The following is a 72,089-nucleotide window of genomic DNA, read 5'->3' on the forward strand; positions in this document are numbered from 1 at the left end:
TTTTGGTACCTTTTTAAAGGTCTGTAGTTGTTTTGTTTCTCTCTCTCTTTTTCAGTCTTCAGTTTCTGAACACAGAGATGCTCCTGGATGATTACTTGTCAGTGGGGGTCCACTCCCAGTCCTGCAGTGACTCAGAGTGTGTAAAAGAACTGAACAAATGCAGTGGAAAACACACACACACACACACACACACACACATTCACTCTCAGAACCCAGTTCCAACTCATTCACTCACATCCACATCCACTCTAAGCTCTCACGTTGTTGTGATGCACACTGAACATATGCTCCTTAATCTCTGTCTCACACACACACACACACACACACACACACACACACACACACACACACACACACACACACACCTTGCTGCTGTGATTGAAAGCCGTATTGGCTTGTGTGTAAGATAAATGAGTCCAGGCCGGGAATTAAAAAGTCTATGAGCAGGGGACGACTGCGGGGGGAGCTCCACTCTGCTGCATTCTGCTGAGTCATGCTTTCACTTCACTGAGAGACGCAGCTGCACCCACCCTCCCCAAATCCTGCAGACATCCCTTTAACGTGGCAAACAATTACACACAGTCTCTTACCTTTCTCCAACAACGTAGCCTATTTGAATGCTAGTAGCGCCCCCTTGTGGAAAACCTTCAGCCTGCTGAACACGAGAGTGTGAGTGAGTTCCATTCAGGAACCACAGATGGGAGGTGCATAGTCCTCTCATTACCCCAGAGGCAGTCAGTCAGCCATGGCTTGTTCGGGGTCTGAAGTTTAATAGTCCTAGTGAGGTGGGGATTAACTTTGAGCAGTTGTAGAAATGACTGTAGAAATGGAACTAAACTGGGCCTTATATTGAGCCCTGTGGCACTAATGGCACAAAAGCATGGAGACTGAATATTTGGCCGGCTGCATGTGGTGAGGTCAATGGTTGCCCACTTATCCTCTTGCTGATGGTCAAATGACTGGATCCCTCCCCTACCCACACACACACACACACACACACACACACACACAAACGCACATTCTCCAGGAGTCCTCTTCAACAGACACGTCAATTAGCAGCTAGTCTCAACCCGATAGACTTCACAAAGCATTTGTCACTCATTTGCAAACACAGGAGGCCAGTTTTGGGAAGAGGAAATGTCACAATATTTACACAAGCCCCACACGCCTCTCTCTGCTCTATTTCGGGCACCCCCTCGCCCTGACTCTCTCCGAGGCAAGTCGCACAGATTAACCAGGGCTACTATGCTAATACCAGAGCTCTGAAAATATCCCAGCGTAAGCCCGGTGAAGCTGGACATTGTTTTGCTCTGTTCCATCTTCTGGGGACTCGGGTATTCAGGCTGCCCCAGCCACCACCCCTGGGACACAGCGAGCCCCAAATCCTCCAGACGCCCGCCTGTAATGCCTCTCAAGCCTCCGGCACCAGCCTCAAGCCTCCGTGTAATTAGCCCTGCATCTCTGCGTCCCTGTGGAGTAGTCAGGTGCACAGAGAGGCTAGTACGGTCAGGTTTTGAGTCTGTCTGCTGAAAATAAGGGCACCACTGTTACAGTGACATATTTTACCCTGTTATTTGATATTTATGGTTATTAACTGTTATTACCAGTAAATTGACCAGAAGAGGATAGGTCCCCTTGTGTGAGCCTTGGTTCCTCTCAAGGTTTCTTCCTCAGCTCTGAGGGAGTTTCTCTGTGCCACCGTCGCCCTTGCCCTCCCTCTCCTGGGGATTTTTACATTCTTTACATTTTTACATTTCATGTCAAAACTTTGTGGGTGCGAGCAAGGTGACCCCCACTTCCCCCTTCTCCCTGCTTATAGTGTTGGCTAGTTTGGGCATCTGTCAGCTGATGTGTCAGATCTGGGCAGTTTGCGATCTCCTCCGGTGTGTTTAGTTGTACAGGGTTGTTGTGCTAGCAGCAGTTCAACAAGAATTGATGTGTAGTGGGGTATTGGGAGGTAGGGGGCATGCTCTAAGAGTTTTCAAATGCTTCTATTCTGCCACACTTTCAAAACCTAACCCTAACCCAGCCATTTCCAATCTTGGGAAGACATGCCTCCCCCTCTCACCCCACAGTTCCTATGTCTGTGAGCAATATGAACGTTGTATGATTATTGACTGTATGCCCAGATGTTAATAGTGTCGTTTACATGCAGCACTGTTGGTTCCAGCCAGTCGTATCTGAGTAAACATAGTGGAAAGGTCTTGTAGTGTGTGTTTTATTTTGTCACATTGTCTAACTCTAATTATAACCCCACATCAAACCCCCAACTTCGCCTTGAACTGACAGTAACGGGTTTATAGAAGCTTCGTGTGTGATTTCAGAGCCGTTCTGCTGCAGAGTTCCTGAAATAGAAGAAAGGCAATAAAGGGATTGGAGAGAGTCTCTGAGGCCGACACAGCTGTGCTTCTGTGGAAATATTCCACCCTTCTCAATGTCCGTGTGTGTGTGTGTGTGTGTGTTGTTACAGTGCTGCTGAGTTCGTTCTCGGCCAGGGCTCAGACGGAGATGAAGCGGGTCGTCGGGGACAATGCCACATTGCCGTGTCATCACCAGTTCTGGCAGTCCCACGGACAGTCGCTGGACATCGAGTGGATTCTGCAGAAACCCAACTTCAAACAGCGAGTGGTAATAATAAGCACCCCCCCCACCCCCAAATCCATACACACACACACACACCACACGCACACCTTTCTTTTCTTACATGTCCTTTCTTTTATTGTTTTATTTGTTTCTTTTTCAGTTTGTGCTTCAGTTTTTTTCTCTATCTGCTATCCATCATTTCTACACACCCTTTCTCTTTCTTTCTCTCTACCCCTCACTCACAATAATTACTTTTTATCTTGCTCTCTCTCCTTTATTTTTTTCTTCCTGTTTCTCAATTTTCTCTCTCTCTGTCAGTTTCACTCGCTCTCATTTCTTTTTCCATCTGTTGGCATCTCTTTTTAATTTCTTTATGCTACTGTTCCTAGTTCAATTTCTCTCTCTCTCTCTCTCTCTCTCTGTCTCCCTCCTCCTCCTCCTCCTCCTCCCCCTCCTTCGCACAGACACAGATTACACTCTGGATCTATTTGTAGCAGCATTTTCATTTGGAGGAAATAATGAATTTAAGCAGAGACTAATATAATATCTGCTGTAATTTCTCTGTAGCTGGATCCAGAAGTGGTTTTCAGTGGTGTGTCAGTATCAGCTCAGCGCCGCAGCAGTGCTCTCCTCCCGCTTAATATGTGTGTCACTTACAGCATTAGACTTTCAAATGAAAGGAAAGATCAGATAAGACACTCTATTCTCCACACTATTAGTCTGAATAAAGCCGGATGTGTGGGTGTGTGTGTGTGTGTGTTTTGCGTGTGGCAGCGCGAGTGGAAAACCTTCTATTCCCATATTCACCCGTAGGGATCTTCATTTGGAATATTTTATAAAAATAACAGTTTTTGATTCCTCCGGAGCAGCAGAGGATCACATTCAGTGCTCCACAGGGTGATGGCGCTAAAGAGTCAGCGCTGACGTGGAAGATATGGTGCAATGTAGCATAAGGTTATTTCTCAGAACTGTTACCACGAGGAGAGGGAGAGTTCTCAGCTCTCGGGCCATGTCTCGTTCCTGTGCAGAAGTAGAGACAGCCTTCTCAGTCCCATCTGGATTTGGAGCTTTGGGGCTGGGGGTTGTTGTTTCACTGCCACCTGCAAAGCATTGTGGGACACACTGAACAAGGAGTCTGCTCTTTCTGTTTAAATTGTGTGTGTGTGTGTGTGTGTGTGTGTGTGTGTGTGTGTGTGTGTGTGTGTGACTGAAACTGTGTGTGACTGTGTGTCTGTGTGAGAGAGAGAGAGAGAGAGAGAGCAGGTGGAGTGCTGATATACACTGGCACCGCCATTTAGTGCTGTCTTACCTCAGGCAGTGAAAACCCGCCACACTCCAACTGTGTATGTGTGTGTGTGTGTGTGTGTGTGGCACTAGTACTCATAGCCAGTACATAGCCCAGAAGCACACTACAGTAATGGCATATAGATTTCATAATGCATTTCACTGTGTCTCTAAATACTCCTCTCTCTCTCTCTCTCTCTCTCTCTCTCTCTCTCTCTCTCTCAGATCATCACCTTTTTTGATAACAAGGTGTACACTAACGTGGTCCCGGCGAGTCGTCTGTCGTTTGCGGGGGACTATCTGAACGGAGACGCGTCTCTCCTGATCAGCGATCTGCAGCTGAGTGACTCTGGAGAATACCACTGTAAAGTAAAGACAGGGGGGAAGTACCACTGGAGCCAAGTCAACCTCATCGTACTGGGTAAGACCTAGACTCCGCCCCTCAAGAGACCTCAAGCTCCACCCACTTAGTGACCCAGGGCTAACTTCAGCCTCGCATTGTCACCTTTTTAAGGTGGAACAGAAAACTCAAATAAGAGGCTGGTGAATATTATTAGAAACTATTAGAAAACAGAATAAGAAGGAAGCATCTACCAGTGACATTTAACCCGCTGGAGTCTGCGGCCTTTCAGCCACGTCTGAGGTGATCTGACATGCCGTGATACAGAAGTCTGGATCCGAGCCTCCGAACCAAGGAACCAAAACTCATAGGGAACCGCCCTTCTTGGGTCGACACCGGAGACACAACCAATAACATCACAGCAGTGAAAAGAACAGACAGAGATGGAGTAACAGTAAAACAGGTCAAATATTAGTGATGAAGGTGAGAGGGAGCAGGAGGTGGTCAGTGACTCTGTGGAAGGGTAAAAACCTTCATTTGGGCTAAAACAGTCCTGACAAGGACAGACCCCAGACCAGTTACTACCCCAGGGCCACGCTGACCTGAGCAACCAGCGCCATCATCTACAAGCTCCCCAATGCCCTTCTGACCATTAGAAATGTTCCAGCATCAAATGTAAAGTAAGTCTCTATAGAAACCTCTATCCACATGTTGCCGTTAGGCTAATGAGAGCGGTGGGCTCGGTCACTGTCCCCTTCCTGTCCACTGCCCATCTTCCAGGAAGCCAGCCTTCATTTGCTGCCTGCCAGACCCCTCTTAATAACGCTCCAATTGGATTCCACCTTTCATTGATTTGATTTCTCCTCTCACCACATGGTTAGAGCTGGGGAGGGTCTGTTCCTTTCTTCTTCCTTGTTCTTCATTCAATGAAAATTGAAGCAGGAGAAAAGTGGCCAGTTTCCCAAGTCCTAGGACTTTTTGGTGCACTGTGGACATTCTGTTCATTTATTCACACACACAAACACACACACCATTTACTCTCGGTCCAGACATGCTTCTCCACATCTGAGAGCTCAGTGCTTCAGGCTCCAGACAGGGGTCTCGGTCCTGCTGGGTTTACTCTGTGGGATTGGAAGAAGCAGGAGGGTCCTCTCTGATTTGACAGGGGCCTTTCCCCCTCAGAGGCATTTTTAATTCTGATTTTATTTCCTTAATCATGTTAGGAACAGGCTGGAGTCTCCTCACAGCAAGAGTCTAGAAGAGAGGGCGCAAATGACTGTGTCTGGTTTATTTGTGTGTGTGTGTGTGTGTGTGTGTGTGTGTGTGTATGTGTGTGTGTGAGAGGTAGAGAGAGAGAGAGACAGAGAGAGAGAGTACACAAGGCTGTGCTATATCATATCATTCAAAATAATATCATCATTTTTAAAATGATAAACATCTATATCGTGATAATGGTGATATTCTGGCTTGTTTACATAGTAACATCATAGTAACCCACCCCTTGTGTTTTGAAAAGTAAGAGAACACATCATCACCGTTATTGAATCTCGTATGAAATACACACACAGATGTGGACACGTGTTCAATCAAATTCTCCGTGCCACAGTGCAGTGTTCGTGTGGGGTCGTGTGTAGAAACCCCCCGTGTCCGTATGCTGCGCAGTGAGCTGTTGTCTCCCATGACATTGTCTTTAATGAGGAAGGACGTGCGCTAGCGTTGGCTCACTTCCAGTTCCATCCATTCTCCGTGGTCATTTTTGGACGGGTTGCCAGATGTTGACGCATTAGTCCTGGACTGACATCTAGTACCCAGTCCAAACCTCAGACCACAGTCAGGAATTAAGGTGGTCCAGAAATCCCATGGGGGTAAAGTCTCCACATGTTCTTCAGGGATGTGTTTTTTAGATGAGGTTTTGTTGCGACGGTGTAATTAATGATGCGATCTAAATATTAGTCAATCAACAACACCAACAAAGGTGTCATAAGGTGGCTTTACCTTCGCCAACACTTTAGAGTGTTTCTGCTGCCTCATTTAAGGTGGAATGGATAGTCTTTTTATTGCCAGATTGTAAGGTAAATACTGATATATTTAAAGCAGAAGAAGCACAGTTTTCTTAAGATTTATTTTCTCTCTCTCTCTCTCTCTCTGTCTCTCTCTCTACAGTAAAGCCGTCGAAGCCTCGCTGCTGGATGGAGGGCCGGCTGCTGGAGGGCAGCGATGTACGGCTCAGCTGTAAATCTGCAGATGGCTCTGACCCCATCCACTACAAGTGGGAGAGAGTTCTGGACAAAGGCAAAAGCGTGGGCAAACTGCCCCCACTGGCCCTCATCGGTGAGCTCTACACCTACGCTGACCACAGCAGGGCTCTGGGTACTTCAGCCCTCTACAGCAGGAGCTCACACACACACACACACACACACACACACACACACACACACACACACACACACAGAAGTCATAATACCAGTGCTGGAAATGGATTAATCTATAACAAGCTGTAAACACAGGCGTGGAGATATTTACTGTGACCGTGATCACATCTGTAAACGAGCTGGTGATTTTCTCAGGGAAACTGCACAGTTGTGTTCACAAATAACATAGTTATAGATAAATAAAGTGGGATTTGTGGATTTGAAGTGGGAGTGTGTATAGGAGTGTGTAGACGGACCTTCCCAGGAGGAGGGGGATGGAGAAGGATAAAATAAGTCTTTATGCAGCTACAGTTTTTCATCCAACACCACTGCGGTTTTAAAAGTTCTGTTTTGTGTTTTCTCTGTGTACGCTGTTGTAGTTTTGTCTGTTGTACTCGGGTCTAATGAGGGTTCAGTTACTTTACCACGTCCTGTATATTATATTATCTTTTTTAGTGTCGCCTCTAATGTGGATTCTACTGTGGAGTTTCTCTAATGGCTGCTAAATCTCCTTTGCTATTAATAGATTTAATTATCTATGAATCTTGCGATGGAGCTGCTGCACATGAGCTTAAGGTTCCCAGGATTTATAAAGTGCAGTTGGTTTCTCTGAGCGATGGGGATTTCTCTGGGATGAGTTGGAGTGATGCTCAGGATTCAGAACTAAACATCCAGCATCAGAAGTGAACTGGAGCCTGGATGCCATCAGACCCTCACAGCAATGTTCTAGAATCAGGTGTAAACCCTTGGAACAGACGTTTTGATCAGGATGTGTTCAGTTACAGTCTGTGGTTTGTAGGAACTGTGTGTCGCCTGAGAACTGACCTTCTAATGTTTCTGGAAAGATGAAGAGAGACAAGTGACAGAGGAATGTGAGGATGGAGGGGTGTGAGAGGGCAGTGTGTGAGAATGGAGGGGTGTGAGGATGAAGGGATGTGAGGGGGCCGTGTGTGAGGATGGAGGTGTGTGAGGATGAAGGGATGTGAGGGGGCCGTGTGTGAGGATGGAGGGGTGTGAGGATGGAGGGGTGTGAGGATGAAGGGATGTGAGGGGGCCGTGTGTGAGGATGGAGGGGTGTGAGGATGGAGGGGTGTGAGGATGAAGGGATGTGAGGGGGCCGTGTGTGAGGATGGAGGGGTGTGAGGATGGAGGGGTGTGAGGATGAAGGGATGTGAGGATGAAGGGATGTGAGGATGGAGGGGTGTGAGAGGGCCGTGTGTGAGGATGGAGGGGTGTGAGGATGAAGGGATGTGAGGGGGCCGTGTGTGAGGATGGAGGGGTGTGAGGATGGAGGGGTGTGAGGATAAAGGGATGTGAGGGGGCCGTGTGTGAGGATGGAGGGATGTGAGGATGAAGGGATGTGAGGATGGAGGGATGTGAGGATGAAGGGATGTGAGGGGGCCGTGTGTGAGGATGGAGGGATGTGAGGATGAAGGGATGTGAGGGGCCAGTGTGTGAGGATGAAGGGATGTGAGGATGGAGGGATGTGAGGGGACAGTGTGTGAGGATGAAGGGATGTGAGAGGGCAGTGTGTGAGGATGAAGGGATGTGAAGATGTAGGGATGTGAGGATGAAGGGATGTGAGGGGGCAGTGTGTGAGGATGGAGGGATGTGAGGATGAAGGGATGTGAGGGGCCAGTGTGTGAGGATGAAGGGATGTGAGGGGCCAGTGTGTGAGGATGAAGGGATGTGAGGATGGAGGGATGTGAGGATGAAGGGATGTGAGGGGGCAGTGTGTGAGGATGGAGGGATGTGAGGATGAAGGGATGTGAGGGGCCAGTGTGTGAGGATGAAGGGATGTGAGGATGGAGGGATGTGAGGATGAAGGGATGTGAGGGGGCAGTGTGTGAGGATGGAGGGGTGTGATGATGGAGAGGTGTGAGGATGAAGGGATGTGAGGGGACAGTGTGTGAGGATGAAGGGATGTGAGGGGGCAGTGTGTGAGGATGAAGGGATGTGAGGATGGAGGGATGTGAGGATGAAGGGATGTGAGGGGCCAGTGTGTGAGGATGGAGGGATGTGAGGGTGGAGGGATGTGTGGATGGAGGGATGTGTGGATGAAGGGATGTGAGGATGGAGGCATGTGAGGGGGCAGTGTGTGAGGATGGAGGGATGTGAGGATGAAGGGGTGTGAGGGTGGAGGGATGTGTGGATGGAGGGATGTGTGGATGGAGGCATGTGAGGGGGTAGTGTGTGAGGATGGAGGGATGTGAGGATGAAGGGATGTGAGGATAGAGGGATGTGAGGGGGCAGTGTGTGAGGATGGAGGGATGTGAGGATGGAGGGATATGAGGATGAAGGGGTGTGAGGATGGAGGGATGTGAGGTTGAAGGGATGTGAGGGTGGAGGGATATGAGGATGAAGGGGTGTGAGGATGGAGGGATGTGAGGGTGGAGGGATGTGTGGATGGAGGGATGTGTGGATGGAGGCATGTCAGGGGGCAGTGTGTGAGGATGGAGGGATGTGAGGATGGAGGGATGTCAGGGGGCAGTGTGTGAGGATGGAGGGATGTGAGGATGGAGGGATATGAGGATGAAGGAGTGTGAGGTTGAAGGGATGTGTGGATGGAGGGATGTGTGGATGGAGGGATGTGTGGGTGGAGGCATGTGAGGGTGGAGGGATGTGGAGGTAGCATTGTTTCCAAGCCCCTGTCTCACTTTGTGTGTAACAGATTGTTGGTCTCTTACAAGGCCCTGAGAAGATGCCCCTAGTACAACAATGGAGTGTGTGTGTGTGTGTGTGTGTGTGTGTGTGTGTGTGTGTGTGTGTGTGTGTGTGTGTGTGTGTGTGTGTGAATGTAATTGAATGCAGAGGAACAGCTTCACTGTAGTGACAATAAAAATAATGTTTAAAATGTATTAAATTATTCTTATTAGTCATCTAAGCTGATGTGTGTGTGTGTGTGTGTGTGTGTTTTTAGACCTGAAGAACCCTGAGATCGTGACACTGAGGAACCTGACCCAGGAGAGCTCCGGGGTGTACAGGTGTACGGCCAGCAATGATGTCGGGGAGGAGAACTGCATCATCGAAGTCACTATGCAGTGTGAGTGGGGTGGGGGTGGGGCTGAGTGATGTGGGGTGTAGTGAGGGCAGGGCTGAGTGGGGTGTGGTGGGGCGGGACTGAGTGATGTGGGGTGTGGTGAGGGTGGGGCTGAGTAATGTGGGTTGTGGTGGGGGCGGGGCTGAGTGGTGGGGCGGGGCTGTGGGGTGTGATGGGGCGGGGCTGTGGGGTGTGGTGGGGTGGGGTGGGAGGAGGACAGGTCCCAGAGTGACTTGTATCCTTGCTACTGCTGCTGTGATGGATAGAGCACACACTTCACACTGGAGAAAAAATAAATAAAACTTGTTTTCTACTCTCTCTCTCCTTCCCACCCTCCCTTCCTCTCTCTCTCTCTCTCTCTCTCTCTCTCTCTCTCTCTCTCTCTCTCTCTCTCTCTCTCTCTCTCTGTGTGTGTGTGTGTGTGTGTGTGTGTGTGTGTGTGTAGATGTACGAGGTATAGGAGTGGTGGCCGGAGCGGTAGTGGGAGTGTCCTTCGGTGTCGTCATTATCATCCTCATCATCTGGCTGGTCTTCCGCAAGAAAGAGAAGAAGAAATATGAAGAGGAGGAGACACCCAACGAAATCAGGTACATGAACGCCTATCATCTTTGTCGCCTGTCACTTTGTCACTTCTGAAACACTCCAGTGTTTAAACCTCAGTGTCTTCAGTATCCGTGTACACACATGAGGACAGTGACTATGGCATTTTCACAATCTCCACCTTGAAAACAACCTCTGTTTTCAGTCTGTGACCTACAGCGCTGTTTTGATGTGGACAGGAGGAAAAACACAGGCCAAAAACTCTTTTTAAAAATCTGTATTGGTGGGACCTAAGTTTATGTTTGTGAAAATAAAGTGCATGGCCAGTGTTTAAATCAAGAATGGTCATGGTGTGTGTGTGCGTGTAACACACAGACACAAACAGACACACACACACACACCATGACCATTCTTGATTTAAACACTGGCCATGCACTTTATTTTCTCACGAGGTGTATTTGAACTTAGGGCCTTGAATACAAGTGTAGCTTTTAATAGGACTGTTCTTCTGAAAAGTGTGTGTGTGTGTGTGCGTGTGTGTCTAGGCATTCCCATCACAGCAGCCGAAGCTAACCAGTTGTGGAGGACATCTTCCATAATGTATCAGTCTGTTGATAGACATACAGCGACTGTTGTGGCAACTTCTCCTGCCTGTGTTGCTATGAATAAAACATCTGTGTGTGTGTGTGTGTGTGTTTGGGGGGTGGGGCACTTAAACCTTTTTACACACATGTAGGGACCACCAGCTGGAACCCCCAACATAAATCAGAGCTTAGAACATTGCTCTGAGGATTTGATAGCATCAATAATGATGGGTAATGATGTTAGATGATCAGCCACTCTGACTCATCCCAAAGGTAGCAGTTGATGCTCCATTGCTCCAAAGATTGGAGTTCCACTGCTACACAGCAGTCTGAGTGGCTTTCAACAATTGCCATTGGGCATTGGGGCCCTCAGGGATCTGTGAACACTCGAATATCTGTGTCCCCACTGTTTATATCTTAAAGTGCTTGGCCATGTCCTATAATGTCATCTAATGTGTTTATTCTTTGTTTGTTTGTGCAGGGAGGATGCTGAGGCTCCCAAGGCCAAACTGGTGAAGCCCAACTCTCTGTCGTCATCTCGCTCAGGCAGCTCTCGCTCCGGAGCCTCGTCCACACAGTCCATGGTGCATAACAGCGTCCCACGTGTCCACCGCCCACGGCCCCCAGCCGTCACTGCCCTCAAGGAGAACGGTGGGCCGCCCGACTTCCTACAGTCGCCACCCGCCTATGCACAGGTGGTGCCCAAGACCCCCGAGCACCCAGCCACGCCCAAGTTCAGGCTGCCCAACCCCTCGGTGAGCGTGACCTCATCCCAAGGTGTCATAATCCCAGGCCAGAGCAAGGCCTTTCAGACTGTGTAGTGGGCTGGATCAGATCCTCAGGATGGGGAAAGTCCTACTGACCCCTCCGTAGCAGATTTGTGAGCTAATGTTAATACTGTGTACACAAAAAAGAGCGAGAAATAAATACAAGCCAAATTTATCGGATATACGTCAAACAAAATCAATAATCGTACAAACTTAAAAATGAATGCATAAGTTAAAAAGGGAAGTGCTTGCCCCCATTGAATTAAACCCAGAGGAGGAGAACGTTTCTGCTCGTTATTCTCGATTCCTGCACTCCATTTCTCTCTCTCGCTCACACTTTTGCTCTTTAGTTTTCCCTCTCTCACCCTCTTCTTCGTTCTCACCATTTTAAGTTATTCTTCCCTTCTGTTTTCATCCTGGATTGGAAGCAACAAGGTGGAAAGATTGCCCCCGGAGAAAGGTTTTTATTTATTCATCGAGAAATTGAAAGGGAGGAGCCGAGTTTACGGAGTCGCAGGGGCCAAGCGATGATTGGATGAAGGAAAGGACTGTTCTTGAATCGCGGAGAAGGGTGAGGGGCAATCAGAGGCGATCCAATCCTGCCTCCTCACATCCTGTCATCAGATCTCCTTCCTGGAATGTGACAAAGTAAAAATTGCATCATTCTATAATCGGAGGAGACATCCGAGGAAACATTTCCCATGAAATCTCTGGAGTGATGGTGAATGGGATAAGACCTGGACCTGTCACTGGCTGTTTATTCACTGACCACTGTTCACAGCTACAGCTCTGAAATCACATGCAACACCGTGTGACATCTGTTCCTCAGCGTCCACATATTTACTGTTTAAGTCTGTATACAGGATCTGGATGTGTTGCTAAAGGGGTTCTGTGGGTGTGGACACCAGTCAGTCAGTGCTGACCCATGGACCTGCTCCTGGATGATTTATGCTTGTTTTATTCTCATAGCTTTATTTACGTTATTTACAATGTTACGAAACCAAAAGAGGAAAACAATGAATGTGTGCTCAGCAGATTAAACTCCTCGATGATTTTTTGTTTTGTATTTTTGTATTTTTTTTTTTTTTTTTGTGTAGACCTCACAATATGTTCTGAACTACTTTTGTAGCTGTACTTCTGTGGCAGTTGAATCTCCCACTGATGTGGGTTAGAGCAGCAACTGGGACAGAACCGTTCACAAGTTTGGACACTTACTGATTTCACGCTTCTTCTCATGTGGTGGGCAGTTGTTTGAGTTAAAAATAAAATTGCTTTATTTATTCATCTTCTAGAGAGGGCACCTTAAAATTTTCCAGAGAGCTCATAAGTTCGCTTACTCACTTGTTTTATAACAAAACCCGAGAGCATTCAAAGGAGCAGTCAGCCCAGTTTCTCCAAAGATTAATGAGTCTCAGTTCATGGTTCCCAACAGCATCCCCTGTGTCCCCATATACATTTCTAAAGTCCCAACCTGCCTACACACAGGTGGTAAACAAGATGTTACAGCTTCATGCTGCCAAACCTCTCGGTGAGCGAAACCTTGTCCCAGAGAGTCATAATCCCAGACCAGAGCATGGCCTTCCAGACTGTATAGTGGGCTTAGCCTGACCCTCTGAAAGTTTAAGGCCCTAATGACCTCGTATGATACAGGAAATAGTGCCGCGGATAATATCACTGCTTCAGTATCAAACTGAATTTAAAAGGGGCCCCACGTTGGGCGACCCATTCTATAGAGCATAGAGTGCTTCAGTCGCAAATAATTTTTGCTAATTTAAGCATAAACCCAGAAACCAAAATAGCCCCCAGGCTCTGAGAACCACTCAGTCAGAGGAATCCAAGCTCCTGACTGCCACTGTATCAACACCAAATATTAGTGTGTGAGAGTTTGTAAACACACAAGTTATGTACACATCAGGAGAGCAGTGGCATGCCCCAAGGCTCTCCTCTAGGACCCTTAACGATGGGCTGTAACAGGATGGCTGCCTCTTAGCATCAGCAACCCTTCTATTCCTCCACCCCAAGGACTGTCATTATCCCACTCTCCAGGTCCCTAAGTGAAGGACTGACTCAGTGCATTTGCAAGATCCGAAGCAGATGAGTAGCCTATTTCGTGTGCCTTCTCAGTCCCATGTCGTCGTCTTCTTCTTCTTACCCCTTTTTCTCAGTCCTTCCATTACGATACACCAAAAGACAAGCCAGCGTCCAACATGCAGCGGCCATGGGACGAGAGAGAGAGAGAGTGTCCTACACATCCAGGCAGCCTCTGCAGCTGCACCCTGTACAGTCCTTGTTGTAGTTATAATAAGTTTTATAATGTACATACATATAGATATACGCACACAGTATCCTTTAAGGTATCGAGAGATGGCCGCAGTTAAAGGACCATCCGTACTGTAGAATATTTAAAGCATTTTCAAGTGTGAAGGTGGAGGGGGAGATCTGTCTATCATAAATGGCAGCATCACCTTCTAAATCCCTGTATAGGCTTCTTATCTAACCTAAGTCACTTGGACATTTACAGAAGTGTACAGACGGACTTCAGTCAGTTTGAGATGCAGTGTCTCTCGTGATTTTCAGGGTTTTCTTTTGGTACAGAATGCAGTCCCAATTCACTTCTCTCCACTCAAGTCTAAGACCAGTCTCGACTGTTCAGTAGAATTTTTTTTTTCTTTTTGTTTCTTTGTTCGCCACAGCATTGTACAAAATGGAATTAATTTTACAAAGACCCTCAGTGTGATGGACAGAACAGGACACAGCTGTAATAGTGAAGCATATGATAAACCTGTACCTTGTGTAAATACACCAATCAGCCATAGAATTAAAGCCACCTCCCTTACATTTATTTTATCAACTTGGCCATAAATGTGCACTTTGTAATTCTACAACCCTCATTGGTCCACCTTGTAGATGTAGAGTCAGAGACAGTAGCTCATCTGTTGCTGCACAGTGTGTGTCGCTCGTCCTCTAGTCCTTCATCAGTGACACAGGACGCTGTCGGCTGGATGTTTTTGGTCGGTGGACTGTTCTCAGTCCAGACACTGAGGGGTTTAAAAACACAACACACACTAACACACCACCACGAATCACCCCTGCTCTGTGGGTCAGGGTTAGGGTAGAAGAACAGATTGAACATGATTAATAAAGTATGACAGTCAACAGTCTGTAACTGTAGAAGTACAGAGTGGTCCTGTGTGGTCAGTGGAGCTGATACTGTAGAGAAAGGTGTGGTTTTAATATTATGGCTGATTGGTGTATAAATATTATTTTCCCCTTTCACATTTACATGATTTTCAGGTTCAGTTTATGACGACATTAATGTCGGAGGTACATTCTGGTAAATGTCTCATGGGACGCTCTTAATGTACCACTGTGTTCAGTCCATGAGGGGTTTTCTATAATAAAAGTCTTTAAACCTGTTCAAACCTGACACACCTGTGTGCTGAAGGAGAACGACATCATGGCCATGACTATACATTTTCCTTTATGTATTTCATTAATAGTTTATTTGTGTGGGTTTTTTTTTTATTCTTGAGTCATAAGTCTGTTAAGGCATAGGCCAATCCAACAATGCAACTTGAGTGTAAGTTGCTGACTCAAGTGTGTGTGTGTGTGTGTGTGTGTGTGTGTGTGTGTGTGTGTGTGTGTGTGTGTGTGTGGGTGGGTGGGTGGGTGGGTGGGTGGGTATGTGAGAGAGAGAGTGAGAGAAATAGACATGATCATTACAGTTTGGTTGAAGTTGTAATGGTGTGTAATACAGTGACTTGTAGTTCTAAAAATGATTTAACCACTTCCCATAACCTTTCTGTGTAATTGCCACACACACACACACACACACACAGTCCAATCTGAGTGAGTAGTCGCAGCAGTTGTTGGTGCAGTATCTGTGATGGATGTGCTGTCAGAAGGTGGAATGAGGTGTAGGGGGAGGTAGTGGGGGGCACAGGGGAAGCACTGTGTGGGTTAAACCACCACCCAAGCTCTCTGGTAACTCCGGTCCTCATTGGACAGTACTCTAGGCTGTGTACACAAAGGCCAGGTTAACACCGAACCGTCAACATGATCGGATCACGGTGGACAGGACACGGAACAGACACTGACCACACCTCCTTTTCCATGACAGTATTCAGAGAAATCTGAATGCTCCACGGTTAAATGGCTCCAAATTTCACAGCCACGAGAGGGTGGAGGCAATAGGAAGATGAAGGTGGAGTTACATCCTGTCAGGCCGTGATCGGATGATGTTGAGTTCACGTTGTATGCAAGGCCCTATTGCGTTCATTTTGAGATCTATGGAATTCATTCATGCATTATTAATAACCACTTCATACCAAACAAAGTTGCAGTGTGTTAAGAGACATTGTGAGTGACTGGGTGAGTGTGTGAAACTGCACAGGTGTGAGTAACTGGGTGGGTGTGTGAGTGACTGGGCGAGTGTGTCAGTGAGTGTGTGAGTGACTGGGTGAGTGTGTCAGTGACTGGGTGAGTGTGTAAGTGACTGGGTGAGTGTGTAAGTGACTGGGCGAGTGTGTAAGTGACTGGGCGAGTGTGTCAGTGAGTGTGTGAGTGACTGGGTGAGTGTGTCAGTGAGTGTGTGAGTGACTGGGTGAGTGTGTCAGTGAGTGTGTGAGTGACTGGGTGAGTGTGTGAAACTGTGTACAGGGGTGAGTGAGTGACTGAGTGAGAATGTCCACCATGTGTCCAGTGATTCTGAGCCGTCTCTGGACCCTCAGTGACACTGGTCATATCTTAATCACAAAATTTAGTTATGTTTTAAAATCTAAAATCCCTGGTTATAAATAACGGGTAAAGGACATGTGTCCAGTGTGTGTCGTAGGTTTTGGACACTCCTAATTGGTGAAGTCAGCTTGTTTAAAGGAACATTTTGTAATATATTTTAATATAAAATTCTCTGTCAATGCTACTCTGGGTTCAGCATTGCAGAAACTTCACTATGTAACTTTTGAAGGAGGGTAGGATACCACCGCAACCTCTCTTCGACTCCCCACTGATTTCAATACAGTGCAGTAAAATTGAATTACACTAGGGGGAGCCCCAAGAGGTAAAAACCCAAACCTTACCTAGTGTTCCTTTAACCACCATGGTGACAGCTTCACGCTCTTGTGGCTGTATTCCACGAATCCTCACAGCAATGTTCCAACTTCCAGAACAGAAGCTGTCTCTGCTGTGGTCAGATCCCTTAATCACACCTGTGACTTCAGACGTGTCATTTCATATGATTCTGATCTGTGTTCTGTGAGTGTAAATATGTCAGAGTCATGTATCATTGTGCTTATTCCTTTGTTACGGTCCCTCACTGATCTGTGTCCACTGCTGTTGATGGAGACCGGGGAATGGGAGGATGCCAGAACTGTTCGGACAGCAGAGCAGGTGGAGGTTCCACCAACACAGGGAACGATGGAGAACACTCTTCACCTCGTCCTCGTTATATTTTTTTACCCTCCACTTGTTTCTGAGGTCATTCAGAGACAAACCTGCGCTTTATTTTACTCTGATTCTGGAGAAGGAGGTCCGTTCTTGTAAATATGCCCCTCATGAGTGGAAAAAAATGTATATTTTTACGGATTCTGAGATATTATTACTTCATTTGCAAATAAAATATTGCAGTTATTTGGCCTAATGCTTTGTAAGACTCTGATTTCCAGTGAATGTTTATGATGACATTCTTTAAAACACTGACAGCAGTAGAGTGGGACATTGTATGGTGAAGTATAACACGGACCAGCGGCTCGTTTACCGACTCGTTTGGGTTCCTGTGATTTAGTTACCGTCTGTTATGAGGTTGATGCTTTGAATGAAATTGAGCGAAAGTCATCAGATGATAACATCTCCTTGTTTCTGTGACACACACACACACACACACTCCAAATGATCTTCCCAATGTTTTTCATCATTCTCCTTGCTCTCCTCATTCTCCCACACTCTAAAGCCCTGGTTCTGCTTTGATTTAGAGGACGGGGGGCTGAGTGGACACAAGGGCGTTCTGCACAGTGTAATAAAAGGTAACTGCCGTGATCGGAGACAGAAATACGGCTGTTTGAGCAGCACTGGACCAGATGCTTCTCTAAACAAACTCAGACATCTCTGATGCTGAATTAACAGAGAAAGAAAGTGCTTTGCCTTTTCCGTGTATTAATCCACACCCCGGTTTTGTCTGGAGCTCCGTTTCCTCACAAAGGAGGAGCTGTGTCTGCTTTATGTTCTGTGTTGGCCTTATTTTCCTTTTTCTTTCTTTGTTTTTTGTTCAATTCCATGTCTTCCCATTTGTTATGGAATGGCGCCCCCTTGTGGGCACGAGGCCGGATGCTGTTTGACATAAGCCAGATCACATTTTAAAGGGAAATGTTTCTGTGGTGAAATGGTTGCATCATTTAAAATGATTAATGTCTAGAGTCAGAATTATTTTCCAGTGGAGATGATGGTACCCAGACGTCTCTTTTAAAATCTCCCTCGCAGAAAGCGATTATATGAAATGGCTCATCAGAGACATTAATAGGTGAATCACTTATATCCTAGACCCTGATTTAAGGTGAAACTGAAAAGTTAAAACAGAACTCTGCAGAATGAGAATCTGAGCTGAGCTCCATGTCACAGAAGAGTGAGGAGAGGGGGGTGATCTCTGATTGTGGAACTCTTCTGAAGGAGAATGAGGCTCTAAATGTAACTAAAGTCCAGCAGCTCCTCTGATGTCACTGTAGACTGGTGCAGAGCTGCTACAGAGCGGCGCTAGTCGCCTGGGAATGAAGTGCTGCTCTGGTTTATATATGTTATGATGATGTATCAGGGTCTTGAAGGGTCGGCCCGTGTCGTAGGGGGAGATTTCCACAAGGCAGAGATGGTTTGTATATTCGTTTTGTGTTTATGCTTCTGTTAAAATTCTGATACAAGGACTGCGACCTGTAGAGCAGTGGACACTGAAGTGATTCAAAAGTAATCATCCAACATCAGGACCTGATTTCACTGGTGTTTTCTTGGCTCTCTGTCATCAAATCCTCACAGCAATATTCCAACATCCAATCTAAAGCCTGTCTAGAAATGTAGAAGCTGTCACTGTAGGTTAAAAGGAACAATCTCCCTATTACTGCCCTTCATTTGTGAAGAACCGTTGGATGAGCAGGTGTCCACCAAACTCCTGGCTCAGATCTTCAGCCTGTTGTAGTTTCCCATGGTTCAGTGGGGTACAATGAGTGCATCAGACTGTGACCCATATCTGAGGCACATTTCACCGTCTGAGGAGCAGACTAATTACGCTACAGTCATAAAGTCAGACAGAGAGGTTAATAGGATGCTATTTTTAATAAGCTCTCTGTATTATCCCACACTTCAGACCCTGTTAGTGTCACTCAGTGTGGGAGTGTATCAGATCCTCACTCTTTAATGCCCACATACGCTCCTCAGGTCAGAAACACTTACAGATCAAATGTGAATGCACTCACACTTAGGGCCGGTTTGTAACGGTCACAGAATCCAGTCAGTCCTTCACCTACGATGAAGGAAGTTAGAGTAAATCTGTGAAAAGCTCCAGCCACTGACCCCTTTACTGTTCCTCCTCTCGACCGACGCATTTCTGCAGAACTCTGTCCAGACTCGGGAAGCACATTCTGTTTACACTTGTGTTAAATGTAGAAGTGATCCGTCTCTGAGCTCCTCCGAATGTTATGTGAATGAATGTGGGGGGTTGCCAGAATTTCATGCAAATATCCACAGATATAACTGACAATCATTACTCATTACACACTGAACAAAAACTGGGAATGGTCTTTTTGTCAAATATAGACATATTTACTTTGAGACCAGAATGCTTCAACAACACGATTCCTATTCCCAATGGAGCGTAAGGATTAAGACCTGGATTAAGTTCTGGAGTTGGAGCTGCCCTTGTCACCCTAAACACACACACACACACACTGTACTGAGGGCCCAAGTTCCACACTGCACCAGTTCATCAGACACTGGCTAAAGAAACCCATCAGTGGCGGTTAGAGGGAGACCCTCGTTCCTCTTCTAGAGCTGAGAATGGCAGCGAGGGTCCGGCGGTGAGGTCAGAGCAGACTGAAAGTCACTTCAGGAAACTTCCTCATTCTGTAACAATTATAACACGGTCCTGATGCAGGAGGGACATCAGTGAGGAGACGAGGACAATGCTTCATCACCGCCGTCCCCTGAGACACTCCTCCATCCCCAGCAGGGCTTTAGAGGCCGACTGCGCTGAATAGATCTTGACTGTTCCTGACTGAATAGATCTTGTGCAAAGTTTCCTCCAGTGTTCCACTAATGAAATTAATCAAAGCCTTCTGAAAAGCAAGTTCAGCGTTTCACCCCAGGCTTTTCCAGGCTGCTGACCAGCGCACAGATCTATAGCTAAGCATAGCCCTCAAGCCCAGTGCTTTATTTACAGTGTATCCAGCTGAAGGTGATTAGGACAGACGTACACCACCGAGTGTGATCGGGAGCGTGTCCTTCCTTCCTTTTCTCCGGCTTTAGTTGTATTTAATTTATTTTTCCCCAAACTAGAGGCTGGAGGTGTGTTATCTGTGAGGAATGGTGTTCTGGCATCTGGAGCAGGTGACTGAGGCTGTGTCTGAGGAGAGATTTCTGAGGAACCTCTCACTACATCCCCTATGACATTTGACTTATGGGAATCCCAGCACCAGACAAGTAAGAACTAACCTCACAAACAAGCAAACAGCTGCTGGAACCCTGTGTGTGCTGCTTTTACACTCGTGCATCTGTCATTATAGCTGTAAATATATGGAGAGAGATTAGTCTCAAAATAATTTACAAATGCGTGAATGTTAATCCACAAATTAAACACAAATATGTTTCACTGTTCACAAATGAATACATCCCACTCTGTGTCTTACAGACTGTAATTTGTACAAATACATTTACATTCATAAACACATGTTTTTGGTTTTCATAGATATCCATCCATTATCTGTAACCGCTTATCCAACTTAGGGTCGCGGGGGGTCCAGAGCCTACCTGGAATCATCGGGCACAAGGCGGGAATACACCCTGGAGGGGACGCCAGTCCTTCACAGGGCAACACAGACACACACACATTCACTCACCTATGGACACTTTTGAGTCACCAATCCACCTACCAACGTATGTTTTTGGACTGTGGGAGGAAACCGGAGCACCCGGAGGAAACCCACACAGACACAGGGAGAACACACCACACTCCTCACAGACAGTCACCCGGAGGAAACCCACACAGACACAGGGAGAACACACCACACTCCTCACAGACAGTCACCCGGAGGAAACCCACGCAGGCACAGGGAGAACACGCCACTCTCCTCACAGACAGTCACCCGGAGGAAACCCACGCAGAAAAAGGGAGAACACACCAACACCTCAAAGACAGTCACCCGGAGGAAACCCACACAGACACAGGAAGAACACATCACACTCCTCAAAGACAGTCACCCGGAGGAAACCCACGCAGACACAGGGAGAACACACCACTCTCCTCACAGACAGTCACCCGGAGGAAACCCACGCAGACACAGAGAGAACACACCACACTCCTCACAGACAGTCACCTGGAGGAAACCCACGCAGACACAGGGAGAACACACCACACTCCTCACAGACAGTCACCCGGAGGAAACCCACGCAGACACAGGGAGAACACACCAACTCCTCAAAGACAGTCACCCGGAGGAAACCCACGCAGACACAGGGAGAACACACCACACTTCTCACAGACAGTCACCCGGAGGAAACCCACGCAGACACAGAGAGAACACACCACACTCCTCACTGACAGTCACCCGGAGGAAACCCACGCAGACACAGAGAGAACACACCACACTCCTCACAGACAGTCACCCGGAGGAAACCCACGCAGAAAAAGGGAGAACACACCAACTCCTCAAAGACAGTCACCCGGAGGAAACCCACGCAGACACAGGGAGAACACACCACACTCCTCACAGACAGTCACCCGGAGGAAACCCACGCAGAAAAAGGGAGAACACACCAACTCCTCAAAGACAGTCACCCGGAGGAAACCCACGCAGACACAGAGAGAACACACCACACTCCTCACAGACCTGGAGGTGTGTGGTGCCCATAGTATCCTATATATGAATGTATGTTTGGCATAAAACTATGAAGATACTTAGAACATTTCAAATCAAATCAAATTTATTTGTATAGCGCCTTTTACAACTGACGTTGTCACAAAGCAGCTTCACGGTTTCAGAACAGAACATTTAAATCAAAGCCCAATGCAAGCAAGCCGAAGGCGACAGTGGCAAGGAAAAACTCCCTCGAGGCTGGAGGAAGAAACCTTGGGAGGAACCAAGACTCACAAAGTGGACCCATCCTCCTCTGATCAAACTATAGATTGAATTTTATATTATATAGATTGAATAATATAAAATATTTAAATCCATGTATATTATCCCTTCTGTAGTTTTATCATTCTGTATACTCCCCCTTGTTCTAATTGTAAAAAAACAACCTTCCTTAATTAAGAATAAAAATAATAAAATAATAATAATGTAAGTAGTAGAAACATGCAGAAACATTTCTGAATTGATTTTATTAATCCATTTCCCACATCTGCATGGATTGTAAACAAGATAAAGTGTGTGTGTGTGTGTGTGTGTGTGTGTGTGTACTATAAATAATAAAATTTTTGTACCAAGTGAACTGCTTTAATGTACTTTTGTGTGTGTATATATATATATATATATTTATTTATTTATTTATTTATTTATATAAAAAAATTATTAAAGATTTTCAGGTTTTTAAAAATCATTGAAGTTGTTTTATTCATAAGACGACACAAGGATGCCTGTCTTTTATTTTGAAATGGAAATACGGTAGAAATGCAAAAAAAATATGCATTTCCGGTGACATATAGTTGCTGACGGAACGGAGCTGTTGTTTTAGGACGTGGGGGGACAACATAAACAGAGACGCATTTGCGCAGCATTTAATGTGGAAGTTCGAACAAAAAGCCACTGAATTCAGCTTCATATCACAGAGAGTTAGGAGGGGGGTTACTGTGGAACACTTTTGAAGGTGCCCTAAATTTAACGACGTTAAAATCCAGCGGAACTTCCCTAATTTCGCTGCGGACTTGTAACTGTATTTGTACAAATTACAGTCTGTGAGACACAGTGGGATGTGTTCATTTGTGAACAGTGAAACATATTTGTGACTTGTGTTTAATTTGTGGATTAACATTAACGCATTTGTAAAGTATTTTGAGACTAACCTCTCTCCATAGATACACAGTCTCAAATCAGTTTACACTTTTTAAAACACATTTAAATTTACAAGGTACACTAAAGGGCGGTGTGTGTGTGTGTGGGGGGGGGGGTAAAGAATATTATTTGTTATAATATTCTGAGCATTTTGAGGAGTTTACAATGGAATGGTGCTATTCCTGTAGTCACTGTAAGCGAGTATAACGCAAGTTTAAAAACTCTCCTTAATGTATTTTCCGCCTAAACACAGCGCAGAGGTCACGATCCAGCTCTGGATCCAGCTGGTGGCGCAAGAGCTGTGTTTGAGGCTGTGATTTTTATGAAAATATCTTGTTATTAAAGTGAAGTCCAATCACAGTTCGAGTTTGAGACGAGCCTTCAGAAGCAGCCAATCCGAGCCATCGTCTGCAGAGCCTGCGCAGCACCGCCTCGTGGAATTCTTGGTTGCTTTCTTGGTAGCTTTGTCCAATCCCCTTACAGCCTGCTACCAAGAATAGGCCAATCACAACCGGAGGGCTACCAAGAATTGACCAATCACAACACGCACCGCTACCAGAATTCCATGATGACGACACGGTTTCTAGGGCCACCTCACAACGGACGCTGACCAATCACACATCGGAGGGCTTCCACGAATTGACTAACGACGGCACATTACTGGTGCATTGCTACCTAGGAATGGCCAATCGAAAATCAGAGAGGCAGGAGTTCTCGCCCACCGACCTATCACATCACATGGGGCATAGCGATGGACGGCGGAATATTTAAACCCGGTCATTTTGGCTGCGTTGATAAACGTATTTGGAGTTATCATCTACCTGTGTGGCTTCACGAGAATATAACTCTATTTCCACGAACTCATCGATTTTCAACACGTCGTTCTTCTCTTCGAGTACGTTTTGGTAAGTAATGTTTATTTCATGTTTTGCTTAATATGTTTTATATTCCATATATATCGCTAGTTGTAAAAAATGTTAGATTGTTTTTATTGAAAATATATTGATTACTTTAGCTACATTTTAAGTCGACTAACGTTACTTCAGTGAAGTTGGTGTTAAGATTACAACCTAAAAAAGATTTACAAAGAGCTAATAATATGGTTAGTCCTTTGAGTTAAAAAAAAAAAAGTATATTGGTCCTGTGTGAGTTACTATTGGTCCTGTGATTTTAAACAATATTATTAATCTTGTGAGCTAAACCAATATTATTAGTCATGTGAGTTAAAACAATACTGTTAATCCTGTGAGTGAAAAACAGTGCTAATGGTTCTGTGACATTAATGGTCCTATGCTGTTAGTCATGTGGGTTAAACACAAAACCACCCAAACCAATAAACCTTTATTTTAAAAGTGCCACATGACTTATGATGTTCTTGTTTTATTTTAATTTAATACAAAAACATTCAACACAGCATGTTGTAATAATAATTTTGTGTTCATAGATAATTGAACCTAAATTGAGGAAGGGGGCTGATGGTAGTCTGAACCTCTGTGATTCCAAGGCTGCTCCAACAGTGAAGGAGGAGAATAAAAAGAAGCCATGGTCCAGGGCCATTTCTCCAGTGAGAGTGAAGCACTCAGCAATAAATGCAGTTGTGCGCTTCGGTGGAGATACAGGCAATGTTATACATGTCCTTGGCCAGTATGAGCTCCAGTTTGGAGTTTTCAGGGGGCAGACCTTCAAGTGAGTGGATGAAAATGCTTTGGGTTATGCTGAATATCATGTTGCTGCCATGATGAAGGATTCATCACAGGGGAAAGACTCTAGAAGCCATGCAGAATGTAAGAAGTCTTTCCGGGTGTACATTGAACCTTTTCACGAGGGCCGATATGCTGTCTGGATCAAATCTGAAAGTATGTCCCTAACCAGCTCTCAGTCCACTGCACAACCCTCCATCAGCACTGTGCTCAACACCTGTGAGCCCTCCAATAACTCCATCCAGCCTGGCCCCAGCACTGAGCCTACCACTGGTCAGCCTTCAGTGGCAGTCTCCTCTCTGCGCTCTTTGTTGGTTGGAAAAGGCAGCAGAATGAAACATTTTGAGAAGTCAGTCAAGAGGCTCAAACCTTGTAAGTTTCTATGGGACATTTTTTTTTACTAATGTGTTTGATGTCTGTAAATAAACTGCCAATATATGCTTGAAGAAGATTTGTGAATTTATTAATTTATTCATTGATCAGCTGTTCCAGCCATGTACAGTGCTTCATCTGAGCCCGCACCAGTGGACGACAGTGAACTTGTGATGGCAGCTGACCAGGTGGATTCAGAAGTGGCATGTAAGTGTAATAAATATTTTATGTGGTTGTTACATTGTATAAGTTCTTACAAGTTCTTAGCCAATTGCCAGTATTGTGCTTACCCATGTCTCTAATAATACTTTAGGCTACACTGGTGTAATGTACTGGCAGTGTCAGAATATTTTTGTTTTTGGGTAAATGTTTACAGCAGCGTGTAACCTCCTTCTCTACCCCTTTCCTTTTTTTCTTCTTTTTTTTTTTGTTCCATTTAGTGGAGAGTAGAACCTGTCTTCCTGCTGGTTGGAAAACTGCTCTTTCTCTTATAGATCAGCAACAGCTCACATCTGCTGGGCTTCACTAGAGAATCAGGCAAGTGATTGGTGCTAGCAGCTCTTATTTCATGGCAGCAGAATACCTTGCCTGTAGGAGCTGCAAAAGGAAGGTCATCAGCTGGAGCCACAACATTGTCTCTCAGCTAGACATTGGCCATCGCATCCAGTTCCCCTGTTTCCTTACTGCCAAGCTTTCTTGTGATATAGAAGTAGTGTGGCAGATGCGACAGAGGAGTCTGGGAAACAGCAGCAGCCAGACCCAGAAGCAGTTGGAGGAGCAGCATTCAGGGTGCTGGCTGCAGAACAGATTCAGTATCTCACGGACTGCAGAGGATTGATGAGAGCTGCAACTTCTGGACTGATCACTCCTGTTGCTGTTGGAGATATTCCAGCATTTGCTTACAGTCCCAAAGCATCACTGGCTGATGCAGGTCTACACTCAGGATGTCCTGAACAGGCTTGAGGAAATTAAATCATCTATCACGCCCATTTTAAATGGAGGACACACTCTGCCAACATACAGGTGTGCAAGAGGGTCCACGTCACTGGAATCCTTCCATCTACACATGCACAGGTTTATTCCTGGTAAGCATGCAACTATAAATGCATACACATGTTATTTGAAACAAATCTTCCAATAAATTAAAAAAATTACTTAAAAAGAATAATAAAAAATCCAATTTGTGTTTTAGGAACCCTGGCAAGCAACATCTTTTTTCAGGCTTACTTATTGGATGGCCTTGCCAGGTGGAATGAAGACAGAAGCATGGCAGCAGCTGGAAAAGTGCAGCCCCACTCCTATAGTGGCCTTCTGAGGCATGCTGCCAATCAGCTGGCTCAGGAGGTGCTAGGGAGAAAACTGGACTACACAGGACCACGGAAATATACAGGTAAGCCTTATTTTAAATTTCTGAGAAGTTTAAATTAAAAAAGACGGCTAGATCTGACACTTATGCTGTTTTTTGTTTTTGTTTTTTCTTCCAGGAGAACTCATAGGTGTGGAGTGCCTATATGAACGGACTGGCAGTGTTTTGGAGGACTGTAAATTGGCCATTTCAGCTTTTGAGACAGAGGACCTCACTGTGGCAGAAGATGAGGGCTTTGTGGAGACACTGCACTTTGAAGATTTAACTGTCTCAACCCTTGAAATGCCTGGGCAGTCTTCTGTTCCACCTGCTCTGATGACACCATCTGCTGTCCCTTCTACTTCTGATGCACCTTCTGCATCTGGTGGCCCCTGTGGTGTTTCCACTGCTACTTCCTCCATTATCAGGCTTGATCCTCCTGCTTGTGCCACCACAAGTGTAGCTCCTGCATCACCACATGCTCCTGCTACGTTAAACCTGATACATTGTTCTCTCCACCCGCTGCTTCATCAGTCCTCTCTTCGATTGCACACAGCTGTAAGACCTCTAATAATGCTTCATTAGACACAAGCTATGAATAAATCATTTGAAGTCTTAATTCACCACTTAATCATTTTTACTTTACTTGGAGAACCAACTAGGTTTCTCAACGATGGTGACTAAAATTGAGTCTGAGCTTAGTCTTTTTTCAGGGGATTGGTGCAATGCACTCTGGCCTCAAAGGAGCAGAGAACTAGATGAAAAAAGGCTGTCCAGTTTGCCTCACGCGCTCAAAAGAGCAGAATGTATAGCTGTGGGTAGTCCTACTTGACCCGCCCACACTGGGCAGAGCTTAGATCTCGCAAGTCAGAAAACTCTCCCAAATCACAGTCAGAGAAAGAGACAGATTGTTTTTCGTCCAGGTTTAATATGATAACATATCCTATGAGATGACTAGTTCTCAAGGATAGTTAAGAAAAGGTGTCAGCTCTAATTCCCGCCTTTTTTTTTTTTTTTTTATTCTCCATGAATGAAGAGAATAGACATCTGTGGCCCCATTTAAGACACCGAATTCAAATGGCCAACACTCTCTGGCCTCTAGAGGCAAGTCAAATTGTGGGTGTCTATTGGAGTACGGTAATACAACTGAGGGTTTTTTGTTTTTTTTTTGCTTGTTTGTTATTTATTTAATTTCACAAGGTCCGGGGACCCCTCACCTGCTCAAAAGAGCAGAACGTGTCAACAGTGGGTAGTTCTACTTGACCCACCCACACTGGGTAGAGCTTAGATCTCGCAAGTCAGAAAACTCTTCCAAATCACACTCAGAGAAAGAGACAGATTGTTTTTTCGGCCAGGTTTAATATGATAACATATCCTATGAGATGACTAAAGTTCTCAAGGATGGTGAAGAAAAGGTGTAAGCTCTAATTCCTGCCTTTTTTCCTGCCAGTATTCTGGAGGAAATGGACAGTGATGTAGAATATGGGCCTTTAAAAATACAACAATGGTGGCGCTCGTGTATCACAGAAAGATTCCATTAGTCACCACTACATGTCGCTGTTTCTACAGTATCTGCGTTAGTCTGTTTCTATCTCTACTGTAGTTACAGTTTTTCTCAGTCACTTTTGGAGCATTTCTCAATCAGAATTGAATTTCTCAAAATGACTTGTTCTAACTCCACATCATCTAGTTACATGTGTACCTCATAAAAGACGTTTCTCATTCATTTTGGAAAAACAGCACACGCTTTGGATGATCACGCAGATGATGTTGTACAGCTGTCTGCTCTTTCTTAAATTATCAGTTGCTTTTATCATGTTGGTCAGAATGGATCAGACTGGTCCTCTGTTGAACAGTTCAACCCCCAAAACATCCAGACACTTGTTCACTGCATGTACACTCAGAAACGTTGATCCAGTCATGAGCTGTGAAGCAAATTTTTACATTTCTGTATAATTCTGACATTTTTGGTAAATGTCTACTGAACTGATGAGCAGCTCTTAGGTGAACCATGACTTTCACTGATAAAGGGGAGTGTTCATCCCCCAGTTCCCTAAAATAGTGCAGGGGAGCATCTCATGAACCTTGAATTGCCAAACATCTACAGCCAGAGAACAGCACAGTGTTACAGTTTCGGACAACAGAAGAACAATGAAATAATCAGGGTCCACAGCCCGAATTAAGTAAGAGGACAGCACCATACTCATGACCCTGCCTGGTGCAGCATGTGAGGGAATCACAACTGATGCCTACTGAGGCTGGATAAGACATTCGCAATGATTCTTTCCACACTGCATTGCATTGCAATTTGGATTTTATTATAAAAATGGCAAAGCAAAAATGAGAAAAACAAGCCGAGAAATACTCCGGAGCCCAGAAGGACTACACTCAGAGGCAAAAATAGAGAAAAACTAAGTGAGAATTCTGTACCTGTGAAGACAAAATAGAAGAAAACATTCGACAATGGCCAATACAAGCTAGATTCTACACATATATCAATGTTGATGTATGTTAGTGATGACCAGATGCTAACGAATTTCTGTTTAAAGTTCTGATGTCAACAGAAAGCAGAAAGACCACAAAAGTGCAAACAATAACTTTATTATTTTTCAGTTTTAGCAACGTTTCCTCCTTCAACATAATCATACAATAATAGCTCAAACATTGTAAGATGCCCCCTGGCGGCTAAAGCCCTAAGCAGCCACTAATCAGGGTGAGGAAGAAGTGTTTTGGATTAGTTTTGAGAAAATCACACTTCATCTGACTCTTTTCCTACACTGTCCAGTTTGAAAATAGTTTGACAATCTACCAGATCCTGCTCATGGTTTTCAATTTGTGTCATTTCAAACTTTTCATAAGGAGCTATTAGTCTTTGGAAAAAAATCATCTTTTTTTCCAAATGCTGACATGGGGGCTATATGTGCACCATAGTCTGTTGTGATGACACAGGAAGTTACTCTTCCAAAGTCTTTCAGTTTGGGGTCGCTTGTGGAAGACGCAAAACTGCCAAAACGAATGACGTTACCTCCTTCATCAACAATGTGAGTTTGGAGGAAATCTGAAGTTATGTCATTTCTCATATCTCAGCTTTGGGATGAGATAGGCTGGAAATAATCACACCCCTGTGTAAGTCAGGGCCTCCTTAATCAACAATGTGAGTTTGGAGGAAATCTGAGACGGTCAAAAATTTAGTCTAAAAAAACACTTAGTATTTTTTTTGGGTGAAAAATGTGACCTCCTCAGATCTTCTTCAAACCCACACAGTGTGTCAGGGAGGTCCTGGCAAAGACAGTGGTGTGGTTATTTTCGCTCTACCACATCCCAAAGCTGAGATATGGGGACCTATTCTTGTCCATAAAATGTATAACTGCAAGATGGGATTCCTATTTCCAGTGAATGTAAGTAAACACATGAGTAGAGGGGTGCGATCAGAAAAGCCTGCTCAGTCCAATATATACTACATTGAATTTGTATTTGGCTAGGGGGTATCAGTCCTAATAATTTGAAGAAGATATAAAATGTGAGACTGAGGGATGTGAGAAGAAGCCTCACCATTGCAATATATTCAACACCAATAAACCTATTGAGAGAAAATCCCAGTTACGTCAGTTCTCATATCTCAGCTTTGGGATGAGATAGGCTGGAAATAATCACACCCCTGTGTAAGTCAGGGCCTCCTTAATCAACAATGTGAGTTTGGAGGAAATCTGAGACGGTCAAAAATTTAGTCTAAAAAAACACAAAGGGGTACCCCTTAGTATTTTTTTTGGGTGAAAAATGTGACCTCCTCAGAACTTCTTCAAATCCACACAGTGTGTCAGGGAGGTCCTGGCAAAGACAGTGGTGTGGTTATTTTCGCTCTACCACATCCCAAAGCTGAGATATGGGGACCTATTCTTGTCCATAAAATGTATAACTGCAAGATGGGATTCCTATTTCCAGTTAATGTAAGTAAACACATGAGTAGAGGGGTGCGATCAGAAAAGCCTGCTCAGTCCAATATATACTACATTGAATTTGTATTTGGCTAGGGGGTATCAGTCCTAACAATTTAAAAAAGATATAAAATGTGAGACTGAGGGATGTGAGAAGAAGCCTCACCATTGCAATATACTCAACACCAATAAACCTATTGACAGAAAATCCCAGTTACATCAGTTCTCATATCTCAGCTTTGGGATGAGATAGGCTGAAAATAATCACACCCCTGTGTAAGTCAGGGCCTCCTTAATCAACAATGTGAGTTTGGAGAAAATCTGAGACGGTCAAAAATTTAGTCTAAAAAACCCAAAGGGGTACCCCTTAGTATTTTTTTGGGTGAAAAATGTGACCTCCTCAGATCTTCTTCAAACCCACACAGTGTGTCAGGGAGGTCCTGGCAAAGACAGTGGTGTGGTTATTTTCGCTCTACCACATCCCAAAGCTGAGATATGGGGACCTATTCTTGTCCATAAAATGTATAACTGCAAGATGGGATTCCTATTTCCAGTGAATGTAAGTAAACACATGAGTAGAGGGGTGCGATCAGAAAAGCCTGCTCAGTCCAATATATACTACATTGAATTTGTATTTGGCTAGGGGGTATCAGTCCTAATAATTTGAAGAAGATATAAAATGTGAGACTGAGGGATGTGAGAAGAAGCCTCACCATTGCAATATATTCAACACCAATAAACCTATTGAGAGAAAATCCCAGTTACGTCAGTTCTCATATCTCAGCTTTGGGATGAGATAGGCTGGAAATAATCACACCCCTGTGTAAGTCAGGGCCTCCTTAATCAACAATGTGAGTTTGGAGGAAATCTGAGACGGTCAAAAATTTAGTCTAAAAAAACACAAAGGGGTACCCCTTAGTATTTTTTTTGGGTGAAAAATGTGACCTCCTCAGAACTTCTTCAAATCCACACAGTGTGTCAGGGAGGTCCTGGCAAAGACAGTGGTGTGGTTATTTTCGCTCTACCACATCCCAAAGCTGAGATATGGGGACCTATTCTTGTCCATAAAATGTATAACTGCAAGATGGGATTCCTATTTCCAGTTAATGTAAGTAAACACATGAGTAGAGGGGTGCGATCAGAAAAGCCTGCTCAGTCCAATATATACTACATTGAATTTGTATTTGGCTAGGGGGTATCAGTCCTAACAATTTAAAAAAGATATAAAATGTGAGACTGAGGGATGTGAGAAGAAGCCTCACCATTGCAATATACTCAACACCAATAAACCTATTGACAGAAAATCCCAGTTACATCAGTTCTCATATCTCAGCTTTGGGATGAGATAGGCTGAAAATAATCACACCCCTGTGTAAGTCAGGGCCTCCTTAATCAACAATGTGAGTTTGGAGAAAATCTGAGACGGTCAAAAATTTAGTCTAAAAAACCCAAAGGGGTACCCCTTAGTATTTTTTTGGGTGAAAAATGTGACCTCCTCAGATCTTCTTCAAACCCACACAGTGTGTCAGGGAGGTCCTGGCAAAGACAGTGGTGTGGTTATTTTCGCTCTACCACATCCCAAAGCTGAGATATGGGGACCTATTCTTGTCCATAAAATGTATAACTGCATATATCAAGATGGGACCTCCTACTCATGTGAATGTAAGTAAACACATGAGTAGAGGGGTGCGATCAGAAAAGCCTGCTCAGTCCAATATATACTACATTGAATTTGTATTTGGCTAGGGGGTATCAGTTCTAATAAATTGAAGAAGATATAAAATGTGAGACTGAGGGATGTGAGAAGAAGCCTCACCATTGCAATATATTCAACACCAATAAACCTATTGACAGAAAATCCCAGTTACGTCAGTTCTCATATCTCAGCTTTGGGATGAGATAGGTTGAAAATAATCACACCCCTGTGTAAGTCAGGGCCTCCTTAATCAACAATGTGAGTTTGGAGGAAATCTGAGACAGTCAAAAATTTAGTCTAAAAAAAGACAAAGGGGTACCCCTTAGTATTTTTTTGGGTGAAAAATGTGACCTCCTCAGATCTTCTTCAAACCCACACAGTGTGTCAGGGAGGTCCTGGCAAAGACAGTGGTGTGGTTATTTTCGCTCTACCACATCCCAAAGCTGAGATATGGGGACCTATTCTTGTCCATAAAATGTATAACTGCATATATCAAGATGGGACCTCCTACTCATGTGAATGTAAGTAAACACATGAGTAGAGGGGTGCGATCAGAAAAGCCTGCTCAGTCCAATATATACTACATTGAATTTGTATTTGGCTAGGGGGTATCAGTTCTAATAAATTGAAGAAGATATAAAATGTGAGACTGAGGGATGTGAGAAGAAGCCTCACCATTGCAATATATTCAACACCAATAAACCTATTGACAGAAAATCCCAGTTACGTCAGTTCTCATATCTCAGCTTTGGGATGAGATAGGCTGAAAATAATCACACCCCTGTGTAAGACAGGGCCTCCTTAATCAACAATGTGAGTTTGGAGGAAATATCTGAGACGGTCAAAAATTTAGTCTAAAAAAACACAAAGGGGTACCCCTTAGTATTTTTTTGGGTGAAAAATGTGACCTCCTCAGATCTTCTTCAAACCCACACAGTGTGTCAGGGAGGTCCTGGCAAAGAGAGTGGTGTGGTTATTTTCGCTCTACCACATCCCAAAGCTGAGATATGGGGACCTATTCTTGTCCATAAAATGTATAACTGCAAGATGGGATTCCTATTTCCAGTTAATGTAAGTAAACACATGAGTAGAGGGGTGCGATCAGAAAAGCCTGCTCAGTCCAATATATACTACATTGAATTTGTATTTGGCTAGGGGGTATCAGTTCTAATAATTTAAAAAAGATATAAAATGTGAGACTGAGGGATGTGAGAAGAAGCCTCACCATTGCAATATACTCAACACCAATAAACCTATTGACAGAAAATCCCAGTTACATCAGTTCTCATATCTCAGCTTTGGGATGAGATAGGCTGAAAATAATCACACCCCTGTGTAAGTCAGGGCCTCCTTAATCAACAATGTGAGTTTGGAGAAAATCTGAGACGGTCAAAAATTTAGTCTAAAAAACCCAAAGGGGTACCCCTTAGTATTTTTTTGGGTGAAAAATGTGACCTCCTCAGATCTTCTTCAAACCCACACAGTGTGTCAGGGAGGTCCTGGCAAAGACAGTGGTGTGGTTATTTTCGCTCTACCACATCCCAAAGCTGAGATATGGGGACCTATTCTTGTCCATAAAATGTATAACTGCATATATCAAGATGGGACCTCCTACTCATGTGAATGTAAGTAAACACATGAGTAGAGGGGTGCGATCAGAAAAGCCTGCTCAGTCCAATATATACTACATTGAATTTGTATTTGGCTAGGGGGTATCAGTTCTAATAAATTGAAGAAGATATAAAATGTGAGACTGAGGGATGTGAGAAGAAGCCTCACCATTGCAATATATTCAACACCAATAAACCTATTGACAGAAAATCCCAGTTACGTCAGTTCTCATATCTCAGCTTTGGGATGAGATAGGTTGAAAATAATCACACCCCTGTGTAAGTCAGGGCCTCCTTAATCAACAATGTGAGTTTGGAGGAAATCTGAGACGGTCAAAAATTTAGTCTAAAAAAACACAAAGGGGTACCCCTTAGTATTTTTTTGGGTGAAAAATGTGACCTCCTCAGATCTTCTTCAAACCCACACAGTGTGTCAGGGAGGTCCTGGCAAAGACAGTGGTGTGGTTATTTTCGCTCTACCACATCCCAAAGCTGAGATATGGGGACCTATTCTTGTCCATAAAATGTATAACTGCAAGATGGGATTCCTATTTCCAGTGAATGTAAGTAAACACATGAGTAGAGGGGTGCGATCAGAAAAGCCTGCTCAGTCCAATATATACTACATTGAATTTGTATTTGGCTAGGGGGTATCAGTCCTAATAATTTGAAGAAGATATAAAATGTGAGACTGAGGGATGTGAGAAGAAGCCTCACCATTGCAATATATTCAACACCAATAAACCTATTGAGAGAAAATCCCAGTTACGTCAGTTCTCATATCTCAGCTTTGGGATGAGATAGGCTGGAAATAATCACACCCCTGTGTAAGTCAGGGCCTCCTTAATCAACAATGTGAGTTTGGAGGAAATCTGAGACGGTCAAAAATTTAGTCTAAAAAAACACAAAGGGGTACCCCTTAGTATTTTTTTTGGGTGAAAAATGTGACCTCCTCAGAACTTCTTCAAATCCACACAGTGTGTCAGGGAGGTCCTGGCAAAGACAGTGGTGTGGTTATTTTCGCTCTACCACATCCCAAAGCTGAGATATGGGGACCTATTCTTGTCCATAAAATGTATAACTGCAAGATGGGATTCCTATTTCCAGTTAATGTAAGTAAACACATGAGTAGAGGGGTGCGATCAGAAAAGCCTGCTCAGTCCAATATATACTACATTGAATTTGTATTTGGCTAGGGGGTATCAGTCCTAACAATTTAAAAAAGATATAAAATGTGAGACTGAGGGATGTGAGAAGAAGCCTCACCATTGCAATATACTCAACACCAATAAACCTATTGACAGAAAATCCCAGTTACATCAGTTCTCATATCTCAGCTTTGGGATGAGATAGGCTGAAAATAATCACACCCCTGTGTAAGTCAGGGCCTCCTTAATCAACAATGTGAGTTTGGAGAAAATCTGAGACGGTCAAAAATTTAGTCTAAAAAACCCAAAGGGGTACCCCTTAGTATTTTTTTGGGTGAAAAATGTGACCTCCTCAGATCTTCTTCAAACCCACACAGTGTGTCAGGGAGGTCCTGGCAAAGACAGTGGTGTGGTTATTTTCGCTCTACCACATCCCAAAGCTGAGATATGGGGACCTATTCTTGTCCATAAAATGTATAACTGCAAGATGGGATTCCTATTTCCAGTGAATGTAAGTAAACACATGAGTAGAGGGGTGCGATCAGAAAAGCCTGCTCAGTCCAATATATACTACATTGAATTTGTATTTGGCTAGGGGGTATCAGTCCTAATAATTTGAAGAAGATATAAAATGTGAGACTGAGGGATGTGAGAAGAAGCCTCACCATTGCAATATATTCAACACCAATAAACCTATTGAGAGAAAATCCCAGTTACGTCAGTTCTCATATCTCAGCTTTGGGATGAGATAGGCTGGAAATAATCACACCCCTGTGTAAGTCAGGGCCTCCTTAATCAACAATGTGAGTTTGGAGGAAATCTGAGACGGTCAAAAATTTAGTCTAAAAAAACACAAAGGGGTACCCCTTAGTATTTTTTTTGGGTGAAAAATGTGACCTCCTCAGAACTTCTTCAAATCCACACAGTGTGTCAGGGAGGTCCTGGCAAAGACAGTGGTGTGGTTATTTTCGCTCTACCACATCCCAAAGCTGAGATATGGGGACCTATTCTTGTCCATAAAATGTATAACTGCAAGATGGGATTCCTATTTCCAGTTAATGTAAGTAAACACATGAGTAGAGGGGTGCGATCAGAAAAGCCTGCTCAGTCCAATATATACTACATTGAATTTGTATTTGGCTAGGGGGTATCAGTCCTAACAATTTAAAAAAGATATAAAATGTGAGACTGAGGGATGTGAGAAGAAGCCTCACCATTGCAATATACTCAACACCAATAAACCTATTGACAGAAAATCCCAGTTACATCAGTTCTCATATCTCAGCTTTGGGATGAGATAGGCTGAAAATAATCACACCCCTGTGTAAGTCAGGGCCTCCTTAATCAACAATGTGAGTTTGGAGAAAATCTGAGACGGTCAAAAATTTAGTCTAAAAAACCCAAAGGGGTACCCCTTAGTATTTTTTTGGGTGAAAAATGTGACCTCCTCAGATCTTCTTCAAACCCACACAGTGTGTCAGGGAGGTCCTGGCAAAGACAGTGGTGTGGTTATTTTCGCTCTACCACATCCCAAAGCTGAGATATGGGGACCTATTCTTGTCCATAAAATGTATAACTGCATATATCAAGATGGGACCTCCTACTCATGTGAATGTAAGTAAACACATGAGTAGAGGGGTGCGATCAGAAAAGCCTGCTCAGTCCAATATATACTACATTGAATTTGTATTTGGCTAGGGGGTATCAGTTCTAATAAATTGAAGAAGATATAAAATGTGAGACTGAGGGATGTGAGAAGAAGCCTCACCATTGCAATATATTCAACACCAATAAACCTATTGACAGAAAATCCCAGTTACGTCAGTTCTCATATCTCAGCTTTGGGATGAGATAGGTTGAAAATAATCACACCCCTGTGTAAGTCAGGGCCTCCTTAATCAACAATGTGAGTTTGGAGGAAATCTGAGACAGTCAAAAATTTAGTCTAAAAAAAGACAAAGGGGTACCCCTTAGTATTTTTTTGGGTGAAAAATGTGACCTCCTCAGATCTTCTTCAAACCCACACAGTGTGTCAGGGAGGTCCTGGCAAAGACAGTGGTGTGGTTATTTTCGCTCTACCACATCCCAAAGCTGAGATATGGGGACCTATTCTTGTCCATAAAAGGTATAACTGCAAGATGGGATTCCTATTTCCAGTGAATGTAAGTAAACACATGAGTAGAGGGGTGCGATCAGAAAAGCCTGCTCAGTCCAATATATACTACATTGAATTTGTATTTGGCTAGGGGGTATCAGTCCTAATAATTTGAAGAAGATATAAAATGTGAGACTGAGGGATGTGAGAAGAAGCCTCACCATTGCAATATATTCAACACCAATAAACCTATTGAGAGAAAATCCCAGTTACGTCAGTTCTCATATCTCAGCTTTGGGATGAGATAGGCTGGAAATAATCACACCCCTGTGTAAGTCAGGGCCTCCTTAATCAACAATGTGAGTTTGGAGGAAATCTGAGACGGTCAAAAATTTAGTCTAAAAAAACACAAAGGGGTACCCCTTAGTATTTTTTTTGGGTGAAAAATGTGACCTCCTCAGAACTTCTTCAAATCCACACAGTGTGTCAGGGAGGTCCTGGCAAAGACAGTGGTGTGGTTATTTTCGCTCTACCACATCCCAAAGCTGAGATATGGGGACCTATTCTTGTCCATAAAATGTATAACTGCAAGATGGGATTCCTATTTCCAGTTAATGTAAGTAAACACATGAGTAGAGGGGTGCGATCAGAAAAGCCTGCTCAGTCCAATATATACTACATTGAATTTGTATTTGGCTAGGGGGTATCAGTCCTAACAATTTAAAAAAGATATAAAATGTGAGACTGAGGGATGTGAGAAGAAGCCTCACCATTGCAATATACTCAACACCAATAAACCTATTGACAGAAAATCCCAGTTACATCAGTTCTCATATCTCAGCTTTGGGATGAGATAGGCTGAAAATAATCACACCCCTGTGTAAGTCAGGGCCTCCTTAATCAACAATGTGAGTTTGGAGAAAATCTGAGACGGTCAAAAATTTAGTCTAAAAAACCCAAAGGGGTACCCCTTAGTATTTTTTTGGGTGAAAAATGTGACCTCCTCAGATCTTCTTCAAACCCACACAGTGTGTCAGGGAGGTCCTGGCAAAGACAGTGGTGTGGTTATTTTCGCTCTACCACATCCCAAAGCTGAGATATGGGGACCTATTCTTGTCCATAAAATGTATAACTGCAAGATGGGATTCCTATTTCCAGTGAATGTAAGTAAACACATGAGTAGAGGGGTGCGATCAGAAAAGCCTGCTCAGTCCAATATATACTACATTGAATTTGTATTTGGCTAGGGGGTATCAGTCCTAATAATTTGAAGAAGATATAAAATGTGAGACTGAGGGATGTGAGAAGAAGCCTCACCATTGCAATATATTCAACACCAATAAACCTATTGAGAGAAAATCCCAGTTACGTCAGTTCTCATATCTCAGCTTTGGGATGAGATAGGCTGGAAATAATCACACCCCTGTGTAAGTCAGGGCCTCCTTAATCAACAATGTGAGTTTGGAGGAAATCTGAGACGGTCAAAAATTTAGTCTAAAAAAACACAAAGGGGTACCCCTTAGTATTTTTTTTGGGTGAAAAATGTGACCTCCTCAGAACTTCTTCAAATCCACACAGTGTGTCAGGGAGGTCCTGGCAAAGACAGTGGTGTGGTTATTTTCGCTCTACCACATCCCAAAGCTGAGATATGGGGACCTATTCTTGTCCATAAAATGTATAACTGCAAGATGGGATTCCTATTTCCAGTTAATGTAAGTAAACACATGAGTAGAGGGGTGCGATCAGAAAAGCCTGCTCAGTCCAATATATACTACATTGAATTTGTATTTGGCTAGGGGGTATCAGTCCTAACAATTTAAAAAAGATATAAAATGTGAGACTGAGGGATGTGAGAAGAAGCCTCACCATTGCAATATACTCAACACCAATAAACCTATTGACAGAAAATCCCAGTTACATCAGTTCTCATATCTCAGCTTTGGGATGAGATAGGCTGAAAATAATCACACCCCTGTGTAAGTCAGGGCCTCCTTAATCAACAATGTGAGTTTGGAGAAAATCTGAGACGGTCAAAAATTTAGTCTAAAAAACCCAAAGGGGTACCCCTTAGTATTTTTTTGGGTGAAAAATGTGACCTCCTCAGATCTTCTTCAAACCCACACAGTGTGTCAGGGAGGTCCTGGCAAAGACAGTGGTGTGGTTATTTTCGCTCTACCACATCCCAAAGCTGAGATATGGGGACCTATTCTTGTCCATAAAATGTATAACTGCATATATCAAGATGGGACCTCCTACTCATGTGAATGTAAGTAAACACATGAGTAGAGGGGTGCGATCAGAAAAGCCTGCTCAGTCCAATATATACTACATTGAATTTGTATTTGGCTAGGGGGTATCAGTTCTAATAAATTGAAGAAGATATAAAATGTGAGACTGAGGGATGTGAGAAGAAGCCTCACCATTGCAATATATTCAACACCAATAAACCTATTGACAGAAAATCCCAGTTACGTCAGTTCTCATATCTCAGCTTTGGGATGAGATAGGTTGAAAATAATCACACCCCTGTGTAAGTCAGGGCCTCCTTAATCAACAATGTGAGTTTGGAGGAAATCTGAGACAGTCAAAAATTTAGTCTAAAAAAAGACAAAGGGGTACCCCTTAGTATTTTTTTGGGTGAAAAATGTGACCTCCTCAGATCTTCTTCAAACCCACACAGTGTGTCAGGGAGGTCCTGGCAAAGACAGTGGTGTGGTTATTTTCGCTCTACCACATCCCAAAGCTGAGATATGGGGACCTATTCTTGTCCATAAAATGTATAACTGCATATATCAAGATGGGACCTCCTACTCATGTGAATGTAAGTAAACACATGAGTAGAGGGGTGCGATCAGAAAAGCCTGCTCAGTCCAATATATACTACATTGAATTTGTATTTGGCTAGGGGGTATCAGTTCTAATAAATTGAAGAAGATATAAAATGTGAGACTGAGGGATGTGAGAAGAAGCCTCACCATTGCAATATATTCAACACCAATAAACCTATTGACAGAAAATCCCAGTTACGTCAGTTCTCATATCTCAGCTTTGGGATGAGATAGGCTGAAAATAATCACACCCCTGTGTAAGACAGGGCCTCCTTAATCAACAATGTGAGTTTGGAGGAAATATCTGAGACGGTCAAAAATTTAGTCTAAAAAAACACAAAGGGGTACCCCTTAGTATTTTTTTGGGTGAAAAATGTGACCTCCTCAGATCTTCTTCAAACCCACACAGTGTGTCAGGGAGGTCCTGGCAAAGAGAGTGGTGTGGTTATTTTCGCTCTACCACATCCCAAAGCTGAGATATGGGGACCTATTCTTGTCCATAAAATGTATAACTGCAAGATGGGATTCCTATTTCCAGTTAATGTAAGTAAACACATGAGTAGAGGGGTGCGATCAGAAAAGCCTGCTCAGTCCAATATATACTACATTGAATTTGTATTTGGCTAGGGGGTATCAGTTCTAATAATTTAAAAAAGATATAAAATGTGAGACTGAGGGATGTGAGAAGAAGCCTCACCATTGCAATATACTCAACACCAATAAACCTATTGACAGAAAATCCCAGTTACATCAGTTCTCATATCTCAGCTTTGGGATGAGATAGGCTGAAAATAATCACACCCCTGTGTAAGTCAGGGCCTCCTTAATCAACAATGTGAGTTTGGAGAAAATCTGAGACGGTCAAAAATTTAGTCTAAAAAACCCAAAGGGGTACCCCTTAGTATTTTTTTGGGTGAAAAATGTGACCTCCTCAGATCTTCTTCAAACCCACACAGTGTGTCAGGGAGGTCCTGGCAAAGACAGTGGTGTGGTTATTTTCGCTCTACCACATCCCAAAGCTGAGATATGGGGACCTATTCTTGTCCATAAAATGTATAACTGCATATATCAAGATGGGACCTCCTACTCATGTGAATGTAAGTAAACACATGAGTAGAGGGGTGCGATCAGAAAAGCCTGCTCAGTCCAATATATACTACATTGAATTTGTATTTGGCTAGGGGGTATCAGTTCTAATAAATTGAAGAAGATATAAAATGTGAGACTGAGGGATGTGAGAAGAAGCCTCACCATTGCAATATATTCAACACCAATAAACCTATTGACAGAAAATCCCAGTTACGTCAGTTCTCATATCTCAGCTTTGGGATGAGATAGGTTGAAAATAATCACACCCCTGTGTAAGTCAGGGCCTCCTTAATCAACAATGTGAGTTTGGAGGAAATCTGAGACGGTCAAAAATTTAGTCTAAAAAAACACAAAGGGGTACCCCTTAGTATTTTTTTGGGTGAAAAATGTGACCTCCTCAGATCTTCTTCAAACCCACACAGTGTGTCAGGGAGGTCCTGGCAAAGACAGTGGTGTGGTTATTTTCGCTCTACCACATCCCAAAGCTGAGATATGGGGACCTATTCTTGTCCATAAAATGTATAACTGCAAGATGGGATTCCTATTTCCAGTGAATGTAAGTAAACACATGAGTAGAGGGGTGCGATCAGAAAAGCCTGCTCAGTCCAATATATACTACATTGAATTTGTATTTGGCTAGGGGGTATCAGTCCTAATAATTTGAAGAAGATATAAAATGTGAGACTGAGGGATGTGAGAAGAAGCCTCACCATTGCAATATATTCAACACCAATAAACCTATTGAGAGAAAATCCCAGTTACGTCAGTTCTCATATCTCAGCTTTGGGATGAGATAGGCTGGAAATAATCACACCCCTGTGTAAGTCAGGGCCTCCTTAATCAACAATGTGAGTTTGGAGGAAATCTGAGACGGTCAAAAATTTAGTCTAAAAAAACACAAAGGGGTACCCCTTAGTATTTTTTTTGGGTGAAAAATGTGACCTCCTCAGAACTTCTTCAAATCCACACAGTGTGTCAGGGAGGTCCTGGCAAAGACAGTGGTGTGGTTATTTTCGCTCTACCACATCCCAAAGCTGAGATATGGGGACCTATTCTTGTCCATAAAATGTATAACTGCAAGATGGGATTCCTATTTCCAGTTAATGTAAGTAAACACATGAGTAGAGGGGTGCGATCAGAAAAGCCTGCTCAGTCCAATATATACTACATTGAATTTGTATTTGGCTAGGGGGTATCAGTCCTAACAATTTAAAAAAGATATAAAATGTGAGACTGAGGGATGTGAGAAGAAGCCTCACCATTGCAATATACTCAACACCAATAAACCTATTGACAGAAAATCCCAGTTACATCAGTTCTCATATCTCAGCTTTGGGATGAGATAGGCTGAAAATAATCACACCCCTGTGTAAGTCAGGGCCTCCTTAATCAACAATGTGAGTTTGGAGAAAATCTGAGACGGTCAAAAATTTAGTCTAAAAAACCCAAAGGGGTACCCCTTAGTATTTTTTTGGGTGAAAAATGTGACCTCCTCAGATCTTCTTCAAACCCACACAGTGTGTCAGGGAGGTCCTGGCAAAGACAGTGGTGTGGTTATTTTCGCTCTACCACATCCCAAAGCTGAGATATGGGGACCTATTCTTGTCCATAAAATGTATAACTGCATATATCAAGATGGGACCTCCTACTCATGTGAATGTAAGTAAACACATGAGTAGAGGGGTGCGATCAGAAAAGCCTGCTCAGTCCAATATATACTACATTGAATTTGTATTTGGCTAGGGGGTATCAGTTCTAATAAATTGAAGAAGATATAAAATGTGAGACTGAGGGATGTGAGAAGAAGCCTCACCATTGCAATATACTCAACACCAATAAACCTATTGACAGAAAATCCCAGTTACATCAGTTCTCATATCTCAGCTTTGGGATGAGATAGGCTGAAAATAATCACACCCCTGTGTAAGTCAGGGCCTCCTTAATCAACAATGTGAGTTTGGAGAAAATCTGAGACGGTCAAAAATTTAGTCTAAAAAACCCAAAGGGGTACCCCTTAGTATTTTTTTGGGTGAAAAATGTGACCTCCTCAGATCTTCTTCAAACCCACACAGTGTGTCAGGGAGGTCCTGGCAAAGACAGTGGTGTGGTTATTTTCGCTCTACCACATCCCAAAGCTGAGATATGGGGACCTATTCTTGTCCATAAAATGTATAACTGCATATATCAAGATGGGACCTCCTACTCATGTGAATGTAAGTAAACACATGAGTAGAGGGGTGCGATCAGAAAAGCCTGCTCAGTCCAATATATACTACATTGAATTTGTATTTGGCTAGGGGGTATCAGTTCTAATAAATTGAAGAAGATATAAAATGTGAGACTGAGGGATGTGAGAAGAAGCCTCACCATTGCAATATATTCAACACCAATAAACCTATTGACAGAAAATCCCAGTTACGTCAGTTCTCATATCTCAGCTTTGGGATGAGATAGGTTGAAAATAATCACACCCCTGTGTAAGTCAGGGCCTCCTTAATCAACAATGTGAGTTTGGAGGAAATCTGAGACAGTCAAAAATTTAGTCTAAAAAAAGACAAAGGGGTACCCCTTAGTATTTTTTTGGGTGAAAAATGTGACCTCCTCAGATCTTCTTCAAACCCACACAGTGTGTCAGGGAGGTCCTGGCAAAGACAGTGGTGTGGTTATTTTCGCTCTACCACATCCCAAAGCTGAGATATGGGGACCTATTCTTGTCCATAAAATGTATAACTGCATATATCAAGATGGGACCTCCTACTCATGTGAATGTAAGTAAACACATGAGTAGAGGGGTGCGATCAGAAAAGCCTGCTCAGTCCAATATATACTACATTGAATTTGTATTTGGCTAGGGGGTATCAGTTCTAATAAATTGAAGAAGATATAAAATGTGAGACTGAGGGATGTGAGAAGAAGCCTCACCATTGCAATATATTCAACACCAATAAACCTATTGACAGAAAATCCCAGTTACGTCAGTTCTCATATCTCAGCTTTGGGATGAGATAGGTTGAAAATAATCACACCCCTGTGTAAGTCAGGGCCTCCTTAATCAACAATGTGAGTTTGGAGGAAATCTGAGACGGTCAAAAATTTAGTCTAAAAAAACACAAAGGGGTACCCCTTAGTATTTTTTTTGGGTGAAAAATGTGACCTCCTCAGATCTTCTTCAAACCCACACAGTGTGTCAGGGAGGTCCTGGCAAAGACAGTGGTGTGGTTATTTTCGCTCTACCACATCCCAAAGCTGAGATATGGGGACCTATTCTTGTCCATAAAATGTATAACTGCAAGATGGGATTCCTATTTCCAGTTAATGTAAGTAAACACATGAGTAGAGGGGTGCGATCAGAAAAGCCTGCTCAGTCCAATATATACTACATTGAATTTGTATTTGGCTAGGGGGTATCAGTCCTAATAATTTAAAAAAGATATAAAATGTGAGACTGAGGGATGTGAGAAGAAGCCTGACCATTGCAATATACTCAACACCAATAAACCTATTGACAGAAAATCCCAGTTACATCAGTTCTCATATCTCAGCTTTGGGATGAGATAGGCTGAAAATAATCACACCCCTGTGTAAGTCAGGGCCTCCTTAATCAACAATGTGAGTTTGGAGAAAATCTGAGACGGTCAAAAATTTAGTCTAAAAAACCCAAAGGGGTACCCCTTAGTATTTTTTTGGGTGAAAAATGTGACCTCCTCAGATCTTCTTCAAACCCACACAGTGTGTCAGGGAGGTCCTGGCAAAGACAGTGGTGTGGTTATTTTCGCTCTACCACATCCCAAAGCTGAGATATGGGGACCTATTCTTGTCCATAAAATGTATAACTGCATATATCAAGATGGGACCTCCTACTCATGTGAATGTAAGTAAACACATGAGTAGAGGGGTGCGATCAGAAAAGCCTGCTCAGTCCAATATATACTACATTGAATTTGTATTTGGCTAGGGGGTATCAGTTCTAATAAATTGAAGAAGATATAAAATGTGAGACTGAGGGATGTGAGAAGAAGCCTCACCATTGCAATATATTCAACACCAATAAACCTATTGACAGAAAATCCCAGTTACGTCAGTTCTCATATCTCAGCTTTGGGATGAGATAGGTTGAAAATAATCACACCCCTGTGTAAGACAGGGCCTCCTTAATCAACAATGTGAGTTTGGAGGAAATCTGAGACGGTCAAAAATTTAGTCTAAAAAAACACAAAGGGGTACCCCTTAGTATTTTTTTGGGTGAAAAATGTGACCTCCTCAGATCTTCTTCAAACCCACACAGTGTGTCAGGGAGGTCCTGGCAAAGACAGTGGTGTGGTTATTTTTCGCTCTACCACATCCCAAAGCTGAGATATGGGGACCTATTCTTGTCCATAAAATGTATAACTGCATATATCAAGATGGGACCTCCTACTCATGTGAATGTAAGTAAACACATGAGTAGAGGGGTGCGATCAGAAAAGCCTGCTCAGTCCAATATATACTACATTGAATTTGTATTTGGCTAGGGGGTATCAGTTCTAATAAATTGAAGAAGATATAAAATGTGAGACTGAGGGATGTGAGAAGAAGCCTCACCATTGCAATATATTCAACACCAATAAACCTATTGACAGAAAATCCCAGTTACGTCAGTTCTCATATCTCAGCTTTGGGATGAGATAGGTTGAAAATAATCACACCCCTGTGTAAGTCAGGGCCTCCTTAGTCAACAATGTGAGTTTGGAGGAAATCTGAGACGGTCAAAAATTTAGTCTAAAAAAACACAAAGGGGTACCCCTTAGTATTTTTTTGGGTGAAAAATGTGACCTCCTCAGATCTTCTTCAAACCCACACAGTGTGTCAGGGAGGTCCTGGCAAAGACAGTGGTGTGGTTATTTTCGCTCTACCACATCCCAAAGCTGAGATATGGGGACCTATTCTTGTCCATAAAATGTATAACTGCATATATCAAGATGGGACCTCCTACTCATGTGAATGTAAGTAAACACATGAGTAGAGGGGTGCGATCAGAAAAGCCTGCTCAGTCCAATATATACTACATTGAATTTGTATTTGGCTAGGGGGTATCAGTTCTAATAAATTGAAGAAGATATAAAATGTGAGACTGAGGGATGTGAGAAGAAGCCTCACCATTGCAATATATTCAACACCAATAAACCTATTGACAGAAAATCCCAGTTACGTCAGTTCTCATATCTCAGCTTTGGGATGAGATAGGTTGAAAATAATCACACCCCTGTGTAAGTCAGGGCCTCCTTAATCAACAATGTGAGTTTGGAGGAAATCTGAGACGGTCAAAAATTTAGTCTAAAAAAACACAAAGGGGTACCCCTTAGTATTTTTTTGGGTGAAAAATGTGACCTCCTCAGATCTTCTTCAAACCCACACAGTGTGTCAGGGAGGTCCTGGCAAAGACAGTGGTGTGGTTATTTTCGCTCTACCACATCCCAAAGCTGAGATATGGGGACCTATTCTTGTCCATAAAATGTATAACTGCAAGATGGGATTCCTATTTCCAGTTAATGTAAGTAAACACATGAGTAGAGGGGTGCGATCAGAAAAGCCTGCTCAGTCCAATATATACTACATTGAATTTGTATTTGGCTAGGGGGTATCAGTCCTAATAATTTAAAAAAGATATAAAATGTGAGACTGAGGGATGTGAGAAGAAGCCTCACCATTGCAATATACTCAACACCAATAAACCTATTGACAGAAAATCCCAGTTACATCAGTTCTCATATCTCAGCTTTGGGATGAGATAGGCTGAAAATAATCACACCCCTGTGTAAGTCAGGGCCTCCTTAATCAACAATGTGAGTTTGGAGGAAATCTGAGACGGTCAAAAATTTAGTCTAAAAAAACACAAAGGGGTACCCCTTAGTATTTTTTTGGGTGAAAAATGTGACCTCCTCAGATCTTCTTCAAACCCACACAGTGTGTCAGGGAGGTCCTGGCAAAGACAGTGGTGTGGTTATTTTCGCTCTACCACATCCCAAAGCTGAGATATGGGGACCTATTCTTGTCCATAAAATGTATAACTGCATATATCAAGATGGGACCTCCTACTCATGTGAATGTAAGTAAACACATGAGTAGAGGGGTGCGATCAGAAAAGCCTGCTCAGTCCAATATATACTACATTGAATTTGTATTTGGCTAGGGGGTATCAGTTCTAATAAATTGAAGATATAAAATGTGAGACTGAGGGATGTGAGAAGAAGCCTCACCATTGCAATATATTCAACACCAATAAACCTATTGACAGAAAATCCCAGTTACGTCAGTTCTCATATCTCAGCTTTGGGATGAGATAGGTTGAAAATAATCACACCCTTGTGTAAGACAGGGCCTCCTTAATCAACAATGTGAGTTTGGAGGAAATCTGAGACGGTCAAAAATTTAGTCTAAAAAAACACAAAGGGGTACCCCTTAGTATTTTTTTGGGTGAAAAATGTGACCTCCTCAGATCTTCTTCAAACCCACACAGTGTGTCAGGGAGGTCCTGGCAAAGACAGTGGTGTGGTTATTTTCGCTCTACCACATCCCAAAGCTGAGATATGGGGACCTATTCTTGTCCATAAAATGTATAACTGCATATATCAAGATGGGACCTCCTACTCATGTGAATGTAAGTAAACACATGAGTAGAGGGGTGCGATCAGAAAAGCCTGCTCAGTCCAATATATACTACATTGAATTTGTATTTGGCTAGGGGGTATCAGTTCTAATAAATTGAAGAAGATATAAAATGTGAGACTGAGGGATGTGAGAAGAAGCCTCACCATTGCAATATATTCAACACCAATAAACCTATTGACAGAAAATCCCAGTTACGTCAGTTCTCATATCTCAGCTTTGGGATGAGATAGGTTGAAAATAATCACACCCCTGTGTAAGTCAGGGCCTCCTTAATCAACAATGTGAGTTTGGAGGAAATCTGAGACGGTCAAAAATTTAGTCTAAAAAAACACAAAGGGGTACCCCTTAGTATTTTTTTGGGTGAAAAATGTGACCTCCTCAGATCTTCTTCAAACCCACACAGTGTGTCAGGGAGGTCCTGGCAAAGACAGTGGTGTGGTTATTTTCGCTCTACCACATCCCAAAGCCGAGATATGGGGACCTATTCTTGTCCATAAAAGGTATAACTGCAAGATGGGATTCCTATTTCCAGTGAATGTAAGTAAACACATGAGTAGAGGGGTGCGATAAGAAAAGCCTGCTCAGTCCAATATATCCTACATTGAATTTGTATTTGGCTAGGGGGTATCAGTTCTAATAAATTGAAGAAGATATAAAATGTGAGACTGAGGGATGTGAGAAGAAGCCTCACCATTGCAATATATTCAACACCAATAAACCTATTGACAGAAAATCCCAGTTACGTCAGTTCTCATATCTCAGCTTTGGGATGAGATAGGTTGAAAATAATCACACCCCTGTGTAAGTCAGGGCCTCCTTAATCAACAATGTGAGTTTGGAGGAAATCTGAGACGGTCAAAAATTTAGTCTAAAAAAACACAAAGGGGTACCCCTTAGTATTTTTTTTGGGTGAAAAATGTGACCTCCTCAGATCTTCTTCAAACCCACACAGTGTGTCAGGGAGGTCCTGGCAAAGACAGTGGTGTGGTTATTTTCACTCTACCACATCCCAAAGCTGAGATATGGGGACCTATTCTTGTCCATAAAAGGTATAACTGCAAGATGGGATTCCTATTTCCAGTGAATGTAAGTAAACACATGAGTAGAGGGGTGCGATCAGAAAAGCCTGCTCAGTCCAATATATACTACATTGAATTTGTATTTGGCTAGGGGGTATCAGTTCTAATAAATTGAAGAAGATATAAAATGTGAGACTGAGGGATGTGAGAAGAAGCCTCACCATTGCAATATATTCAACACCAATAAACCTATTGACAGAAAATCCCAGTTACGTCAGTTCTCATATCTCAGCTTTGGGATGAGATAGGTTGAAAATAATCACACCCCTGTGTAAGTCAGGGCCTCCTTAATCAACAATGTGAGTTTGGAGGAAATCTGAGACGGTCAAAAATTTAGTCTAAAAAAACACAAAGGGGTACCCCTTAGTATTTTTTTGGGTGAAAAATGTGACCTCCTCAGATCTTCTTCAAACCCACACAGTGTGTCAGGGAGGTCCTGGCAAAGACAGTGGTGTGGTTATTTTCGCTCTACCACATCCCAAAGCTGAGATATGGGGACCTATTCTTGTCCATAAAATGTATAACTGCAAGATGGGATTCCTATTTCCAGTTAATGTAAGTAAACACATGAGTAGAGGGGTGCGATCAGAAAAGCCTGCTCAGTCCAATATATACTACATTGAATTTGTATTTGGCTAGGGGGTATCAGTCCTAATAATTTAAAAAAGATATAAAATGTGAGACTGAGGGATGTGAGAAGAAGCCTCACCATTGCAATATACTCAACACCAATAAACCTATTGACAGAAAATCCCAGTTACATCAGTTCTCATATCTCAGCTTTGGGATGAGATAGGCTGAAAATAATCACACCCCTGTGTAAGTCAGGGCCTCCTTAATCAACAATGTGAGTTTGGAGAAAATCTGAGACGGTCAAAAATTTAGTCTAAAAAACCCAAAGGGGTACCCCTTAGTATTTTTTTGGGTGAAAAATGTGACCTCCTCAGATCTTCTTCAAACCCACACAGTGTGTCAGGGAGGTCCTGGCAAAGACAGTGGTGTGGTTATTTTCGCTCTACCACATCCCAAAGCTGAGATATGGGGACCTATTCTTGTCCATAAAATGTATAACTGCATATATCAAGATGGGACCTCCTACTCATGTGAATGTAAGTAAACACATGAGTAGAGGGGTGCGATCAGAAAAGCCTGCTCAGTCCAATATATACTACATTGAATTTGTATTTGGCTAGGGGGTATCAGTTCTAATAAATTGAAGAAGATATAAAATGTGAGACTGAGGGATGTGAGAAGAAGCCTCACCATTGCAATATATTCAACACCAATAAACCTATTGACAGAAAATCCCAGTTACGTCAGTTCTCATATCTCAGCTTTGGGATGAGATAGGTTGAAAATAATCACACCGCTGTGTAAGTCAGGGCCTCCTTAATCAACAATGTGAGTTTGGAGGAAATCTGAGACGGTCAAAAATTTAGTCTAAAAAAACACAAAGGGGTACCCCTTAGTATTTTTTTGGGTGAAAAATGTGACCTCCTCAGATCTTCTTCAAACCCACACAGTGTGTCAGGGAGGTCCTGACAAAGACAGTGGTGTGGTTATTTTCGCTCTACCACATCCCAAAGCTGAGATATGGGGACCTATTCTTGTCCATAAAAGGTATAACTGCAAGATGGGATTCCTATTTCCAGTGAATGTAAGTAAACACATGAGTAGAGGGGTGCGATCAGAAAAGCCTGCTCAGTCCAATATATACTACATTGAATTTGTATTTGGCTAGGGGGTATCAGTTCTAATAAATTGAAGAAGATATAAAATGTGAGACTGAGGGATGTGAGAAGAAGCCTCACCATTGCAATATATTCAACACCAATAAACCTATTGACAGAAAATCCCAGTTACGTCAGTTCTCATATCTCAGCTTTGGGATGAGATAGGTTGAAAATAATCACACCCCTGTGTAAGTCAGGGCCTCCTTAATCAACAATGTGAGTTTGGAGGAAATCTGAGACGGTCAAAAATTTAGTCTAAAAAAACACAAAGGGGTACCCCTTAGTATTTTTTTGGGTGAAAAATGTGACCTCCTCAGATCTTCTTCAAACCCACACAGTGTGTCAGGCAGGTCCTGGCAAAGACAGTGGTGTGGTTATTTTCGCTCTACCACATCCCAAAGCTGAGATATGGGGACCTATTCTTGTCCATAAAATGTATAACTGCAAGATGGGATTCCTATTTCCAGTTAATGTAAGTAAACACATGAGTAGAGGGGTGCGATCAGAAAAGCCTGCTCAGTCCAATATATACTACATTGAATTTGTATTTGGCTAGGGGGTATCAGTCCTAATAATTTAAAAAAGATATAAAATGTGAGACTGAGGGATGTGAGAAGAAGCCTCACCATTGCAATATACTCAACACCAATAAACCTATTGACAGAAAATCCCAGTTACATCAGTTCTCATATCTCAGCTTTGGGATGAGATAGGCTGAAAATAATCACACCCCTGTGTAAGTCAGGGCCTCCTTAATCAACAATGTGAGTTTGGAGGAAATCTGAGACGGTCAAAAATTTAGTCTAAAAAAACACAAAGGGGTACCCCTTAGTATTTTTTTGGGTGAAAAATGTGACCTCCTCAGATCTTCTTCAAACCCACACAGTGTGTCAGGGAGGTCCTGGCAAAGACAGTGGTATGGTTATTTTCGCTCTACCACATCCCAAAGCTGAGATATGGGGACCTATTCTTGTCCATAAAATGTATAACTGCATATATCAAGATGGGACCTCCTACTCATGTGAATGTAAGTAAACACATGAGTAGAGGGGTGCGATCAGAAAAGCCTGCTCAGTCCAATATATACTACATTGAATTTGTATTTGGCTAGGGGGTATCAGTTCTAATAAATTGAAGATATAAAATGTGAGACTGAGGGATGTGAGAAGAAGCCTCACCATTGCAATATATTCAACACCAATAAACCTATTGACAGAAAATCCCAGTTACGTCAGTTCTCATATCTCAGCTTTGGGATGAGATAGGTTGAAAATAATCACACCCTTGTGTAAGACAGGGCCTCCTTAATCAACAATGTGAGTTTGGAGGAAATCTGAGACGGTCAAAAATTTAGTCTAAAAAAACACAAAGGGGTACCCCTTAGTATTTTTTTGGGTGAAAAATGTGACCTCCTCAGATCTTCTTCAAACCCACACAGTGTGTCAGGGAGGTCCTGGCAAAGACAGTGGTGTGGTTATTTTCGCTCTACCACATCCCAAAGCTGAGATATGGGGACCTATTCTTGTCCATAAAATGTATAACTGCAAGATGGGATTCCTATTTCCAGTTAATGTAAGTAAACACATGAGTAGAGGGGTGCGATCAGAAAAGCCTGCTCAGTCCAATATATACTACATTGAATTTGTATTTGGCTAGGGGGTATCAGTCCTAATAATTTAAAAAAGATATAAAATGTGAGACTGAGGGATGTGAGAAGAAGCCTCACCATTGCAATATACTCAACACCAATAAACCTATTGACAGAAAATCCCAGTTACATCAGTTCTCATATCTCAGCTTTGGGATGAGATAGGCTGAAAATAATCACACCCCTGTGTAAGTCAGGGCCTCCTTAATCAACAATGTGAGTTTGGAGGAAATCTGAGACGGTCAAAAATTTAGTCTAAAAAAACACAAAGGGGTACCCCTTAGTATTTTTTTGGGTGAAAAATGTGACCTCCTCAGATCTTCTTCAAACCCACACAGTGTGTCAGGGAGGTCCTGGCAAAGACAGTGGTGTGGTTATTTTCGCTCTACCACATCCCAAAGCTGAGATATGGGGACCTATTCTTGTCCATAAAATGTATAACTGCATATATCAAGATGGGACCTCCTACTCATGTGAATGTAAGTAAACACATGAGTAGAGGGGTGCGATCAGAAAAGCCTGCTCAGTCCAATATATACTACATTGAATTTGTATTTGGCTAGGGGGTATCAGTTCTAATAAATTGAAGAAGATATAAAATGTGAGACTGAGGGATGTGAGAAGAAGCCTCACCATTGCAATATATTCAACACCAATAAACCTATTGACAGAAAATCCCAGTTACGTCAGTTCTCATATCTCAGCTTTGGGATGAGATAGGTTGAAAATAATCACACCCCTGTGTAAGTCAGGGCCTCCTTAATCAACAATGTGAGTTTGGAGGAAATCTGAGACGGTCAAAAATTTAGTCTAAAAAAACACAAAGGGGTACCCCTTAGTATTTTTTTGGGTGAAAAATGTGACCTCCTCAGATCTTCTTCAAACCCACACAGTGTGTCAGGGAGGTCCTGGCAAAGACAGTGGTGTGGTTATTTTCGCTCTACCACATCCCAAAGCCGAGATATGGGGACCTATTCTTGTCCATAAAAGGTATAACTGCAAGATGGGATTCCTATTTCCAGTGAATGTAAGTAAACACATGAGTAGAGGGGTGCGATAAGAAAAGCCTGCTCAGTCCAATATATCCTACATTGAATTTGTATTTGGCTAGGGGGTATCAGTTCTAATAAATTGAAGAAGATATAAAATGTGAGACTGAGGGATGTGAGAAGAAGCCTCACCATTGCAATATATTCAACACCAATAAACCTATTGACAGAAAATCCCAGTTACGTCAGTTCTCATATCTCAGCTTTGGGATGAGATAGGTTGAAAATAATCACACCCCTGTGTAAGTCAGGGCCTCCTTAATCAACAATGTGAGTTTGGAGGAAATCTGAGACGGTCAAAAATTTAGTCTAAAAAAACACAAAGGGGTACCCCTTAGTATTTTTTTTGGGTGAAAAATGTGACCTCCTCAGATCTTCTTCAAACCCACACAGTGTGTCAGGGAGGTCCTGGCAAAGACAGTGGTGTGGTTATTTTCACTCTACCACATCCCAAAGCCGAGATATGGGGACCTATTCTTGTCCATAAAAGGTATAACTGCAAGATGGGATTCCTATTTCCAGTGAATGTAAGTAAACACATGAGTAGAGGGGTGCGATCAGAAAAGCCTGCTCAGTCCAATATATACTACATTGAATTTGTATTTGGCTAGGGGGTATCAGTTCTAATAAATTGAAGAAGATATAAAATGTGAGACTGAGGGATGTGAGAAGAAGCCTCACCATTGCAATATATTCAACACCAATAAACCTATTGACAGAAAATCCCAGTTACGTCAGTTCTCATATCTCAGCTTTGGGATGAGATAGGTTGAAAATAATCACACCCCTGTGTAAGTCAGGGCCTCCTTAATCAACAATGTGAGTTTGGAGGAAATCTGAGACGGTCAAAAATTTAGTCTAAAAAAACACAAAGGGGTACCCCTTAGTATTTTTTTGGGTGAAAAATGTGACCTCCTCAGATCTTCTTCAAACCCACACAGTGTGTCAGGGAGGTCCTGGCAAAGACAGTGGTGTGGTTATTTTCGCTCTACCACATCCCAAAGCTGAGATATGGGGACCTATTCTTGTCCATAAAATGTATAACTGCAAGATGGGATTCCTATTTCCAGTTAATGTAAGTAAACACATGAGTAGAGGGGTGCGATCAGAAAAGCCTGCTCAGTCCAATATATACTACATTGAATTTGTATTTGGCTAGGGGGTATCAGTCCTAATAATTTAAAAAAGATATAAAATGTGAGACTGAGGGATGTGAGAAGAAGCCTCACCATTGCAATATACTCAACACCAATAAACCTATTGACAGAAAATCCCAGTTACATCAGTTCTCATATCTCAGCTTTGGGATGAGATAGGCTGAAAATAATCACACCCCTGTGTAAGTCAGGGCCTCCTTAATCAACAATGTGAGTTTGGAGAAAATCTGAGACGGTCAAAAATTTAGTCTAAAAAACCCAAAGGGGTACCCCTTAGTATTTTTTTGGGTGAAAAATGTGACCTCCTCAGATCTTCTTCAAACCCACACAGTGTGTCAGGGAGGTCCTGGCAAAGACAGTGGTGTGGTTATTTTCGCTCTACCACATCCCAAAGCTGAGATATGGGGACCTATTCTTGTCCATAAAATGTATAACTGCATATATCAAGATGGGACCTCCTACTCATGTGAATGTAAGTAAACACATGAGTAGAGGGGTGCGATCAGAAAAGCCTGCTCAGTCCAATATATACTACATTGAATTTGTATTTGGCTAGGGGGTATCAGTTCTAATAAATTGAAGAAGATATAAAATGTGAGACTGAGGGATGTGAGAAGAAGCCTCACCATTGCAATATATTCAACACCAATAAACCTATTGACAGAAAATCCCAGTTACGTCAGTTCTCATATCTCAGCTTTGGGATGAGATAGGTTGAAAATAATCACACCGCTGTGTAAGTCAGGGCCTCCTTAATCAACAATGTGAGTTTGGAGGAAATCTGAGACGGTCAAAAATTTAGTCTAAAAAAACACAAAGGGGTACCCCTTAGTATTTTTTTGGGTGAAAAATGTGACCTCCTCAGATCTTCTTCAAACCCACACAGTGTGTCAGGGAGGTCCTGACAAAGACAGTGGTGTGGTTATTTTCGCTCTACCACATCCCAAAGCTGAGATATGGGGACCTATTCTTGTCCATAAAAGGTATAACTGCAAGATGGGATTCCTATTTCCAGTGAATGTAAGTAAACACATGAGTAGAGGGGTGCGATCAGAAAAGCCTGCTCAGTCCAATATATACTACATTGAATTTGTATTTGGCTAGGGGGTATCAGTTCTAATAAATTGAAGAAGATATAAAATGTGAGACTGAGGGATGTGAGAAGAAGCCTCACCATTGCAATATATTCAACACCAATAAACCTATTGACAGAAAATCCCAGTTACGTCAGTTCTCATATCTCAGCTTTGGGATGAGATAGGTTGAAAATAATCACACCCCTGTGTAAGTCAGGGCCTCCTTAATCAACAATGTGAGTTTGGAGGAAATCTGAGACGGTCAAAAATTTAGTCTAAAAAAACACAAAGGGGTACCCCTTAGTATTTTTTTGGGTGAAAAATGTGACCTCCTCAGATCTTCTTCAAACCCACACAGTGTGTCAGGCAGGTCCTGGCAAAGACAGTGGTGTGGTTATTTTCGCTCTACCACATCCCAAAGCTGAGATATGGGGACCTATTCTTGTCCATAAAATGTATAACTGCAAGATGGGATTCCTATTTCCAGTTAATGTAAGTAAACACATGAGTAGAGGGGTGCGATCAGAAAAGCCTGCTCAGTCCAATATATACTACATTGAATTTGTATTTGGCTAGGGGGTATCAGTCCTAATAATTTAAAAAAGATATAAAATGTGAGACTGAGGGATGTGAGAAGAAGCCTCACCATTGCAATATACTCAACACCAATAAACCTATTGACAGAAAATCCCAGTTACATCAGTTCTCATATCTCAGCTTTGGGATGAGATAGGCTGAAAATAATCACACCCCTGTGTAAGTCAGGGCCTCCTTAATCAACAATGTGAGTTTGGAGGAAATCTGAGACGGTCAAAAATTTAGTCTAAAAAAACACAAAGGGGTACCCCTTAGTATTTTTTTGGGTGAAAAATGTGACCTCCTCAGATCTTCTTCAAACCCACACAGTGTGTCAGGGAGGTCCTGGCAAAGACAGTGGTATGGTTATTTTCGCTCTACCACATCCCAAAGCTGAGATATGGGGAACTATTCTTGTCCATAAAATGTATAACTGCATATATCAAGATGGGACCTCCTACTCATGTGAATGTAAGTAAACACATGAGTAGAGGGGTGCGATCAGAAAAGCCTGCTCAGTCCAATATATACTACATTGAATTTGTATTTGGCTAGGGGGTATCAGTTCTAATAAATTGAAGATATAAAATGTGAGACTGAGGGATGTGAGAAGAAGCCTCACCATTGCAATATATTCAACACCAATAAACCTATTGACAGAAAATCCCAGTTACGTCAGTTCTCATATCTCAGCTTTGGGATGAGATAGGTTGAAAATAATCACACCCTTGTGTAAGACAGGGCCTCCTTAATCAACAATGTGAGTTTGGAGGAAATCTGAGACGGTCAAAAATTTAGTCTAAAAAAACACAAAGGGGTACCCCTTAGTATTTTTTTGGGTGAAAAATGTGACCTCCTCAGATCTTCTTCAAACCCACACAGTGTGTCAGGGAGGTCCTGGCAAAGACAGTGGTGTGGTTATTTTCGCTCTACCACATCCCAAAGCTGAGATATGGGGACCTATTCTTGTCCATAAAATGTATAACTGCAAGATGGGATTCCTATTTCCAGTTAATGTAAGTAAACACATGAGTAGAGGGGTGCGATCAGAAAAGCCTGCTCAGTCCAATATATACTACATTGAATTTGTATTTGGCTAGGGGGTATCAGTCCTAATAATTTAAAAAAGATATAAAATGTGAGACTGAGGGATGTGAGAAGAAGCCTCACCATTGCAATATACTCAACACCAATAAACCTATTGACAGAAAATCCCAGTTACATCAGTTCTCATATCTCAGCTTTGGGATGAGATAGGCTGAAAATAATCACACCCCTGTGTAAGTCAGGGCCTCCTTAATCAACAATGTGAGTTTGGAGGAAATCTGAGACGGTCAAAAATTTAGTCTAAAAAAACACAAAGGGGTACCCCTTAGTATTTTTTTGGGTGAAAAATGTGACCTCCTCAGATCTTCTTCAAACCCACACAGTGTGTCAGGGAGGTCCTGGCAAAGACAGTGGTGTGGTTATTTTCGCTCTACCACATCCCAAAGCTGAGATATGGGGACCTATTCTTGTCCATAAAATGTATAACTGCATATATCAAGATGGGACCTCCTACTCATGTGAATGTAAGTAAACACATGAGTAGAGGGGTGCGATCAGAAAAGCCTGCTCAGTCCAATATATACTACATTGAATTTGTATTTGGCTAGGGGGTATCAGTTCTAATAAATTGAAGAAGATATAAAATGTGAGACTGAGGGATGTGAGAAGAAGCCTCACCATTGCAATATATTCAACACCAATAAACCTATTGACAGAAAATCCCAGTTACGTCAGTTCTCATATCTCAGCTTTGGGATGAGATAGGTTGAAAATAATCACACCCCTGTGTAAGTCAGGGCCTCCTTAATCAACAATGTGAGTTTGGAGGAAATCTGAGACGGTCAAAAATTTAGTCTAAAAAAACACAAAGGGGTACCCCTTAGTATTTTTTTGGGTGAAAAATGTGACCTCCTCAGATCTTCTTCAAACCCACACAGTGTGTCAGGGAGGTCCTGGCAAAGACAGTGGTATGGTTATTTTCGCTCTACCACATCCCAAAGCTGAGATATGGGGACCTATTCTTGTCCATAAAATGTATAACTGCATATATCAAGATGGGACCTCCTACTCATGTGAATGTAAGTAAACACATGAGTAGAGGGGTGCGATCAGAAAAGCCTGCTCAGTCCAATATATACTACATTGAATTTGTATTTGGCTAGGGGGTATCAGTTCTAATAAATTGAAGATATAAAATGTGAGACTGAGGGATGTGAGAAGAAGCCTCACCATTGCAATATATTCAACACCAATAAACCTATTGACAGAAAATCCCAGTTACGTCAGTTCTCATATCTCAGCTTTGGGATGAGATAGGTTGAAAATAATCACACCCTTGTGTAAGACAGGGCCTCCTTAATCAACAATGTGAGTTTGGAGGAAATCTGAGACGGTCAAAAATTTAGTCTAAAAAAACACAAAGGGGTACCCCTTAGTATTTTTTTGGGTGAAAAATGTGACCTCCTCAGATCTTCTTCAAACCCACACAGTGTGTCAGGGAGGTCCTGGCAAAGACAGTGGTGTGGTTATTTTCGCTCTACCACATCCCAAAGCTGAGATATGGGGACCTATTCTTGTCCATAAAATGTATAACTGCATATATCAAGATGGGACCTCCTACTCATGTGAATGTAAGTAAACACATGAGTAGAGGGGTGCGATCAGAAAAGCCTGCTCAGTCCAATATATACTACATTGAATTTGTATTTGGCTAGGGGGTATCAGTTCTAATAAATTGAAGAAGATATAAAATGTGAGACTGAGGGATGTGAGAAGAAGCCTCACCATTGCAATATATTCAACACCAATAAACCTATTGACAGAAAATCCCAGTTACGTCAGTTCTCATATCTCAGCTTTGGGATGAGATAGGTTGAAAATAATCACACCCCTGTGTAAGTCAGGGCCTCCTTAATCAACAATGTGAGTTTGGAGGAAATCTGAGACGGTCAAAAATTTAGTCTAAAAAAACACAAAGGGGTACCCCTTAGTATTTTTTTGGGTGAAAAATGTGACCTCCTCAGATCTTCTTCAAACCCACACAGTGTGTCAGGGAGGTCCTGGCAAAGACAGTGGTGTGGTTATTTTCGCTCTACCACATCCCAAAGCCGAGATATGGGGACCTATTCTTGTCCATAAAAGGTATAACTGCAAGATGGGATTCCTATTTCCAGTGAATGTAAGTAAACACATGAGTAGAGGGGTGCGATCAGAAAAGCCTGCTCAGTCCAATATATACTACATTGAATTTGTATTTGGCTAGGGGGTATCAGTCCTAATAATTTAAAAAAGATATAAAATGTGAGACTGAGGGATGTGAGAAGAAGCCTCACCATTGCAATATACTCAACACCAATAAACCTATTGACAGAAAATCCCAGTTACATCAGTTCTCATATCTCAGCTTTGGGATGAGATAGGCTGAAAATAATCACACCCCTGTGTAAGTCAGGGCCTCCTTAATCAACAATGTGAGTTTGGAGGAAATCTGAGACGGTCAAAAATTTAGTCTAAAAAAACACAAAGGGGTACCCCTTAGTATTTTTTTGGGTGAAAAATGTGACCTCCTCAGATCTTCTTCAAACCCACACAGTGTGTCAGGGAGGTCCTGGCAAAGACAGTGGTGTGGTTATTTTCGCTCTACCACATCCCAAAGCTGAGATATGGGGACCTATTCTTGTCCATAAAATGTATAACTGCATATATCAAGATGGGACCTCCTACTCATGTGAATGTAAGTAAACACATGAGTAGAGGGGTGCGATCAGAAAAGCCTGCTCAGTCCAATATATACTACATTGAATTTGTATTTGGCTAGGGGGTATCAGTTCTAATAAATTGAAGATATAAAATGTGAGACTGAGGGATGTGAGAAGAAGCCTCACCATTGCAATATATTCAACACCAATAAACCTATTGACAGAAAATCCCAGTTACGTCAGTTCTCATATCTCAGCTTTGGGATGAGATAGGTTGAAAATAATCACACCCTTGTGTAAGACAGGGCCTCCTTAATCAACAATGTGAGTTTGGAGGAAATCTGAGACGGTCAAAAATTTAGTCTAAAAAAACACAAAGGGGTACCCCTTAGTATTTTTTTGGGTGAAAAATGTGACCTCCTCAGATCTTCTTCAAACCCACACAGTGTGTCAGGGAGGTCCTGGCAAAGACAGTGGTGTGGTTATTTTCGCTCTACCACATCCCAAAGCTGAGATATGGGGACCTATTCTTGTCCATAAAATGTATAACTGCATATATCAAGATGGGACCTCCTACTCATGTGAATGTAAGTAAACACATGAGTAGAGGGGTGCGATCAGAAAAGCCTGCTCAGTCCAATATATACTACATTGAATTTGTATTTGGCTAGGGGGTATCAGTTCTAATAAATTGAAGAAGATATAAAATGTGAGACTGAGGGATGTGAGAAGAAGCCTCACCATTGCAATATATTCAACACCAATAAACCTATTGACAGAAAATCCCAGTTACGTCAGTTCTCATATCTCAGCTTTGGGATGAGATAGGTTGAAAATAATCACACCCCTGTGTAAGTCAGGGCCTCCTTAATCAACAATGTGAGTTTGGAGGAAATCTGAGACGGTCAAAAATTTAGTCTAAAAAAACACAAAGGGGTACCCCTTAGTATTTTTTTGGGTGAAAAATGTGACCTCCTCAGATCTTCTTCAAACCCACACAGTGTGTCAGGGAGGTCCTGGCAAAGACAGTGGTGTGGTTATTTTCGCTCTACCACATCCCAAAGCTGAGATATGGGGACCTATTCTTGTCCATAAAATGTATAACTGCATATATCAAGATGGGACCTCCTACTCATGTGAATGTAAGTAAACACATGAGTAGAGGGGTGCGATCAGAAAAGCCTGCTCAGTCCAATATATACTACATTGAATTTGTATTTGGCTAGGGGGTATCAGTTCTAATAAATTGAAGATATAAAATGTGAGACTGAGGGATGTGAGAAGAAGCCTCACCATTGCAATATATTCAACACCAATAAACCTATTGACAGAAAATCCCAGTTACGTCAGTTCTCATATCTCAGCTTTGGGATGAGATAGGTTGAAAATAATCACACCCCTGTGTAAGTCAGGGCCTCCTTAATCAACAATGTGAGTTTGGAGGAAATCTGAGACGGTCAAAAATTTAGTCTAAAAAAACACAAAGGGGTACCCCTTAGTATTTTTTTGGGTGAAAAATGTGACCTCCTCAGATCTTCTTCAAACCCACACAGTGTGTCAGGCAGGTCCTGGCAAAGACAGTGGTGTGGTTATTTTCGCTCTACCACATCCCAAAGCTGAGATATGGGGACCTATTCTTGTCCATAAAATGTATAACTGCAAGATGGGATTCCTATTTCCAGTTAATGTAAGTAAACACATGAGTAGAGGGGTGCGATCAGAAAAGCCTGCTCAGTCCAATATATACTACATTGAATTTGTATTTGGCTAGGGGGTATCAGTCCTAATAATTTAAAAAAGATATAAAATGTGAGACTGAGGGATGTGAGAAGAAGCCTCACCATTGCAATATACTCAACACCAATAAACCTATTGACAGAAAATCCCAGTTACATCAGTTCTCATATCTCAGCTTTGGGATGAGATAGGCTGAAAACAATCACACCCCTGTGTAAGTCAGGGCCTCCTTAATCAACAATGTGAGTTTGGAGGAAATCTGAGACGGTCAAAAATTTAGTCTAAAAAAACACAAAGGGGTACCCCTTAGTATTTTTTTGGGTGAAAAATGTGACCTCCTCAGATCTTCTTCAAACCCACACAGTGTGTCAGGGAGGTCCTGGCAAAGACAGTGGTATGGTTATTTTCGCTCTACCACATCCCAAAGCTGAGATATGGGGACCTATTCTTGTCCATAAAATGTATAACTGCATATATCAAGATGGGACCTCCTACTCATGTGAATGTAAGTAAACACATGAGTAGAGGGGTGCGATCAGAAAAGCCTGCTCAGTCCAATATATACTACATTGAATTTGTATTTGGCTAGGGGGTATCAGTTCTAATAAATTGAAGATATAAAATGTGAGACTGAGGGATGTGAGAAGAAGCCTCACCATTGCAATATATTCAACACCAATAAACCTATTGACAGAAAATCCCAGTTACGTCAGTTCTCATATCTCAGCTTTGGGATGAGATAGGTTGAAAATAATCACACCCTTGTGTAAGACAGGGCCTCCTTAATCAACAATGTGAGTTTGGAGGAAATCTGAGACGGTCAAAAATTTAGTCTAAAAAAACACAAAGGGGTACCCCTTAGTATTTTTTTGGGTGAAAAATGTGACCTCCTCAGATCTTCTTCAAACCCACACAGTGTGTCAGGGAGGTCCTGGCAAAGACAGTGGTGTGGTTATTTTCGCTCTACCACATCCCAAAGCTGAGATATGGGGACCTATTCTTGTCCATAAAATGTATAACTGCAAGATGGGATTCCTATTTCCAGTTAATGTAAGTAAACACATGAGTAGAGGGGTGCGATCAGAAAAGCCTGCTCAGTCCAATATATACTACATTGAATTTGTATTTGGCTAGGGGGTATCAGTCCTAATAATTTAAAAAAGATATAAAATGTGAGACTGAGGGATGTGAGAAGAAGCCTCACCATTGCAATATACTCAACACCAATAAACCTATTGACAGAAAATCCCAGTTACATCAGTTCTCATATCTCAGCTTTGGGATGAGATAGGCTGAAAATAATCACACCCCTGTGTAAGTCAGGGCCTCCTTAATCAACAATGTGAGTTTGGAGGAAATCTGAGACGGTCAAAAATTTAGTCTAAAAAAACACAAAGGGGTACCCCTTAGTATTTTTTTGGGTGAAAAATGTGACCTCCTCAGATCTTCTTCAAACCCACACAGTGTGTCAGGGAGGTCCTGGCAAAGACAGTGGTGTGGTTATTTTCGCTCTACCACATCCCAAAGCTGAGATATGGGGACCTATTCTTGTCCATAAAAGGTATAACTGCAAGATGGGATTCCTATTTCCAGTGAATGTAAGTAAACACATGAGTAGAGGGGTGCGATCAGAAAAGCCTGCTCAGTCCAATATATACTACATTGAATTTGTATTTGGCTAGGGGGTATCAGTTCTAATAAATTGAAGAAGATATAAAATGTGAGACTGAGGGATGTGAGAAGAAGCCTCACCATTGCAATATATTCAACACCAATAAACCTATTGACAGAAAATCCCAGTTACGTCAGTTCTCATATCTCAGCTTTGGGATGAGATAGGTTGAAAATAATCACACCCCTGTGTAAGTCAGGGCCTCCTTAATCAACAATGTGAGTTTGGAGGAAATCTGAGACGGTCAAAAATTTAGTCTAAAAAAACACAAAGGGGTACCCCTTAGTATTTTTTTGGGTGAAAAATGTGACCTCCTCAGATCTTCTTCAAACCCACACAGTGTGTCAGGCAGGTCCTGGCAAAGACAGTGGTGTGGTTATTTTCGCTCTACCACATCCCAAAGCTGAGATATGGGGACCTATTCTTGTCCATAAAATGTATAACTGCAAGATGGGATTCCTATTTCCAGTTAATGTAAGTAAACACATGAGTAGAGGGGTGCGATCAGAAAAGCCTGCTCAGTCCAATATATACTACATTGAATTTGTATTTGGCTAGGGGGTATCAGTCCTAATAATTTAAAAAAGATATAAAATGTGAGACTGAGGGATGTGAGAAGAAGCCTCACCATTGCAATATACTCAACACCAATAAACCTATTGACAGAAAATCCCAGTTACATCAGTTCTCATATCTCAGCTTTGGGATGAGATAGGCTGAAAATAATCACACCCCTGTGTAAGTCAGGGCCTCCTTAATCAACAATGTGAGTTTGGAGGAAATCTGAGACGGTCAAAAATTTAGTCTAAAAAAACACAAAGGGGTACCCCTTAGTATTTTTTTGGGTGAAAAATGTGACCTCCTCAGATCTTCTTCAAACCCACACAGTGTGTCAGGGAGGTCCTGGCAAAGACAGTGGTGTGGTTATTTTCGCTCTACCACATCCCAAAGCTGAGATATGGGGACCTATTCTTGTCCATAAAATGTATAACTGCATATATCAAGATGGGACCTCCTACTCATGTGAATGTAAGTAAACACATGAGTAGAGGGGTGCGATCAGAAAAGCCTGCTCAGTCCAATATATACTACATTGAATTTGTATTTGGCTAGGGGGTATCAGTTCTAATAAATTGAAGAAGATATAAAATGTGAGACTGAGGGATGTGAGAAGAAGCCTCACCATTTCAATATATTCAACACCAATAAACCTATTGACAGAAAATCCCAGTTACGTCAGTTCTCATATCTCAGCTTTGGGATGAGATAGGTTGAAAATAATCACACCCCTGTGTAAGACAGGGCCTCCTTAATCAACAATGTGAGTTTGGAGGAAATCTGAGACGGTCAAAAATTTAGTCTAAAAAAACACAAAGGGGTACCCCTTAGTATTTTTTTGGGTGAAAAATGTGACCTCCTCAGATCTTCTTCAAACCCACACAGTGTGTCAGGGAGGTCCTGGCAAAGACAGTGGTGTGGTTATTTTCGCTCTACCACATCCCAAAGCTGAGATATGGGGACCTATTCTTGTCCATAAAAGGTATAACTGCAAGATGGGATTCCTATTTCCAGTGAATGTAAGTAAACACATGAGTAGAGGGGTGCGATCAGAAAAGCCTGCTCAGTCCAATATATACTACATTGAATTTGTATTTGGCTAGGGGGTATCAGTTCTAATAAATTGAAGAAGATATAAAATGTGAGACTGAGGGATGTGAGAAGAAGCCTCACCATTGCAATATATTCAACACCAATAAACCTATTGACAGAAAATCCCAGTTACGTCAGTTCTCATATCTCAGCTTTGGGATGAGATAGGTTGAAAATAATCACACCCCTGTGTAAGTCAGGGCCTCCTTAATCAACAATGTGAGTTTGGAGGAAATCTGAGACGGTCAAAAATTTAGTCTAAAAAAACACAAAGGGGTACCCCTTAGTATTTTTTTGGGTGAAAAATGTGACCTCCTCAGATCTTCTTCAAACCCACACAGTGTGTCAGGGAGGTCCTGGCAAAGACAGTGGTGTGGTTATTTTCGCTCTACCACATCCCAAAGCTGAGATATGGGGACCTATTCTTGTCCATAAAATGTATAACTGCATATATCAAGATGGGACCTCCTACTCATGTGAATGTAAGTAAACACATGAGTAGAGGGGTGCGATCAGAAAAGCCTGCTCAGTCCAATATATACTACATTGAATTTGTATTTGGCTAGGGGGTATCAGTTCTAATAAATTGAAGATATAAAATGTGAGACTGAGGGATGTGAGAAGAAGCCTCACCATTGCAATATATTCAACACCAATAAACCTATTGACAGAAAATCCCAGTTACGTCAGTTCTCATATCTCAGCTTTGGGATGAGATAGGTTGAAAATAATCACACCCTTGTGTAAGACAGGGCCTCCTTAATCAACAATGTGAGTTTGGAGGAAATCTGAGACGGTCAAAAATTTAGTCTAAAAAAACACAAAGGGGTACCCCTTAGTATTTTTTTGGGTGAAAAATGTGACCTCCTCAGATCTTCTTCAAACCCACACAGTGTGTCAGGGAGGTCCTGGCAAAGACAGTGGTGTGGTTATTTTCGCTCTACCACATCCCAAAGCTGAGATATGGGGACCTATTCTTGTCCATAAAATGTATAACTGCATATATCAAGATGGGACCTCCTACTCATGTGAATGTAAGTAAACACATGAGTAGAGGGGTGCGATCAGAAAAGCCTGCTCAGTCCAATATATACTACATTGAATTTGTATTTGGCTAGGGGGTATCAGTTCTAATAAATTGAAGAAGATATAAAATGTGAGACTGAGGGATGTGAGAAGAAGCCTCACCATTGCAATATATTCAACACCAATAAACCTATTGACAGAAAATCCCAGTTACGTCAGTTCTCATATCTCAGCTTTGGGATGAGATAGGTTGAAAATAATCACACCCCTGTGTAAGTCAGGGCCTCCTTAATCAACAATGTGAGTTTGGAGGAAATCTGAGACGGTCAAAAATTTAGTCTAAAAAAACACAAAGGGGTACCCCTTAGTATTTTTTTGGGTGAAAAATGTGACCTCCTCAGATCTTCTTCAAACCCACACAGTGTGTCAGGGAGGTCCTGGCAAAGACAGTGGTGTGGTTATTTTCGCTCTACCACATCCCAAAGCTGAGATATGGGGACCTATTCTTGTCCATAAAATGTATAACTGCATATATCAAGATGGGACCTCCTACTCATGTGAATGTAAGTAAACACATGAGTAGAGGGGTGCGATCAGAAAAGCCTGCTCAGTCCAATATATACTACATTGAATTTGTATTTGGCTAGGGGGTATCAGTTCTAATAAATTGAAGATATAAAATGTGAGACTGAGGGATGTGAGAAGAAGCCTCACCATTGCAATATATTCAACACCAATAAACCTATTGACAGAAAATCCCAGTTACGTCAGTTCTCATATCTCAGCTTTGGGATGAGATAGGTTGAAAATAATCACACCCCTGTGTAAGTCAGGGCCTCCTTAATCAACAATGTGAGTTTGGAGGAAATCTGAGACGGTCAAAAATTTAGTCTAAAAAAACACAAAGGGGTACCCCTTAGTATTTTTTTGGGTGAAAAATGTGACCTCCTCAGATCTTCTTCAAACCCACACAGTGTGTCAGGCAGGTCCTGGCAAAGACAGTGGTGTGGTTATTTTCGCTCTACCACATCCCAAAGCTGAGATATGGGGACCTATTCTTGTCCATAAAATGTATAACTGCAAGATGGGATTCCTATTTCCAGTTAATGTAAGTAAACACATGAGTAGAGGGGTGCGATCAGAAAAGCCTGCTCAGTCCAATATATACTACATTGAATTTGTATTTGGCTAGGGGGTATCAGTCCTAATAATTTAAAAAAGATATAAAATGTGAGACTGAGGGATGTGAGAAGAAGCCTCACCATTGCAATATACTCAACACCAATAAACCTATTGACAGAAAATCCCAGTTACATCAGTTCTCATATCTCAGCTTTGGGATGAGATAGGCTGAAAACAATCACACCCCTGTGTAAGTCAGGGCCTCCTTAATCAACAATGTGAGTTTGGAGGAAATCTGAGACGGTCAAAAATTTAGTCTAAAAAAACACAAAGGGGTACCCCTTAGTATTTTTTTGGGTGAAAAATGTGACCTCCTCAGATCTTCTTCAAACCCACACAGTGTGTCAGGGAGGTCCTGGCAAAGACAGTGGTATGGTTATTTTCGCTCTACCACATCCCAAAGCTGAGATATGGGGACCTATTCTTGTCCATAAAATGTATAACTGCATATATCAAGATGGGACCTCCTACTCATGTGAATGTAAGTAAACACATGAGTAGAGGGGTGCGATCAGAAAAGCCTGCTCAGTCCAATATATACTACATTGAATTTGTATTTGGCTAGGGGGTATCAGTTCTAATAAATTGAAGATATAAAATGTGAGACTGAGGGATGTGAGAAGAAGCCTCACCATTGCAATATATTCAACACCAATAAACCTATTGACAGAAAATCCCAGTTACGTCAGTTCTCATATCTCAGCTTTGGGATGAGATAGGTTGAAAATAATCACACCCTTGTGTAAGACAGGGCCTCCTTAATCAACAATGTGAGTTTGGAGGAAATCTGAGACGGTCAAAAATTTAGTCTAAAAAAACACAAAGGGGTACCCCTTAGTATTTTTTTGGGTGAAAAATGTGACCTCCTCAGATCTTCTTCAAACCCACACAGTGTGTCAGGGAGGTCCTGGCAAAGACAGTGGTGTGGTTATTTTCGCTCTACCACATCCCAAAGCTGAGATATGGGGACCTATTCTTGTCCATAAAATGTATAACTGCAAGATGGGATTCCTATTTCCAGTTAATGTAAGTAAACACATGAGTAGAGGGGTGCGATCAGAAAAGCCTGCTCAGTCCAATATATACTACATTGAATTTGTATTTGGCTAGGGGGTATCAGTCCTAATAATTTAAAAAAGATATAAAATGTGAGACTGAGGGATGTGAGAAGAAGCCTCACCATTGCAATATACTCAACACCAATAAACCTATTGACAGAAAATCCCAGTTACATCAGTTCTCATATCTCAGCTTTGGGATGAGATAGGCTGAAAATAATCACACCCCTGTGTAAGTCAGGGCCTCCTTAATCAACAATGTGAGTTTGGAGGAAATCTGAGACGGTCAAAAATTTAGTCTAAAAAAACACAAAGGGGTACCCCTTAGTATTTTTTTGGGTGAAAAATGTGACCTCCTCAGATCTTCTTCAAACCCACACAGTGTGTCAGGGAGGTCCTGGCAAAGACAGTGGTGTGGTTATTTTCGCTCTACCACATCCCAAAGCTGAGATATGGGGACCTATTCTTGTCCATAAAAGGTATAACTGCAAGATGGGATTCCTATTTCCAGTGAATGTAAGTAAACACATGAGTAGAGGGGTGCGATCAGAAAAGCCTGCTCAGTCCAATATATACTACATTGAATTTGTATTTGGCTAGGGGGTATCAGTTCTAATAAATTGAAGAAGATATAAAATGTGAGACTGAGGGATGTGAGAAGAAGCCTCACCATTGCAATATATTCAACACCAATAAACCTATTGACAGAAAATCCCAGTTACGTCAGTTCTCATATCTCAGCTTTGGGATGAGATAGGTTGAAAATAATCACACCCCTGTGTAAGTCAGGGCCTCCTTAATCAACAATGTGAGTTTGGAGGAAATCTGAGACGGTCAAAAATTTAGTCTAAAAAAACACAAAGGGGTACCCCTTAGTATTTTTTTGGGTGAAAAATGTGACCTCCTCAGATCTTCTTCAAACCCACACAGTGTGTCAGGCAGGTCCTGGCAAAGACAGTGGTGTGGTTATTTTCGCTCTACCACATCCCAAAGCTGAGATATGGGGACCTATTCTTGTCCATAAAATGTATAACTGCAAGATGGGATTCCTATTTCCAGTTAATGTAAGTAAACACATGAGTAGAGGGGTGCGATCAGAAAAGCCTGCTCAGTCCAATATATACTACATTGAATTTGTATTTGGCTAGGGGGTATCAGTCCTAATAATTTAAAAAAGATATAAAATGTGAGACTGAGGGATGTGAGAAGAAGCCTCACCATTGCAATATACTCAACACCAATAAACCTATTGACAGAAAATCCCAGTTACATCAGTTCTCATATCTCAGCTTTGGGATGAGATAGGCTGAAAATAATCACACCCCTGTGTAAGTCAGGGCCTCCTTAATCAACAATGTGAGTTTGGAGGAAATCTGAGACGGTCAAAAATTTAGTCTAAAAAAACACAAAGGGGTACCCCTTAGTATTTTTTTGGGTGAAAAATGTGACCTCCTCAGATCTTCTTCAAACCCACACAGTGTGTCAGGGAGGTCCTGGCAAAGACAGTGGTGTGGTTATTTTCGCTCTACCACATCCCAAAGCTGAGATATGGGGACCTATTCTTGTCCATAAAATGTATAACTGCATATATCAAGATGGGACCTCCTACTCATGTGAATGTAAGTAAACACATGAGTAGAGGGGTGCGATCAGAAAAGCCTGCTCAGTCCAATATATACTACATTGAATTTGTATTTGGCTAGGGGGTATCAGTTCTAATAAATTGAAGAAGATATAAAATGTGAGACTGAGGGATGTGAGAAGAAGCCTCACCATTTCAATATATTCAACACCAATAAACCTATTGACAGAAAATCCCAGTTACGTCAGTTCTCATATCTCAGCTTTGGGATGAGATAGGTTGAAAATAATCACACCCCTGTGTAAGACAGGGCCTCCTTAATCAACAATGTGAGTTTGGAGGAAATCTGAGACGGTCAAAAATTTAGTCTAAAAAAACACAAAGGGGTACCCCTTAGTATTTTTTTGGGTGAAAAATGTGACCTCCTCAGATCTTCTTCAAACCCACACAGTGTGTCAGGGAGGTCCTGGCAAAGACAGTGGTGTGGTTATTTTCGCTCTACCACATCCCAAAGCTGAGATATGGGGACCTATTCTTGTCCATAAAAGGTATAACTGCAAGATGGGATTCCTATTTCCAGTGAATGTAAGTAAACACATGAGTAGAGGGGTGCGATCAGAAAAGCCTGCTCAGTCCAATATATACTACATTGAATTTGTATTTGGCTAGGGGGTATCAGTTCTAATAAATTGAAGAAGATATAAAATGTGAGACTGAGGGATGTGAGAAGAAGCCTCACCATTGCAATATATTCAACACCAATAAACCTATTGACAGAAAATCCCAGTTACGTCAGTTCTCATATCTCAGCTTTGGGATGAGATAGGTTGAAAATAATCACACCCCTGTGTAAGTCAGGGCCTCCTTAATCAACAATGTGAGTTTGGAGGAAATCTGAGACGGTCAAAAATTTAGTCTAAAAAAACACAAAGGGGTACCCCTTAGTATTTTTTTGGGTGAAAAATGTGACCTCCTCAGATCTTCTTCAAACCCACACAGTGTGTCAGGCAGGTCCTGGCAAAGACAGTGGTGTGGTTATTTTCGCTCTACCACATCCCAAAGCTGAGATATGGGGACCTATTCTTGTCCATAAAATGTATAACTGCAAGATGGGATTCCTATTTCCAGTTAATGTAAGTAAACACATGAGTAGAGGGGTGCGATCAGAAAAGCCTGCTCAGTCCAATATATACTACATTGAATTTGTATTTGGCTAGGGGGTATCAGTCCTAATAATTTAAAAAAGATATAAAATGTGAGACTGAGGGATGTGAGAAGAAGCCTCACCATTGCAATATACTCAACACCAATAAACCTATTGACAGAAAATCCCAGTTACATCAGTTCTCATATCTCAGCTTTGGGATGAGATAGGTTGAAAATAATCACACCCTTGTGTAAGACAGGGCCTCCTTAATCAACAATGTGAGTTTGGAGGAAATCTGAGACGGTCAAAAATTTAGTCTAAAAAAACACAAAGGGGTACCCCTTAGTATTTTTTTGGGTGAAAAATGTGACCTCCTCAGATCTTCTTCAAACCCACACAGTGTGTCAGGGAGGTCCTGGCAAAGACAGTGGTGTGGTTATTTTCGCTCTACCACATCCCAAAGCTGAGATATGGGGACCTATTCTTGTCCATAAAATGTATAACTGCAAGATGGGATTCCTATTTCCAGTTAATGTAAGTAAACACATGAGTAGAGGGGTGCGATCAGAAAAGCCTGCTCAGTCCAATATATACTACATTGAATTTGTATTTGGCTAGGGGGTATCAGTCCTAATAATTTAAAAAAGATATAAAATGTGAGACTGAGGGATGTGAGAAGAAGCCTCACCATTGCAATATACTCAACACCAATAAACCTATTGACAGAAAATCCCAGTTACATCAGTTCTCATATCTCAGGTTTGGGATGAGATAGGCTGAAAATAATCACACCCCTGTGTAAGTCAGGGCCTCCTTAATCAACAATGTGAGTTTGGAGGAAATCTGAGACGGTCAAAAATTTAGTCTAAAAAAACACAAAGGGGTACCCCTTAGTATTTTTTTGGGTGAAAAATGTGACCTCCTCAGATCTTCTTCAAACCCACACAGTGTGTCAGGGAGGTCCTGGCAAAGACAGTGGTGTGGTTATTTTCGCTCTACCACATCCCAAAGCTGAGATATGGGGACCTATTCTTGTCCATAAAATGTATAACTGCATATATCAAGATGGGACCTCCTACTCATGTGAATGTAAGTAAACACATGAGTAGAGGGGTGCGATCAGAAAAGCCTGCTCAGTCCAATATATACTACATTGAATTTGTATTTGGCTAGGGGGTATCAGTTCTAATAAATTGAAGAAGATATAAAATGTGAGACTGAGGGATGTGAGAAGAAGCCTCACCATTGCAATATATTCAACACCAATAAACCTATTGACAGAAAATCCCAGTTACGTCAGTTCTCATATCTCAGCTTTGGGATGAGATAGGTTGAAAATAATCACACCCCTGTGTAAGACAGGGCCTCCTTAATCAACAATGTGAGTTTGGAGGAAATCTGAGACGGTCAAAAATTTAGTCTAAAAAAACACAAAGGGGTACCCCTTAGTATTTTTTTGGGTGAAAAATGTGACCTCCTCAGATCTTCTTCAAACCCACACAGTGTGTCAGGGAGGTCCTGGCAAAGACAGTGGTGTGGTTATTTTCGCTCTACCACATCCCAAAGCTGAGATATGGGGACCTATTCTTGTCCATAAAAGGTATAACTGCAAGATGGGATTCCTATTTCCAGTGAATGTAAGTAAACACATGAGTAGAGGGGTGCGATCAGAAAAGCCTGCTCAGTCCAATATATACTACATTGAATTTG

General features: G+C 42.3%; 1 protein-coding gene across 1 annotated transcript; it reads left to right on the plus strand.

The window, feature by feature from the left end:
- Nucleotides 1-2,488: 2,488 nt before the first annotated feature.
- On the plus strand, nt 2,489-15,146 carry LOC136684542 (CXADR-like membrane protein). Its single transcript, XM_066659209.1, has 6 exons — nt 2,489-2,628; nt 4,093-4,288; nt 6,371-6,538; nt 9,539-9,661; nt 10,104-10,245; nt 11,264-15,146. Exons 1-6 carry the CDS (start codon nt 2,509-2,511, stop codon nt 11,601-11,603), a joined length of 1,089 nt encoding a protein of 362 aa, XP_066515306.1. The 5' UTR covers nt 2,489-2,508; the 3' UTR covers nt 11,604-15,146.
- The last annotated feature ends 56,943 nt before the right edge of the window (nt 15,147-72,089 follow it).

The sequence above is a fragment of the Hoplias malabaricus genome, unplaced genomic scaffold, assembly GCF_029633855.1.
Source record: "Hoplias malabaricus isolate fHopMal1 unplaced genomic scaffold, fHopMal1.hap1 scaffold_127, whole genome shotgun sequence".
In the NCBI taxonomy this organism is placed as follows: Eukaryota; Metazoa; Chordata; class Actinopteri; order Characiformes; family Erythrinidae; genus Hoplias; species Hoplias malabaricus.

Coding starts and splice junctions, on each gene's coding strand:
- LOC136684542 (XM_066659209.1), top strand. CDS start 2,509: ATGAAGCGGGTCGTCGGGGACAATGCCACATTGCCGTGTCATCACCAG. Junction 2,629..4,092: donor CCAACTTCAAACAGCGAGTG/GTAATAATAAGC, acceptor TCTCTCTCTCAG/ATCATCACCTTTTTTGATAA. Junction 6,539..9,538: donor GCCCCCACTGGCCCTCATCG/GTGAGCTCTACA, acceptor GTGTGTTTTTAG/ACCTGAAGAACCCTGAGATC.